General features: G+C 51.2%; 12 non-coding genes across 12 annotated transcripts; all 12 read right to left on the bottom strand.

Annotated features, from left to right (window-relative positions):
* Positions 1 to 5,189: 5,189 nt before the first annotated feature.
* On the bottom strand, positions 5,190 to 5,263 carry Trnat-agu (transfer RNA threonine (anticodon AGU)). The gene has a single exon. It is a non-coding gene; the product is annotated as a tRNA-Thr (tRNA).
* Positions 5,264 to 14,081: 8,818 nt separating this feature from the next.
* Positions 14,082 to 14,155, bottom strand: Trnat-agu (transfer RNA threonine (anticodon AGU)). Its single transcript has one exon. It is a non-coding gene; the product is annotated as a tRNA-Thr (tRNA).
* A 6,646-nt stretch (positions 14,156 to 20,801) lies between these two features.
* Positions 20,802 to 20,875, bottom strand: Trnat-agu (transfer RNA threonine (anticodon AGU)). The gene has a single exon. It is a non-coding gene; the product is annotated as a tRNA-Thr (tRNA).
* A 12,118-nt stretch (positions 20,876 to 32,993) lies between these two features.
* Positions 32,994 to 33,066, bottom strand: Trnaa-ggc (transfer RNA alanine (anticodon GGC)). The gene has a single exon. It is a non-coding gene; the product is annotated as a tRNA-Ala (tRNA).
* A 1,085-nt stretch (positions 33,067 to 34,151) lies between these two features.
* Positions 34,152 to 34,224, bottom strand: Trnat-agu (transfer RNA threonine (anticodon AGU)). The gene has a single exon. It is a non-coding gene; the product is annotated as a tRNA-Thr (tRNA).
* Positions 34,225 to 38,220: 3,996 nt separating this feature from the next.
* Positions 38,221 to 38,298, bottom strand: Trnat-agu (transfer RNA threonine (anticodon AGU)). Its single transcript has one exon. It is a non-coding gene; the product is annotated as a tRNA-Thr (tRNA).
* Positions 38,299 to 38,801: 503 nt separating this feature from the next.
* Trnat-ggu (transfer RNA threonine (anticodon GGU)) lies at positions 38,802 to 38,874 on the bottom strand. Its single transcript has one exon. It is a non-coding gene; the product is annotated as a tRNA-Thr (tRNA).
* Positions 38,875 to 45,747: 6,873 nt separating this feature from the next.
* Trnat-agu (transfer RNA threonine (anticodon AGU)) lies at positions 45,748 to 45,820 on the bottom strand. Its single transcript has one exon. It is a non-coding gene; the product is annotated as a tRNA-Thr (tRNA).
* Positions 45,821 to 46,327: 507 nt separating this feature from the next.
* Positions 46,328 to 46,400, bottom strand: Trnat-ggu (transfer RNA threonine (anticodon GGU)). Its single transcript has one exon. It is a non-coding gene; the product is annotated as a tRNA-Thr (tRNA).
* A 4,555-nt stretch (positions 46,401 to 50,955) lies between these two features.
* Trnat-agu (transfer RNA threonine (anticodon AGU)) lies at positions 50,956 to 51,029 on the bottom strand. Its single transcript has one exon. It is a non-coding gene; the product is annotated as a tRNA-Thr (tRNA).
* Positions 51,030 to 61,986: 10,957 nt separating this feature from the next.
* On the bottom strand, positions 61,987 to 62,059 carry Trnan-auu (transfer RNA asparagine (anticodon AUU)). The gene has a single exon. It is a non-coding gene; the product is annotated as a tRNA-Asn (tRNA).
* A 508-nt stretch (positions 62,060 to 62,567) lies between these two features.
* Trnaa-ggc (transfer RNA alanine (anticodon GGC)) lies at positions 62,568 to 62,640 on the bottom strand. Its single transcript has one exon. It is a non-coding gene; the product is annotated as a tRNA-Ala (tRNA).
* Between the last annotated feature and the right edge of the window lie 7,241 nt (positions 62,641 to 69,881).

Below are 69,881 nucleotides of genomic sequence, written 5' to 3'. Positions count from 1 at the left end.
AGTTGGCAGTCAAGACAGAGAGAGAGAGAGAAAACATCTTTATTTGTCCTGCAAACTTGACGCGGTCTCACGTCGTGTCAGCCGGCCACTCGGCTTGCGTCACCTACTCATGCCTACTCCCGGGTGGGGTGGAAAACCTCGGAAAGCAAAGGAGAGATTTAGGTGGGTCACAGAAAGAGATGAAGAATTTTTTTTATCTGAGAATAAAGTGGTGCAAAAACGCCCGCCGGGTGGGATCTGAACCCACGACCTCCAGAGTACCGGTCTGGGGCAATAACCACTACGCTACCAGCGGGGCTGTTTCCCCAGCAATTTCTCGAGTATTTATGTTAATGTAATTTTGTTTCCTGCCCTTGGGGGTGGTAGCGAGCGCCACTCGGACTACTCGGGGTGAAGGGGATCATCTTTTTACCCCCAGGGCCGTGACTCGAGTGTTTACGACATCTCGACAGTGGTCGACCAGCGTTGAACCCTCTTAAGCTCCCTTTGGCACCTAGACTGCCAGAACAGAGGCCCTCTCTAAGCATGTAGCGAATCAGAAAATGGGAAATGAGGGGCTCCGTGAAATGAGACAGAAAATAAGATTTGGCAGTGAAGAGAGAGAGAGAGAAAACATCTTTATTTGTCCTGCAAACGCGACGCGGTCTCACGTCGTGTCAGCCGGCCACTCGGCTTCCTTCACCTACTCATGCTACTCCCGGGTAGGGTGGAAAACATCGGAAAGCAAAGGGGAGCTTGTGGTGGGTCATAAAAAGAGATGAAGAATTTTTTTATCCGAGAATGAAGTGGTGAAAAAATGCCCACCGGGTGGGATCCGAACCCACGACCTCCTGAATACGGGTCTGGTGCGACAACCACTACGCTACCGGCGGGGCAATTTCCCCAGAACTTTCGCGGGTATTTATGTCAATGTAATTTTGTTTCCTGCACTTGGGGGTGGTAGCCAGCGCCACTTGGGCTACTCGAGGTGAAGGGGACCATCTTTTTAACCCCAGCGCCGTGACTCGAGTGTCTACGACATGACGACAGTGGTCGACCAGCGTTGAACCCTCTTAAGCTCCCTTTGGAACCAAGACTGCCAGAACAGAGGCCCTCACTAAGCATGTAGCGAATCAGAAAATGGGAAATGAGGGGCTCCGTGAAATAAGACAGAAAATAGGAGTTGGCAGTTAAGAGAGAGAGAGAGAGAAAACATCTTTATTTGTCCTGCAAACTTGACGCAGCCTCACGTCGTGTCAGCCGGCCACTGGGCTTCCGTCACCTACTCATGCCTACTCCCGAGTGGGGTGAAAAACCTCGGAAAGCAAAGGGGAGGTTGTGGTGGGTCATAGAAAGAGATGAAGAATTTTTTTTATCTGAGAATATAGTGGTGCAAAAATGCCCGCCGGGTGGGATCTGAACCCACGACCTCCAGAATACCGGTCTGGTGCGATAACCACTACGCTACCGGCGGGGCTGTTTCCTCAGCACTTTTTCGGGTATTTATGTCAATGTAATTTTGTTTCCTCCACTTGGGGGTGGTAGCCAGCGCCACTCGGACTACTCGGGGTGAAGGGGTCCATCTTTTTAACCCCCGGGGCGTGACTCGATTGTCTACGACATGTCGACAGTGGTCGACCAGCGTTGAACCCTCTTAAGCTCCCTTTGGCACCAAGACTGCCAGAACAGAGGCCCTCTCTAAGCATGTAGCGAATCAGAAAATGGGAGATGAGGAGCTCCGTGAAATAAGACAGAAAATAAGAGTTGGCAGTCAAGAGAGAGAGAGAGAGAGAGAGAAACCATCTTTATTTGTCCTGCAAACGCGACGCGGCCTCACGTCTTGTCAGCCGGCCACTCGGTTTCCGTGACCTACTCATGCCTACCCCAGGTGGAGTGGAAAACCTCGGAAAGCAAAGGGGAGGTTGTGGTGGGTCATAGAAAGAGATGAAGAATTTTTTTTATTTGAGAAGAAAGTGGTGAAAGAATGCCCGCCGGTGAGATCCGAACCCACGACCTCCAGAATACCGGTCTGGTGCGATAACCACTACGCTACCGGCGGGGCTGCTTCCCCAGCACTTTCTCGGGTATTTATGTTAAGGTTTTTTTTGTTTCCTGCACTTGGGGGTTGTAGCCAGCGCCACTCGGACTACTAGGGGTGAAGGGGTTCATCTTTTTAACCCCCGGGGCGTGACTCGATTGTCTACGACATGTCGACAGTGGTCGACCAGCGTTGAACCCTCTTAAGCTCCCTTTGGCGCCAAGACTGCCAGAACAGAGGCCCTCTCTAAGCATGTAGCGAATCAGAAAATGGGAAATCAGGAGCTCCGTGAAATAAGACAGAAAATAAGAGTTGGCAGTCAAGAGAGAGAGAGAGAGAGAAACCATCTTTATTTGTCCTGCAAACCCGACGTGGCCTCACGTCGTGTCAGCCGGCCACTCGGCTTCCGTCACCTACACATGCCTACCCCTGGGTGGGGTGGAAAACCTCGGAGAGCAAAGGGGAGGCTGTGGTGGGTCATAGAAAGAGATGAAGAATTTTTTTATCCGAGAGTAAAGTGGTGAAAAAATGCCCGCCGGGTGGGATCTGAACCCACGACCTCCAGAATACCGGTCTGGTGCGATAACCACTACGCTACCGGCGGGGCTGTTTCCCCAGCACTTTCTCGGGTATTTATGTTAAGGTTTTTTTGTTTCCTGCACTTGGGGGTGGTAGCCATCGCCACTCGGATTACTCGGGGTGAAGGGGATCATCTTTTTAACCCCCCGGGCCGTGACTCGAGTCTCTACGACATGACGACAGTGGTCGACCAGCGTTGAACCCTCTTAAGCTCCCTTTGGAACTAAGACTGCCAGAACAGAGGCCCTCACTAAGCATGTAGTGAATCAGAAAATGAAAAATGAGGGGCTCCGTGAAATAAGACAGAAAATAAGAGTTGGCAGTTAAGAGAGAGAGAGAGAGAAAACATCTTAATTTGTCCTGCAAACTTGACGCGGCCTCACGTCGTGTCAGCCGGCAACTGGGCTTCCGTCACCTACTCATGCCTACTCCTGGGTGGGGTGGAAAACCTCGGAAAGCAAAGGGGAGGTTGTGGTGGGTCATAGAAAGAGATGAATTTTTTTTTCGAGAATAATGTGGTGAAAAAAATGCCCCCCTGGTGGGATCCGAACCCACGACCTCCAGAATACCGGTCTGGTGCGATAACCACTACGCTACCGGCGGGGCTGTTTCCCCAGCACTTTCTCGGATGTTTAGTTTAAGGTTTTTTTTTGTTTCCTGCACTTGGGGGTGGTAGCCAGCGCCACTCGGACTATTAGGGGTGAAGGGGACAATCTTTTTAACCCCCGGGCCGTGACTCGAGTGTCTACGACATGTCGACAGTGGTCGACCAGCGTTGAACCTTCTTAAGCTCCTTTTGGCACCAAGGCTGCCAGAACAGAGGCCCTCTCTAAGCATCTAGCAAATCAGAAAATTTGAAATGAGGGGCTCCGTGAAATAAGACAGAAAATAAGAGTTGGCTGTCAAGAAAACCTCGGAAAGAAAAGGGGAGGTTGTAATGGGTCATAGAAAGAGATGAAGAATTTTTTTTTCGAGAACAAAGTGGTGAAAAAAATGCCCCCTGGTGGGATCCGAACCCACGACCTCCTGATTACCGGTCTGGTGCGATAACCACTACGCTACCAGCGGGGCTGTTTCCCCAGCACTTTCTCGGCTATTTATGTTAAGGTTTTTTTTTTCTGCACTTGTGGGTGGTAGCCAGCGCCACTCGGACTACTCGGGGTGAAGGGGACCATCTTTTTAACCCCCGGGCCGTGACTCCAGTGTCTACGACATGTCGACAGTGGTCGACCAGCGTTGAACCCTCTTAAGCTCCCTTTGGCACCAAGACTGCCATAACAGAGCCCTCTATAAGCATGTAGCGAATCAGAAAATGGGAAATGAGGGGCTCCGTGAAATGAGACAGAAAATAGGAATTGGCCGTGACGACAGAGAGAGAAAGAAAACATCTTTATTTGTCCTGCAAACGCGACGCGGACGTGACCACTCGGCTTCCGTCACCTACTCATGCTACTCCAGTGTGGGGTGGAAAACATTAGAAAGCAAAGGGGAGGTTGTGGTGGGTCATAGGAAAAGATGAAGAATTTTTTTTATCGAGAATAAAGTGGTGCAAAAATGCCCGCCTGGTGGGATCTGAATCCACGACCTCCAAAATACCGGTCTGGTGCGATAACCACTACGCTACCGGCGGGGCTGTTTCCTGAGCACTTTCTCGGGTATTTATGTCAATGTAATTTCGTTTCCTGCACTTGGGGGTGGTAGGCAGCGCCACTCGGACTACTCGAGGTGAAGGGGGCCATCTTTTTAACCCCCGGGCCGTGACTCGAGTGTCTAAGACATGTCGACAGTGGTCGACCAGCGTTGAACCCTCTAAAGCTCCCTTTGGCACTAAGACTGCCAGAACAGAGGCCGTAACTAAGCCTGTAGCGAATCAGAAAATGGGGAATGAGGGCTCCGTGAAATAAGACAGAAAATAAGAGTTGGCAGTCAAGAGAGAGAGAGAGAGAAAACATCTTTATTTGGCGTGCAAACACAACGCGGCCTCACGTCGTGTCAGCCGGCCACTCGGCTTCCGTGGCCTACTCATGCCTACCCCCAGGTGGGGTGGAAAACCTCGGAAAGCAAAGGGGAGGTTGTGGTGGGTCATAGAAAGAGATGAAATATTTTTTCATTCGAGAACATGGTGAAAAAATGCGCGCCGGGTGGCATCCGAACCCACGACCTCCAGAATACCGGTCTGGTGCGATAACCACTACGCTACCGGCGGGGCTGTTTCCCCAGCACTTTCTCGAGTATTTATGTTAAGGTTTTTTTGTTTCCTGCACTTGGGGGTGGTAGCCAGCGCCACTTGGACTACTCGAGTTGAAGGGGACCATCTCTTACACCGCCGGGCCGTGACTCGAGTGTCTACGACATGTCGACAGTGGTCGACCAGCGTTGAACCTTCTTAGGCTCCCTTTGTCACCAAGGCTGCCAGAGCAGAGGCCCTCTCTAAGCATCTAGCGATTCAGAAAATGGAAAATGAGGGGCTCCGTGAAATAAGACAGAAAATAAGTGTTGGCAGTCAAGAAAACCTCGAAACCAAAGGGGAGGTTGTGTTGGGTCATAGAAAGAGATGAAGAATTTTTTTTTTCGAGAAGTGGTGAGAAAAATGCCCCCCTGGTGGGATCCGAACCCTCGACCTCCAGAATACTGGTCTGGTGCGATAACCACTACGCTACAGGCGGGGCTGTTTCCCCAGCACTTTCTCGGGTATTTATGTTAAGGTTTTTTTGTTTCCTGCACTTGGGGTGGTAGCCCGCGCCACTCGGACTACTCGAGGTGAAGGGGACCATCTTTTTAACCCCCGGGCCGTGACTCGAGTGCCTACGATATGTCGACAGGGGTCGACCAGCGTTCAACCCTCTTAAGGTCCCTTTGGCACCAAGACTACCAGAACAGAGGCCATCTCTAAGCATGTAGCGAATCAGAAAACGGGAAATGAGGGGCTCCATGAAATAAGACAGAAAATAAGAGTTGGCAGTCAAGACAGAGAGAGAGAGAGAAAACATCTTTATTTGTCCTGCAAACTTGACGCGGTCTCACGTCGTGTCAGCTGGCCACTCGGCTTGCGTCACCTACTCATGCCTACTCCCGGGTGGGGTGGAAAACCTCGGAAAGCAAAGGAGAGATTTAGGTGGGTCACAGAAAGAGATGAAGAATTTTTTTTATCTGAGAATAAAGTGGTGCAAAAACGCCCGCCGGGTGGGATCTGAACCCACGACCTCCAGAGTACCGGTCTGGGGCAATAACCACTACGCTACCGGCGGGGCTGTTTCCCCAGCAATTTCTCGAGTATTTATGTTAATGTAATTTTGTTTCCTGCCCTTGGGGGTGGTAGCGAGCGCCACTCGGACTACTCGGGGTGAAGGGGATCATCTTTTTACCCCCAGGGCCGTGACTCGAGTGTTTACGACATCTCGACAGTGGTCGACCAGCGTTGAACCCTCTTAAGCTCCCTTTGGCACCAACACTGCCAGAACAGAGGCCCTCTCTAAGCATGTAGCGAATCACAAAATGGGAAATGAGCGGCTCCGTGAAATAAGCCAGAAAATAAGAGTTGGCAGTCAAGAGAGAGAGAGAGAAAACATCTTTATTTGTCCTGCAAACTTGACGCGGCCACACGTCGTGTCAGCCGGCCACTCGGCTTCCGTCACCTACTCATGCCTACTCCCGGGTGGGGTGGAAAAACTCGGAAAGCAAAGGGGAGGTTGTGGTGGGTCATAGAAAGAGATGAAGAATTTTTTTATCTGAGAATAAAGTGGTTGAAAAATGCCCGCCGGGTGGGATCTGAACCCACGACCTCCATAATACCGGTCTGGTGCGATAACCACTACGCTACCGGCGGGGCTGTTTCCTCAGCACTTTCTCGGGTATTTATGTTAATGTAATTTTGTTTCCTGCACTTGGGGGTGGTAGCCAGCGCCACTCGGACTACTCGGGGTGAAGGGGATCATCTTTTTAACTCCCCGGGCCGTGACGCGAGTGTCTACGACATGTCGACAGTGGTCGACCAGAGTTGAACCCTCTTAAGCTCCCTTTGGCACCAAGACTGCCAGAACAGAGGCCCTCTCTAAGCATGTAGCGAATCAGAAAATGGGAAATGAGCGGCTCCGTGAAATAAGACAGAAAAAAAGAGTTGGCAGTCAAGAGAGAGAGAGAGAGAGAAACATCTTTATTTGTCCTGCAGACTTGACGCGGCCTCACATCGTGTCAGCCGGCCACTCGGCTTCCATCACCTACACATGCCCACCCCCGGGTGGGGTGGAAAACCTCGGAAAGCAAAGGGGAGGTTGTAGTAAGTCATAGAAAGAGATGAAGAATTTTTTTTATTCGAGAAGAAAGTGGTGAAAAAATGCCCGACGGGTGGGATCCGAACCCATGACCTCCAGAATACCGGTCTGGTGCGACAAGCACTACGCTACCGGCGGGGCTGTTTCCCCAGCAATTTCTCGGGTATTTATGTTAATGTAATTTTGTTTCCTGCTCTTGGGGGTGGTAGCCAGCGCCACTCGGACTACTCGGGGTGAAGGGGATCATCTTTTTAACCGCCAGGGCCGTGACTCGAGTGTCTACGACATCTCGACAGTGGTCGACCAGTGTTGAACCCTCTTCAGCTCCCTTTGGCACCAACACTGCCAGAACAGAGGCCCTCTCTAAGCATGTAGCGAATCAGAAAAAGGGAAATGAGCGGCTCCGTGAAATAAGACAGAAAATAAGAGTTGGCAGTCAAGAGAGAGAGAGAGAAAACATCTTTATTTGTCTTGCAAACTTGACGCGGCCACACGTCGTGTCAGCCGGCCACTCGGCTTCCGTCACCTACTCATGCCTACTCCCGGGTGGGGTGGAAAACCTCGGAAAGCAAAGGGGAGGTTGTGGTGGGTCATAGAAAGAGATGAAGAATTTTTTTATCTGAGAATAAAGTGGTGTAAAAATGCCCGCCGGGTGGGATCTGAAACCACGACCTCCAGAATACCGGTCTGGTGCGATAACCACTACGCTACCGGCGGGGCTGTTTTTTCAGCACTTTCTCGGGTATTTATGTTAAGGTTTTTTGTTTCCTGCACTTCGGGCTGGTAGCCAGCGCCACTCGGACTACTCGGGGTGAAGGGGACCATCTTTTTAACCCCCGGGCCGTGACTCGAGTGTCTACGACATGTCGACAGTGGTCGACCAGCGTTGAACCCTCTTAAGCTCCCTTTAGCTCCAAGACTGCCAGAACAGAAGCCCTGTCTAAGCATGTAGCGAATCAGAAAATGGGAAATGAGGGGCTCCGTGAAATAAGACAGAAAATAAGAGTTGGCAGTCAAGAGAGAGAGAGGGTGAGAAAACATCTTTATTTGTCCTGAAAACTTGACGCGGCCTTACATCGTGTCAGCCGGCCACTCGGCTTCCATCACCTACTCATGCCCACCCCCGGGTGGGGTGGAAAACCTCGGAAAGCAAAGGGGAGGTTGTAGTAAGTCATAGAAAGAGATGATGAATTTTTTTTATTCGAGAAGAAAGTGGTGAAAAAATGCCCGATGGGTGGGATCCGAACCCATGACCTCCAGAATACCAGTCTGGTGCGACAAGCACTACGGTACCGGCGGGGCTGTTTCCCCAGCAATTTCTCGGGTATTTATGTTAATGTAATTTTGTTTCCTGCACTTGGGGGTGGTAGCCAGCGCCACTCGGACTACTCGGGGTGAAGGGGATCATCTTTTTAACCCCCAGGGCCGTGACTCGAGTGTCTACGACATCTCGACAGTGGTCGACCAGCGTTGAACCCTCTTAAGCTCCCTTTGGCACCAACACTGCCAGAACAGAGGCCCTCTCTAAGCATGTAGCGAATCAGAAAATGGGAAATGAGCGGCTCCGTGAAATAAGACAGAAAATAAGAGTTGGCAGTCAAGAGAGAGGGAGAGAAAACATCTTTATTTGTCCTGCAAACTTGACGCGGCCACACGTCGTGTCAGCCGGCCACTCGGCTTCCGTCACCTACTCATGCCTACTCCCGGGTGGGGTGGAAAACCTCGGAAAGCAAAGGGGAAGTTGTCGTGGGTCATAGAAAGAGATGAAGAATTTTTTTTTATCTGAGAATAAAGTGGTGCAAAAATGCCCGCCAGGTGGGATCTGAACCCACGACCTCCAGAATACCGGTCTGGTGCGATAACCACTACGCTACCGGCGGGGCTGTTTCCTCAGCACTTTCTCGGGTATTTATGTCAATGTAATTTTGTTTCCTCCACTTGGGGGTGGTAGCCAGCGCCACTCGGACTACTCGTGGTGAAGGGGACCATCTTTTTAACCCCCGGGCCGTGACTCGAGTGCCTACGACATGTCGACAGTGGTCGACCAGCGTTGAACCCTCTTAAGCTCCCTTTGGCACCAAGACTGCCAGAACAGAGGCCGTAACTAAGCATGTAGCGAATCAGAAAATAGGAAATGAGGGGCTCCGTGAATAAGACAGAAAATAAGAGTTGGCAGTCAAGACAGAGAGAGAGAGAAAACATCTTTATTTGTCCTGCAAACTTGACGCGGCCTTACATCGTGTCAGCCGGCCACTCGGCTTCCATCACCTACTCATGCTACTCCCGGGTAGGGTGGAAAACATCGGAAAGCAAAGGGGAGCTTGTGGTGGGTCATAAAAAGAGATGAAGAATTTTTTTATCCGAGAATGAAGTGGTGAAAAAATGCCCACCGGGTGGGATCCGAACCCACGACCTCCTGAATACGGGTCTGGTGCGACAACCACTACGCTACCGGCTAGGCAATTTCCCCAGAACTTTCGCGGGTATTTATGTCAATGTAATTTTGTTTCCTGCACTTGGGGGTGGTAGCCAGCGCCACTTGGGCTACTCGAGGTGAAGGGGACCATCTTTTTAACCCCAGCGCCGTGACTCGAGTGTCTACGACATGACGACAGTGGTCGACCAGCGTTGAACCCTCTTAAGCTCCCTTTGGAACCAAGACTGCCAGAACAGAGGCCCTCACTAAGCATGTAGCGAATCAGAAAATGGGAAATGAGGGGCTCCGTGAAATAAGACAGAAAATAGGAGTTGGCAGTTAAGAGAGAGAGAGAGAGAAAACATCTTTATTTGTCCTGCAAACTTGACGCAGCCTCACGTCGTGTCAGCCGGCCACTGGGCTTCCGTCACCTACTCATGCCTACTCCCGGGTGGGGTGAAAAACCTCGGAAAGCAAAGGGGAGGTTGTGGTGGGTCATAGAAAGAGATGAAGAATTTTTTTTATCTGAGAATATAGTGGTGCAAAAATGCCCGCCGGGTGGGATCTGAACCCACGACCTCCAGAATACCGGTCTGGTGCGATAACCACTACGCTACCGGCGGGGCTGTTTCCTCAGCACTTTTTCGGGTATTTATGTCAATGTAATTTTGTTTCCTCCACTTGGGGGTGGTAGCCAGCGCCACTCGGACTACTCGGGGTGAAGGGGTCCATCTTTTTAACCCCCGGGGCGTGACTCGATTGTCTACGACATGTCGACAGTGGTCGACCAGCGTTGAACCCTCTTAAGCTCCCTTTGGCACCAAGACTGCCAGAACAGAGGCCCTCTCTAAGCATGTAGCGAATCAGAAAATGGGAGATGAGGAGCTCCGTGAAATAAGACAGAAAATAAGAGTTGGCAGTCAAGAGAGAGAGAGAGAGAGAGAGAAACCATCTTTATTTGTCCTGAAAACGCGACGCGGCCTCACGTCTTGTCAGCCGGCCACTCGGTTTCCGTGACCTACTCATGCCTACCCCAGGTGGAGTGGAAAACCTCGGAAAGCAAAGGGGAGGTTGTGGTGGGTCATAGAAAGAGATGAAGAATTTTTTTTATTTGAGAAGAAAGTGGTGAAAAAATGCCCGCCGGGTGGGATCTGAACCCACGACCTCCAGAATACCGGTCTGGTGCGATAACCACTACGCTACCGGCGGGGCTGTTTCCCCAGCACTTTCTCGGGTATTTATGTTAAGGTTTTTTTGTTTCCTGCACTTGGGGGTGGTAGCCATCGCCACTCGGATTACTCGGGGTGAAGGGGATCATCTTTTTAACCCCCCGGGCCGTGACTCGAGTCTCTACGACATGACGACAGTGGTCGACCAGCGTTGAACCCTCTTAAGCTCCTTTGGAACTAAGACTGCCAGAACAGAGGCCCTCACTAAGCATGTAGTGAATCAGAAAATGAAAAATGAGGGGCTCCGTGAAATAAGACAGAAAATAAGAGTTGGCAGTTAAGAGAGAGAGAGAGAGAAAACATCTTAATTTGTCCTGCAAACTTGACGCGGCCTCACGTCGTGTCAGCCGGCAACTGGGCTTCCGTCCCCTACTCATGCCTACTCCTGGGTGGGGTGGAAAACCTCGGAAAGCAAAGGGGAGGTTGTGGTGGGTCATAGAAAGAGATGAATTTTTTTTTCGAGAATAATGTGGTGAAAAAAATGCCCCCCTGGTGGGATCCGAACCCACGACCTCCAGAATACCGGTCTGGTGCGATAACCACTACGCTACCGGCGGGGCTGTTTCCCCAGCATTTTCTCGGATGTTTAGTTTAAGGTTTTTTTTTGTTTCCTGCACTTGGGGGTGGTAGCCAGCGCCACTCGGACTATTAGGGGTGAAGGGGACAATCTTTTTAACCCCCGGGCCGTGACTCGAGTGTCTACGACATGTCGACAGTGGTCGACCAGCGTTGAACCTTCTTAAGCTCCTTTTGGCACCAAGGCTGCCAGAACAGAGGCCCTCTCTAAGCATCTAGCAAATCAGAAAATGGGAAATGAGGGGCTCCGTGAAATAAGACAGAAAATAAGAGTTGGCTGTCAAGAAAACCTCGGAAAGAAAAGGGGAGGTTGTAATGGGTCATAGAAAGAGATGAAGAATTTTTTTTCGAGAACAAAGTGGTGAAAAAAATGCCCCCTGGTGGGATCCGAACCCACGACCTCCTGATTACCGGTCTGGTGCGATAACCACTACGCTACCAGCGGGGCTGTTTCCCCAGCACTTTCTCGGCTATTTATGTTAAGGTTTTTTTTTTCTGCACTTGTGGGTGGTAGCCAGCGCCACTCGGACTACTCGGGGTGAAGGGGACCATCTATTTAACCCCCGGGCCGTGACTCCAGTGTCTACGACATGTCGACAGTGGTCGACCAGCGTTGAACCCTCTTAAGCTCCCTTTGGCACCAAGACTGCCATAACAGAGCCCTCTATAAGCATGTAGCGAATCAGAAAATGGGAAATGAGGGGCTCCGTGAAATGAGACAGAAAATAGGAATTGGCCGTGACGACAGAGAGAGAAAGAAAACATCTTTATTTGTCCTGCAAACGCGACGCGGACGTGACCACTCGGCTTCCGTCACCTACTCATGCTACTCCAGTGTGGGGTGGAAAACATTAGAAAGCAAAGGGGAGGTTGTGGTGGGTCATAGGAAAAGATGAATTTTTTTTTTCGAGAATAATGTGGTGAAAAAAATGCCCCCCTGGTGGGATCCGAACCCACGACCTCCAGAATACCGGTCTGGTGCGATAACCACTACGCTACCGGCGGGGCTGTTTCCCCAGCACTTTCTCGGATGTTTAGTTTAAGGTTTTTTTTTGTTTCCTGCACTTGGGGGTGGTAGCCAGCGCCACTCGGACTATTAGGGGTGAAGGGGACAATCTTTTTAACCCCCGGGCCGTGACTCGAGTGTCTACGACATGTCGACAGTGGTCGACCAGCGTTGAACCTTCTTAAGCTCCTTTTGGCACCAAGGCTGCCAGAACAGAGGCCCTCTCTAAGCATCTAGCAAATCAGAAAATGGGAAATGAGGGGCTCCGTGAAATAAGACAGAAAATAAGAGTTGGCTGTCAAGAAAACCTCGGAAAGAAAAGGGGAGGTTGTAATGGGTCATAGAAAGAGATGAAGAATTTTTTTTCGAGAACAAAGTGGTGAAAAAAATGCCCCCTGGTGGGATCCGAACCCACGACCTCCTGATTACCGGTCTGGTGCGATAACCACTACGCTACCAGCGGGGCTGTTTCCCCAGCACTTTCTCGGCTATTTATGTTAAGGTTTTTTTTTTCTGCACTTGTGGGTGGTAGCCAGCGCCACTCGGACTACTCGGGGTGAAGGGGACCATCTTTTTACCCCCGGGCCGTGACTCCAGTGTCTACGACATGTCGACAGTGGTCGACCAGCGTTGAACCCTCTTAAGCTCCCTTTGGCACCAAGACTGCCATAACAGAGCCCTCTATAAGCATGTAGCGAATCAGAAAATGGGAAATGAGGGGCTCCGTGAAATGAGACAGAAAATAGGAATTGGCCGTGACGACAGAGAGAGAAAGAAAACATCTTTATTTGTCCTGCAAACGCGACGCGGACGTGACCACTCGGCTTCCGTCACCTACTCATGCTACTCCAGTGTGGGGTGGAAAACATTAGAAAGCAAAGGGGAGGTTGTGGTGGGTCATAGGAAAAGATGAAGAATTTTTTTTATCGAGAATAAAGTGGTGCAAAAATGCCCGCCTGGTGGGATCTGAATCCACGACCTCCAGAATACCGGTCTGGTGCGATAACCACTACGCTACCGGCGGGGCTGTTTCCTTAGCACTTTCTCGGGTATTTATGTCAATGTAATTTTGTTTCCTGCACTTGGGGGTGGTAGGCAGCGCCACTCGGACTACTCGAGGTGAAGGGGGCCATCTTTTTAACCCCCGGGCCGTGACTCGAGTGTCTAAGACATGTCGACAGTGGTCGACCAGCGTTGAACCCTCTAAAGCTCCCTTTGGCACCAAGACTGCCAGAACAGAGGCCGTAACTAAGCCTGTAGCGAATCAGAAAATGGGAAATGAGGGCTCCGTGAAATAAGACAGAAAATAAGAGTTGGCAGTCAAGAGAGAGAGAGAGAGAAAACATCTTTATTTGTCCTGCAAACACAACGCGGCCTCACGTCGTGTCAGCCGGCCACTCGGCTTCCGTGGCCTACTCATGCCTACCCCCAGGTGGGGTGGAAAACCTCGGAAAGCAAAGGGGAGGTTGTGGTGGGTCATAGAAAGAGATGAAATATTTTTTCATTCGAGAACATGGTGAAAAAATGCGCGCCGGGTGGCATCCGAACCCACGACCTCCAGAATACCGGTCTGGTGCGATAACCACTACGCTACCGGCGGGGCTGTTTCCCCAGCACTTTCTCGAGTATTTATGTTAAGGTTTTTTTGTTTCCTGCACTTGGGGGTGGTAGCCAGCGCCACTTGGACTACTCGAGTTGAAGGGGACCATCTCTTACACCGCCGGGCCGTGACTCGAGTGTCTACGACATGTCGACAGTGGTCGACCAGCGTTGAACCTTCTTAGGCTCCCTTTGTCACCAAGGCTGCCAGAGCAGAGGCCCTCTCTAAGCATCTAGCGATTCAGAAAATGGAAAATGAGGGGCTCCGTGAAATAAGACAGAAAATAAGTGTTGGCAGTCAAGAAAACCTCGAAACCAAAGGGGAGGTTGTGTTGGGTCATAGAAAGAGATGAAGAATTTTTTTTTTCGAGAAGTGGTGAGAAAAATGCCCCCCTGGTGGGATCCGAACCCTCGACCTCCAGAATACTGGTCTGGTGCGATAACCACTACGCTACAGGCGGGGCTGTTTCCCCAGCACTTTCTCGGGTATTTATGTTAAGGTTTTTTTGTTTCCTGCACTTGGGGTGGTAGCCCGCGCCACTCGGACTACTCGAGGTGAAGGGGACCATCTTTTTAACCCCCGGGCCGTGACTCGAGTGCCTACGATATGTCGACAGGGGTCGACCAGCGTTGAACCCTCTTAAGGTCCCTTTGGCACCAAGACTACCAGAACAGAGGCCATCTCTAAGCATGTAGCGAATCAGAAAACGGGAAATGAGGGGCTCCGTGAAATAAGACAGAAAATAAGAGTTGGCAGTCAAGACAGAGAGAGAGAGAGAAAACATCTTTATTTGTCCTGCAAACTTGACGCGGTCTCACGTCGTGTCAGCCGGCCACTCGGCTTGCGTCACCTACTCATGCCTACTCCCGGGTGGGGTGGAAAACCTCGGAAAGCAAAGGAGAGATTTAGGTGGGTCACAGAAAGAGATGAAGAATTTTTTTTATCTGAGAATAAAGTGGTGCAAAAACGCCCGCCGGGTGGGATCTGAACCCACGACCTCCAGAGTACCGGTCTGGGGCAATAACCACTACGCTACCAGCGGGGCTGTTTCCCCAGCAATTTCTCGAGTATTTATGTTAATGTAATTTTGTTTCCTGCCCTTGGGGGTGGTAGCGAGCGCCACTCGGACTACTCGGGGTGAAGGGGATCATCTTTTTACCCCCAGGGCCGTGACTCGAGTGTTTACGACATCTCGACAGTGGTCGACCAGCGTTGAACCCTCTTAAGCTCCCTTTGGCACCTAGACTGCCAGAACAGAGGCCCTCTCTAAGCATGTAGCGAATCAGAAAATGGGAAATGAGGGGCTCCGTGAAATGAGACAGAAAATAAGATTTGGCAGTGAAGAGAGAGAGAGAGAAAACATCTTTATTTGTCCTGCAAACGCGACGCGGTCTCACGTCGTGTCAGCCGGCCACTCGGCTTCCTTCACCTACTCATGCTACTCCCGGGTAGGGTGGAAAACATCGGAAAGCAAAGGGGAGCTTGTGGTGGGTCATAAAAAGAGATGAAGAATTTTTTTATCCGAGAATGAAGTGGTGAAAAAATGCCCACCGGGTGGGATCCGAACCCACGACCTCCTGAATACGGGTCTGGTGCGACAACCACTACGCTACCGGCGGGGCAATTTCCCCAGAACTTTCGCGGGTATTTATGTCAATGTAATTTTGTTTCCTGCACTTGGGGGTGGTAGCCAGCGCCACTTGGGCTACTCGAGGTGAAGGGGACCATCTTTTTAACCCCAGCGCCGTGACTCGAGTGTCTACGACATGACGACAGTGGTCGACCAGCGTTGAACCCTCTTAAGCTCCCTTTGGAACCAAGACTGCCAGAACAGAGGCCCTCACTAAGCATGTAGCGAATCAGAAAATGGGAAATGAGGGGCTCCGTGAAATAAGACAGAAAATAGGAGTTGGCAGTTAAGAGAGAGAGAGAGAGAAAACATCTTTATTTGTCCTGCAAACTTGACGCAGCCTCACGTCGTGTCAGCCGGCCACTGGGCTTCCGTCACCTACTCATGCCTACTCCCGAGTGGGGTGAAAAACCTCGGAAAGCAAAGGGGAGGTTGTGGTGGGTCATAGAAAGAGATGAAGAATTTTTTTTATCTGAGAATATAGTGGTGCAAAAATGCCCGCCGGGTGGGATCTGAACCCACGACCTCCAGAATACCGGTCTGGTGCGATAACCACTACGCTACCGGCGGGGCTGTTTCCTCAGCACTTTTTCGGGTATTTATGTCAATGTAATTTTGTTTCCTCCACTTGGGGGTGGTAGCCAGCGCCACTCGGACTACTCGGGGTGAAGGGGTCCATCTTTTTAACCCCCGGGGCGTGACTCGATTGTCTACGACATGTCGACAGTGGTCGACCAGCGTTGAACCCTCTTAAGCTCCCTTTGGCACCAAGACTGCCAGAACAGAGGCCCTCTCTAAGCATGTAGCGAATCAGAAAATGGGAGATGAGGAGCTCCGTGAAATAAGACAGAAAATAAGAGTTGGCAGTCAAGAGAGAGAGAGAGAGAGAGAGAAACCATCTTTATTTGTCCTGCAAACGCGACGCGGCCTCACGTCTTGTCAGCCGGCCACTCGGTTTCCGTGACCTACTCATGCCTACCCCAGGTGGAGTGGAAAACCTCGGAAAGCAAAGGGGAGGTTGTGGTGGGTCATAGAAAGAGATGAAGAATTTTTTTTATTTGAGAAGAAAGTGGTGAAAGAATGCCCGCCGGTGAGATCCGAACCCACGACCTCCAGAATACCGGTCTGGTGCGATAACCACTACGCTACCGGCGGGGCTGCTTCCCCAGCACTTTCTCGGGTATTTATGTTAAGGTTTTTTTTGTTTCCTGCACTTGGGGGTTGTAGCCAGCGCCACTCGGACTACTAGGGGTGAAGGGGTTCATCTTTTTAACCCCCGGGGCGTGACTCGATTGTCTACGACATGTCGACAGTGGTCGACCAGCGTTGAACCCTCTTAAGCTCCCTTTGGCGCCAAGACTGCCAGAACAGAGGCCCTCTCTAAGCATGTAGCGAATCAGAAAATGGGAAATCAGGAGCTCCGTGAAATAAGACAGAAAATAAGAGTTGGCAGTCAAGAGAGAGAGAGAGAGAGAAACCATCTTTATTTGTCCTGCAAACCCGACGTGGCCTCACGTCGTGTCAGCCGGCCACTCGGCTTCCGTCACCTACACATGCCTACCCCTGGGTGGGGTGGAAAACCTCGGAGAGCAAAGGGGAGGCTGTGGTGGGTCATAGAAAGAGATGAAGAATTTTTTTATCCGAGAGTAAAGTGGTGAAAAAATGCCCGCCGGGTGGGATCTGAACCCACGACCTCCAGAATACCGGTCTGGTGCGATAACCACTACGCTACCGGCGGGGCTGTTTCCCCAGCACTTTCTCGGGTATTTATGTTAAGGTTTTTTTGTTTCCTGCACTTGGGGGTGGTAGCCATCGCCACTCGGATTACTCGGGGTGAAGGGGATCATCTTTTTAACCCCCCGGGCCGTGACTCGAGTGTCTACGACATGTCGACAGTGGTCGACCAGCGTTGAACCCTCTTAAGCTCCCTTTGGAACCAAGACTGCCAGAACAGAGGCCCTCACTAAGCATGTAGCGAATCAGAAAATGGGAAATGAGGGGCTCCGTGAAATAAGACAGAAAATAGGAGTTGGCAGTTAAGAGAGAGAGAGAGAGAAAACATCTTTATTTGTCCTGCAAACTTGACGCAGCCTCACGTCGTGTCAGCCGGCCACTGGGCTTCCGTCACCTACTCATGCCTACTCCCGAGTGGGGTGAAAAACCTCGGAAAGCAAAGGGGAGGTTGTGGTGGGTCATAGAAAGAGATGAAGAATTTTTTTTATCTGAGAATATAGTGGTGCAAAAATGCCCGCCGGGTGGGATCTGAACCCACGACCTCCAGAATACCGGTCTGGTGCGATAACCACTACGCTACCGGCGGGGCTGTTTCCTCAGCACTTTTTCGGGTATTTATGTCAATGTAATTTTGTTTCCTCCACTTGGGGGTGGTAGCCAGCGCCACTCGGACTACTCGGGGTGAAGGGGTCCATCTTTTTAACCCCCGGGGCGTGACTCGATTGTCTACGACATGTCGACAGTGGTCGACCAGCGTTGAACCCTCTTAAGCTCCCTTTGGCACCAAGACTGCCAGAACAGAGGCCCTCTCTAAGCATGTAGCGAATCAGAAAATGGGAGATGAGGAGCTCCGTGAAATAAGACAGAAAATAAGAGTTGGCAGTCAAGAGAGAGAGAGAGAGAGAGAGAAACCATCTTTATTTGTCCTGCAAACGCGACGCGGCCTCACGTCTTGTCAGCCGGCCACTCGGTTTCCGTGACCTACTCATGCCTACCCCAGGTGGAGTGGAAAACCTCGGAAAGCAAAGGGGAGGTTGTGGTGGGTCATAGAAAGAGATGAAGAATTTTTTTTATTTGAGAAGAAAGTGGTGAAAGAATGCCCGCCGGTGAGATCCGAACCCACGACCTCCAGAATACCGGTCTGGTGCGATAACCACTACGCTACCGGCGGGGCTGCTTCCCCAGCACTTTCTCGGGTATTTATGTTAAGGTTTTTTTTGTTTCCTGCACTTGGGGGTTGTAGCCAGCGCCACTCGGACTACTAGGGGTGAAGGGGTTCATCTTTTTAACCCCCGGGGCGTGACTCGATTGTCTACGACATGTCGACAGTGGTCGACCAGCGTTGAACCCTCTTAAGCTCCCTTTGGCGCCAAGACTGCCAGAACAGAGGCCCTCTCTAAGCATGTAGCGAATCAGAAAATGGGAAATCAGGAGCTCCGTGAAATAAGACAGAAAATAAGAGTTGGCAGTCAAGAGAGAGAGAGAGAGAGAAACCATCTTTATTTGTCCTGCAAACCCGACGTGGCCTCACGTCGTGTCAGCCGGCCACTCGGCTTCCGTCACCTACACATGCCTACCCCTGGGTGGGGTGGAAAACCTCGGAGAGCAAAGGGGAGGCTGTGGTGGGTCATAGAAAGAGATGAAGAATTTTTTTATCCGAGAGTAAAGTGGTGAAAAAATGCCCGCCGGGTGGGATCTGAACCCACGACCTCCAGAATACCGGTCTGGTGCGATAACCACTACGCTACCGGCGGGGCTGTTTCCCCAGCACTTTCTCGGGTATTTATGTTAAGGTTTTTTTGTTTCCTGCACTTGGGGGTGGTAGCCATCGCCACTCGGATTACTCGGGGTGAAGGGGATCATCTTTTTAACCCCCCGGGCCGTGACTCGAGTGTCTACGACATGTCGACAGTGGTCGACCAGCGTTGAACCTTCTTAAGCTCCTTTTGGCACCAAGGCTGCCAGAACAGAGGCCCTCTCTAAGCATCTAGCAAATCAGAAAATTTGAAATGAGGGGCTCCGTGAAATAAGACAGAAAATAAGAGTTGGCTGTCAAGAAAACCTCGGAAAGAAAAGGGGAGGTTGTAATGGGTCATAGAAAGAGATGAAGAATTTTTTTTTCGAGAACAAAGTGGTGAAAAAAATGCCCCCTGGTGGGATCCGAACCCACGACCTCCTGATTACCGGTCTGGTGCGATAACCACTACGCTACCAGCGGGGCTGTTTCCCCAGCACTTTCTCGGCTATTTATGTTAAGGTTTTTTTTTTCTGCACTTGTGGGTGGTAGCCAGCGCCACTCGGACTACTCGGGGTGAAGGGGACCATCTTTTTAACCCCCGGGCCGTGACTCCAGTGTCTACGACATGTCGACAGTGGTCGACCAGCGTTGAACCCTCTTAAGCTCCCTTTGGCACCAAGACTGCCATAACAGAGCCCTCTATAAGCATGTAGCGAATCAGAAAATGGGAAATGAGGGGCTCCGTGAAATGAGACAGAAAATAGGAATTGGCCGTGACGACAGAGAGAGAAAGAAAACATCTTTATTTGTCCTGCAAACGCGACGCGGACGTGACCACTCGGCTTCCGTCACCTACTCATGCTACTCCAGTGTGGGGTGGAAAACATTAGAAAGCAAAGGGGAGGTTGTGGTGGGTCATAGGAAAAGATGAAGAATTTTTTTTATCGAGAATAAAGTGGTGCAAAAATGCCCGCCTGGTGGGATCTGAATCCACGACCTCCAAAATACCGGTCTGGTGCGATAACCACTACGCTACCGGCGGGGCTGTTTCCTGAGCACTTTCTCGGGTATTTATGTCAATGTAATTTCGTTTCCTGCACTTGGGGGTGGTAGGCAGCGCCACTCGGACTACTCGAGGTGAAGGGGGCCATCTTTTTAACCCCCGGGCCGTGACTCGAGTGTCTAAGACATGTCGACAGTGGTCGACCAGCGTTGAACCCTCTAAAGCTCCCTTTGGCACTAAGACTGCCAGAACAGAGGCCGTAACTAAGCCTGTAGCGAATCAGAAAATGGGGAATGAGGGCTCCGTGAAATAAGACAGAAAATAAGAGTTGGCAGTCAAGAGAGAGAGAGAGAGAAAACATCTTTATTTGGCGTGCAAACACAACGCGGCCTCACGTCGTGTCAGCCGGCCACTCGGCTTCCGTGGCCTACTCATGCCTACCCCCAGGTGGGGTGGAAAACCTCGGAAAGCAAAGGGGAGGTTGTGGTGGGTCATAGAAAGAGATGAAATATTTTTTCATTCGAGAACATGGTGAAAAAATGCGCGCCGGGTGGCATCCGAACCCACGACCTCCAGAATACCGGTCTGGTGCGATAACCACTACGCTACCGGCGGGGCTGTTTCCCCAGCACTTTCTCGAGTATTTATGTTAAGGTTTTTTTGTTTCCTGCACTTGGGGGTGGTAGCCAGCGCCACTTGGACTACTCGAGTTGAAGGGGACCATCTCTTACACCGCCGGGCCGTGACTCGAGTGTCTACGACATGTCGACAGTGGTCGACCAGCGTTGAACCTTCTTAGGCTCCCTTTGTCACCAAGGCTGCCAGAGCAGAGGCCCTCTCTAAGCATCTAGCGATTCAGAAAATGGAAAATGAGGGGCTCCGTGAAATAAGACAGAAAATAAGTGTTGGCAGTCAAGAAAACCTCGAAACCAAAGGGGAGGTTGTGTTGGGTCATAGAAAGAGATGAAGAATTTTTTTTTTCGAGAAGTGGTGAGAAAAATGCCCCCCTGGTGGGATCCGAACCCTCGACCTCCAGAATACTGGTCTGGTGCGATAACCACTACGCTACAGGCGGGGCTGTTTCCCCAGCACTTTCTCGGGTATTTATGTTAAGGTTTTTTTGTTTCCTGCACTTGGGGTGGTAGCCCGCGCCACTCGGACTACTCGAGGTGAAGGGGACCATCTTTTTAACCCCCGGGCCGTGACTCGAGTGCCTACGATATGTCGACAGGGGTCGACCAGCGTTCAACCCTCTTAAGGTCCCTTTGGCACCAAGACTACCAGAACAGAGGCCATCTCTAAGCATGTAGCGAATCAGAAAACGGGAAATGAGGGGCTCCATGAAATAAGACAGAAAATAAGAGTTGGCAGTCAAGACAGAGAGAGAGAGAGAAAACATCTTTATTTGTCCTGCAAACTTGACGCGGTCTCACGTCGTGTCAGCTGGCCACTCGGCTTGCGTCACCTACTCATGCCTACTCCCGGGTGGGGTGGAAAACCTCGGAAAGCAAAGGAGAGATTTAGGTGGGTCACAGAAAGAGATGAAGAATTTTTTTTATCTGAGAATAAAGTGGTGCAAAAACGCCCGCCGGGTGGGATCTGAACCCACGACCTCCAGAGTACCGGTCTGGGGCAATAACCACTACGCTACCGGCGGGGCTGTTTCCCCAGCAATTTCTCGAGTATTTATGTTAATGTAATTTTGTTTCCTGCCCTTGGGGGTGGTAGCGAGCGCCACTCGGACTACTCGGGGTGAAGGGGATCATCTTTTTACCCCCAGGGCCGTGACTCGAGTGTTTACGACATCTCGACAGTGGTCGACCAGCGTTGAACCCTCTTAAGCTCCCTTTGGCACCAACACTGCCAGAACAGAGGCCCTCTCTAAGCATGTAGCGAATCACAAAATGGGAAATGAGCGGCTCCGTGAAATAAGCCAGAAAATAAGAGTTGGCAGTCAAGAGAGAGAGAGAGAAAACATCTTTATTTGTCCTGCAAACTTGACGCGGCCACACGTCGTGTCAGCCGGCCACTCGGCTTCCGTCACCTACTCATGCCTACTCCCGGGTGGGGTGGAAAAACTCGGAAAGCAAAGGGGAGGTTGTGGTGGGTCATAGAAAGAGATGAAGAATTTTTTTATCTGAGAATAAAGTGGTTGAAAAATGCCCGCCGGGTGGGATCTGAACCCACGACCTCCATAATACCGGTCTGGTGCGATAACCACTACGCTACCGGCGGGGCTGTTTCCTCAGCACTTTCTCGGGTATTTATGTTAATGTAATTTTGTTTCCTGCACTTGGGGGTGGTAGCCAGCGCCACTCGGACTACTCGGGGTGAAGGGGATCATCTTTTTAACTCCCCGGGCCGTGACGCGAGTGTCTACGACATGTCGACAGTGGTCGACCAGAGTTGAACCCTCTTAAGCTCCCTTTGGCACCAAGACTGCCAGAACAGAGGCCCTCTCTAAGCATGTAGCGAATCAGAAAATGGGAAATGAGCGGCTCCGTGAAATAAGACAGAAAAAAAGAGTTGGCAGTCAAGAGAGAGAGAGAGAGAAAACATCTTTATTTGTCCTGCAGACTTGACGCGGCCTCACATCGTGTCAGCCGGCCACTCGGCTTCCATCACCTACACATGCCCACCCCCGGGTGGGGTGGAAAACCTCGGAAAGCAAAGGGGAGGTTGTAGTAAGTCATAGAAAGAGATGAAGAATTTTTTTTATTCGAGAAGAAAGTGGTGAAAAAATGCCCGACGGGTGGGATCCGAACCCATGACCTCCAGAATACCGGTCTGGTGCGACAAGCACTACGCTACCGGCGGGGCTGTTTCCCCAGCAATTTCTCGGGTATTTATGTTAATGTAATTTTGTTTCCTGCTCTTGGGGGTGGTAGCCAGTGCCACTCGGACTACTCGGGGTGAAGGGGATCATCTTTTTAACCGCCAGGGCCGTGACTCGAGTGTCTACGACATCTCGACAGTGGTCGACCAGTGTTGAACCCTCTTCAGCTCCCTTTGGCACCAACACTGCCAGAACAGAGGCCCTCTCTAAGCATGTAGCGAATCAGAAAAAGGGAAATGAGCGGCTCCGTGAAATAAGACAGAAAATAAGAGTTGGCAGTCAAGAGAGAGAGAGAGAAAACATCTTTATTTGTCTTGCAAACTTGACGCGGCCACACGTCGTGTCAGCCGGCCACTCGGCTTCCGTCACCTACTCATGCCTACTCCCGGGTGGGGTGGAAAACCTCGGAAAGCAAAGGGGAGGTTGTGGTGGGTCATAGAAAGAGATGAAGAATTTTTTTATCTGAGAATAAAGTGGTGTAAAAATGCCCGCCGGGTGGGATCTGAAACCACGACCTCCAGAATACCGGTCTGGTGCGATAACCACTACGCTACCGGCGGGGCTGTTTTTTCAGCACTTTCTCGGGTATTTATGTTAAGGTTTTTTGTTTCCTGCACTTCGGGCTGGTAGCCAGCGCCACTCGGACTACTCGGGGTGAAGGGGACCATCTTTTTAACCCCCGGGCCGTGACTCGAGTGTCTACGACATGTCGACAGTGGTCGACCAGCGTTGAACCCTCTTAAGCTCCCTTTAGCTCCAAGACTGCCAGAACAGAAGCCCTGTCTAAGCATGTAGCGAATCAGAAAATGGGAAATGAGGGGCTCCGTGAAATAAGACAGAAAATAAGAGTTGGCAGTCAAGAGAGAGAGAGGGTGAGAAAACATCTTTATTTGTCCTGAAAACTTGACGCGGCCTTACATCGTGTCAGCCGGCCACTCGGCTTCCATCACCTACTCATGCCCACCCCCGGCTGGGGTGGAAAACCTCGGAAAGCAAAGGGGAGGTTGTAGTAAGTCATAGAAAGAGATGATGAATTTTTTTTATTCGAGAAGAAAGTGGTGAAAAAATGCCCGATGGGTGGGATCCGAACCCATGACCTCCAGAATACCAGTCTGGTGCGACAAGCACTACGGTACCGGCGGGGCTGTTTCCCCAGCAATTTCTCGGGTATTTATGTTAATGTAATTTTGTTTCCTGCACTTGGGGGTGGTAGCCAGCGCCACTCGGACTACTCGGGGTGAAGGGGATCATCTTTTTAACCCCCAGGGCCGTGACTCGAGTGTCTACGACATCTCGACAGTGGTCGACCAGCGTTGAACCCTCTTAAGCTCCCTTTGGCACCAACACTGCCAGAACAGAGGCCCTCTCTAAGCATGTAGCGAATCAGAAAATGGGAAATGAGCGGCTCCGTGAAATAAGACAGAAAATAAGAGTTGGCAGTCAAGAGAGAGGGAGAGAAAACATCTTTATTTGTCCTGCAAACTTGACGCGGCCACACGTCGTGTCAGCCGGCCACTCGGCTTCCGTCACCTACTCATGCCTACTCCCGGGTGGGGTGGAAAACCTCGGAAAGCAAAGGGGAAGTTGTCGTGGGTCATAGAAAGAGATGAAGAATTTTTTTTTATCTGAGAATAAAGTGGTGCAAAAATGCCCGCCAGGTGGGATCTGAACCCACGACCTCCAGAATACCGGTCTGGTGCGATAACCACTACGCTACCGGCGGGGCTGTTTCCTCAGCACTTTCTCGGGTATTTATGTCAATGTAATTTTGTTTCCTCCACTTGGGGGTGGTAGCCAGCGCCACTCGGACTACTCGTGGTGAAGGGGACCATCTTTTTAACCCCCGGGCCGTGACTCGAGTGCCTACGACATGTCGACAGTGGTCGACCAGCGTTGAACCCTCTTAAGCTCCCTTTGGCACCAAGACTGCCAGAACAGAGGCCGTAACTAAGCATGTAGCGAATCAGAAAATAGGAAATGAGGGGCTCCGTGAATAAGACAGAAAATAAGAGTTGGCAGTCAAGACAGAGAGAGAGAGAAAACATCTTTATTTGTCCTGCAAACTTGACGCGGCCTTACATCGTGTCAGCCGGCCACTCGGCTTCCATCACCTACTCATGCCCACCCCCGGGTGGGGTGGAAAACCTCGGAAAGCAAAGGGGAGGTTGTAGTAAGTCATAGAAAGAGATGATGAATTTTTTTTATTGGAGAAGAAAGTGGTGAAAAAATGCCCGACGGGTGGGATCCGAACCCATGACCTCCAGAATACCGGTCTGGTGCGACAAGCACTACGGTACCGGCGGGGCTGTTTCCCCAGCAATTTCTCGGGTATTTATGTTAATGTAATTTTGTTTCCTGCACTTGGGGGTGGTAGCCAGCGCCACTCGGACTACTCGGGGTGAAGGGGATCATCTTTTTAACCCCCAGGGCCGTGACTCGAGTGTCTACGACATCTCGACAGTGGTCGACCAGCGTTGAACTCTCTTAAGCTCCCTTTGGCACCAACACTGCCAGAACAGAGGCCCTCTCTAAGCATGTAGCGAATCAGAAAATGGGAAATGAGCGGCTCCGTGAAATAAGACAGAAAATAAGAGTTGGCAGTCAAGAGAGAGAGAGAGAAAACATCTTTATTTGTCCTGCAAACTTGACGCGGCCACACGTCGTGTCAGCCGGCCACTCGGCTTCCGTCACCTACTCATGCCTACTCCCGGGTGGGGTGGAAAACCTCGGAAAGCAAAGGGGAAGTTGTCGTGGGTCATAGAAAGAGATGAAGAATTTTTTTATCTGAGAATAAAGTGGTGCAAAAATGCCCGCCAGGTGGGATCTGAACCCACGACCTCCAGAATACCGGTCTGGTGCGATAACCACTACGCTACCGGCGGGGCTGTTTCCTCAGCACTTTCTCGGGTATTTATGTCAATGTAATTTTGTTTCCTCCACTTGGGGGTGGTAGCCAGCGCCACTCGGACTACTCGTGGTGAAGGGGACCATCTTTTTAACCCCCGGGCCGTGACTCGAGTGCCTACGACATGTCGACAGTGGTCGACCAGCGTTGAACCCTCTTAAGCTCCATTTGGCACCAAGACTGCCAGAACAGAGGCCGTAACTAAGCATGTAGCGAATCAGAAAATAGGAAATGAGGGGCTCCGTGAAATAAGACAGAAAATAAGAGTTGGCAGTCAAGAGAGAGAGAGAGAAAACATCTTTATTTGTCCTGCAAACTTGAAGCGGCCACACGTCGTGTCAGCCGGCCACTCGGCTTCCGTCACCTACTCATGCCTACTCCCGGGTGGGGTGGAAAACCTTGGAAAGCAAAGGGGAAGTTGTCGTGGGTCATAGAAAGAGATGAAGAATTTTTTTATCTGAGAATAAAGTGGTGCAAAAATGCCCGCCAGGTGGGATCTGAACCCACGACCTCCAGAATACCGGTCTGGTGCGATAACCACTACGCTACCGGCGGGGCTGTTTCCTCAGCACTTTCTCGGGTATTTATGTCAATGTAATTTTGTTTCCTCCACTTGGGGGTGGTAGCCAGCGCCACTCGGACTACTCGTGGTGAAGGGGACCATCTTTTTAACCCCCGGGCCGTGACTCGAGTGCCTACGACATGTCGACAGTGGTCGACCAGCGTTGAACCCTCTTAAGCTCCCTTTGGCACCAAGACTACCAGAACAGAGGCCATCTCTAAGCTCGTAGCGAATCAAAAAATGGGAAATGAGCGGCTCCGTGAAATAAGACAGAAAATAAGAGTTGGCAGTCAAGAGAGAGAGAGAGAGAAAACATCGTTATTTGTCCTGCAAACTTGACGCGGCCACACGTCGTGTCAGCCGGCCACTCGGCTTTTGTCACCTACTCATGCCTACCCCCTTGTGGGGTGGAAAACCTCGGAAAGCCAAGGGGAGGTTGTGGTGGGTCATAGAAAGAGATGAACAATTTTTTCATTCCAGAAGAAAGTGTCGAAAAAATGCCCGCCGGGTGGGATCCGAACCCACGACCTCCAGAATACCGGTCTGGTGCGATAACCACTACGCTACCAGCGGGGCTGTTTCCCCAGCAATTTTTCTGATATTTATGTTAATGTAATTTTGTTACCTGCACTTGGGGTTGGTAGGCAGCACCACTCGGACTACTCGGGGTGAAGGGGATCATCTTTTTAAGCCCCGGGCCGTGACTCGAGTGTCTACGACATGTCGACAGTGGTCGACCAGCGTTGAACCCTCTTAAGCTCCCTTTGGCTCCAAGACTGCCAGAACAGAAGCCCTCTCTATGCATGTAGCGAATCAGAAAATGGGAATTGAGGGGCTTCGTGAAATAATGCAGAAAATAAGAGTTGGCAGTCAAGAGAGAGAGAGAGGGAGAGAAAACATCTTTATTGCTCCTGAAAACTTGACGCCGCCACACGTCGTGTCAGCCGGCCACTCGGCTTCCGTCACCTACTCATGCCTACCTCCTGGTGGGGTGGACAACCTCGGAAAGCAAAGGGGAGGTTGTAGTGGGTCATAGAAAGAGATGAAGAATTTTTTTAATTCCAGAAGAAGGTGGTGAAAAAATTCCCGCCGTATGGAATCCGAACCCACGACCTCCAGAATACCGGTCTGGTGCGATAACCACTACGCTACCGGCGGGGCTGTTTCCCCAGCACTTTCTCGGGTATTTATGTTAAGGTTTTTTTGTTTCCTGCACTTGGGGCTGGTAGCCAGCGCCACTCGGACTACTCGGGGTGAAGGGGATCATCTTTTTAAGCCCCGGGCCGTGACTCGAGTGTCTACGACATGTCGACAGTGGTCGACCAGCGTTGAACCCTCTGAAGCTCCCTTTGGCACCAAGACTGCCAGAACAGAGGCCGTAACTAAGCCTGTAGGGAATCAGAAAATGGGAAATGAGGGCTCCGTGAAATAAGACAGAAAATAAGAGTTGGCAGTCAAGAGAGAGTGAGAGAGAAAACATCTTTATTTGTCCTGCAAACGCGACGCGGCCTCACGTCGTGTCAGCCGGCCACTCGGCTTCCGTGACCTACTCATGCCGACCCTCAGGTGGGGTGGAAAACCTCGGAAAGCAAAGGGGAGGTTGTGGTGGGTCATAGAAAGAGATGAAGAATTTTTTCATTCGAGAAGAAAGTGGTGAAAAAATGCCCGATGGGTGGGATCCGAACCCATGACCTCCAGAATACCAGTCTGGTGCGACAAGCACTACGGTACCGGCGGGGCTGTTTCCCCAGCAATTTCTCGGGTATTTATGTTAATGTAATTTTGTTTCCTGCACTTGGGGGTGGTAGCCAGCGCCACTCGGACTACTCGGGGTGAAGGGGATCATCTTTTTAACCCCCAGGGCCGTGACTCGAGTGTCTACGACATCTCGACAGTGGTCGACCAGCGTTGAACCCTCTTAAGCTCCCTTTGGCACCAACACTGCCAGAACAGAGGCCCTCTCTAAGCATGTAGCAAATCAGAAAATGGGAAATGAGCGGCTCCGTGAAATAAGACAGAAAATAAGAGTTGGCAGTCAAGAGAGAGGGAGAGAAAACATCTTTATTTGTCCTGCAAACTTGACGCGGCCACACGTCGTGTCAGCCGGCCACTCGGCTTCCGTCACCTACTCATGCCTACTCCCGGGTGGGGTGGAAAACCTCGGAAAGCAAAGGGGAAGTTGTCGTGGGTCATAGAAAGAGATGAAGAATTTTTTTTTATCTGAGAATAAAGTGGTGCAAAAATGCCCGCCAGGTGGGATCTGAACCCACGACCTCCAGAATACCGGTCTGGTGCGATAACCACTACGCTACCGGCGGGGCTGTTTCCTCAGCACTTTCTCGGGTATTTATGTCAATGTAATTTTGTTTCCTCCACTTGGGGGTGGTAGCCAGCGCCACTCGGACTACTCGTGGTGAAGGGGACCATCTTTTTAACCCCCGGGCCGTGACTCGAGTGCCTACGACATGTCGACAGTGGTCGACCAGCGTTGAACCCTCTTAAGCTCCCTTTGGCACCAAGACTGCCAGAACAGAGGCCGTAACTAAGCATGTAGCGAATCAGAAAATAGGAAATGAGGGGCTCCGTGAAATAAGACAGAAAATAAGAGTTGGCAGTCAAGACAGAGAGAGAGAGAAAACATCTTTATTTGTCCTGCAAACTTGACGCGGCCTTACATCGTGTCAGCCGGCCACTCGGCTTCCATCACCTACTCATGCCCACCCCCGGGTGGGGTGGAAAACCTCGGAAAGCAAAGGGGAGGTTGTAGTAAGTCATAGAAAGAGATGATGAATTTTTTTTTATTGGAGAAGAAAGTGGTGAAAAAATGCCCGACGGGTGGGATCCGAACCCATGACCTCCAGAATACCGGTCTGGTGCGACAAGCACTACGGTACCGGCGGGGCTGTTTCCCCAGCAATTTCTCGGGTATTTATGTTAATGTAATTTTGTTTCCTGCACTTGGGTGTGGTAGCCAGCGCCACTCGGACTACTCGGGGTGAAGGGGATCATCTTTTTAACCCCCAGGGCCGTGACTCGAGTGTCTACGACATCTCGACAGTGGTCGACCAGCGTTGAACCCTCTTAAGCTCCCTTTGGCACCAACACTGCCAGAACAGAGGCCCTCTCTAAGCATGTAGCGAATCAGAAAATGGGAAATGAGCGGCTCCGTGAAATAAGACAGAAAATAAGAGTTGGCAGTCAAGAGAGAGAGAGAGAAAACATCTTTATTTGTCCTGCAAACTTGACGCGGCCACACGTCGTGTCAGCCGGCCACTCGGCTTCCGTCACCTACTCATGCCTACTCCCGGGTGGGGTGGAAAACCTCGGAAAGCAAAGGGGAAGTTGTCGTGGGTCATAGAAAGAGATGAAGAATTTTTTTATCTGAGAATAAAGTGGTGCAAAAATGCCCGCCAGGTGGGATCTGAACCCACGACCTCCAGAATACCGGTCTGGTGCGATAACCACTACGCGACCGGCGGGGCTGTTTCCTCAGCACTTTCTCGGGTATTTATGTCAATGTAATTTTTTTCCTCCACTTGGGGGTGGTAGCCAGCGCCACTCGGACTACTCGTGGTGAAGGGGACCATCTTTTTAACCCCCGGGCCGTGACTCGAGTGCCTACGACATGTCGACAGTGGTCGACCAGCGTTGAACCCTCTTAAGCTCCATTTGGCACCAAGACTGCCAGAACAGAGGCCGTAACTAAGCATGTAGCGAATCAGAAAATAGGAAATGAGGGGCTCCGTGAAATAAGACAGAAAATAAGAGTTGGCAGTCAAGAGAGAGAGAGAGAAAACATCTTTATTTGTCCTGCAAACTTGACGCGGCCACACGTCGTGTCAGCCGGCCACTCGGCTTCCGTCACCTACTCATGCCTACTCCCGGGTGGGGTGGAAAACCTTGGAAAGCAAAGGGGAAGTTGTCGTGGGTCATAGAAAGAGATGAAGAATTTTTTTATCTGAGAATAAAGTGGTGCAAAAATGCCCGCCAGGTGGGATCTGAACCCACGACCTCCAGAATACCGGTCTGGTGCGATAACCACTACGCTACCGGCGGGGCTGTTTCCTCAGCACTTTCTCGGGTATTTATGTCAATGTAATTTTGTTTCCTCCACTTGGGGGTGGTAGCCAGCGCCACTCGGACTACTCGTGGTGAAGGGGACCATCTTTTTAACCCCCGGGCCGTGACTCGAGTGCCTACGACATGTCGACAGTGGTCGACCAGCGTTGAACCCTCTTAAGCTCCCTTTGGCACCAAGACTACCAGAACAGAGGCCATCTCTAAGCTCGTAGCGAATCAAAAAATGGGAAATGAGCGGCTCCGTGAAATAAGACAGAAAATAAGAGTTGGCAGTCAAGAGAGAGAGAGAGAGAAAACATCTTTATTTGTCCTGCAAACTTGACGCGGCCACACGTCGTGTCAGCCGGCCACTCGGCTTTTGTCACCTACTCATGCCTACCCCCTTGTGGGGTGGAAAACCTCGGAAAGCAAAGGGGAGGTTGTGGTGGGTCATAGAAAGAGATGAACAATTTTTTCATTCCAGAAGAAAGTGTCGAAAAAATGCCCGCCGGGTGGGATCCGAACCCACGACCTCCAGAATACCGGTCTGGTGCGATAACCACTACGCTACCAGCGGGGCTGTTTCCCCAGCAATTTTTCTGATATTTATGTTAATGTAATTTTGTTACCTGCACTTGGGGTTGGTAGCCAGCACCACTCGGACTACTCGGGGTGAAGGGGATCATCTTTTTAAGCCCCGGGCCGTGACTCGAGTGTCTACGACATGTCGACAGTGGTCGACCAGCGTTGAACCCTCTTAAGCTCCCTTTGGCTCCAAGACTGCCAGAACAGAAGCCCTCTCTATGCATGTAGCGAATCAGAAAATGGGAATTGAGGGGCTTCGTGAAATAATGCAGAAAATAAGAGTTGGCAGTCAAGAGAGAGAGAGAGGGAGAGAAAACATCTTTATTGCTCCTGAAAACTTGACGCCGCCACACGTCGTGTCAGCCGGCCACTCGGCTTCCGTCACCTACTCATGCCTACCTCCTGGTGGGGTGGACAACCTCGGAAAGCAAAGGGGAGGTTGTAGTGGGTCATAGAAAGAGATGAAGAATTTTTTTAATTCCAGAAGAAGGTGGTGAAAAAATTCCCGCCGTATGGAATCCGAACCCACGACCTCCAGAATACCGGTCTGGTGCGATAACCACTACGCTACCGGCGGGGCTGTTTCCCCAGCACTTTCTCGGGTATTTATGTTAAGGTTTTTTTGTTTCCTGCACTTGGGGCTGGTAGCCAGCGCCACTCGGACTACTCGGGGTGAAGGGGATCATCTTTTTAAGCCCCGGGCCGTGACTCGAGTGTCTACGACATGTCGACAGTGGTCGACCAGCGTTGAACCCTCTGAAGCTCCCTTTGGCACCAAGACTGCCAGAACAGAGGCCGTAACTAAGCCTGTAGGGAATCAGAAAATGGGAAATGAGGGCTCCGTGAAATAAGACAGAAAATAAGAGTTGGCAGTCAAGAGAGAGTGAGAGAGAAAACATCTTTATTTGTCCTGCAAACGCGACGCGGCCTCACGTCGTGTCAGCCGGCCACTCGGCTTCCGTGACCTACTCATGCCGACCCTCACGTGGGGTGGAAAACCTCGGAAAGCAAAGGGGAGGTTGTGGTGGGTCATAGAAAGAGATGAAGAATTTTTTCATTCGAGAAGAAAGTGGTGAAAAAATGCCCGCCGGCTGGGATCCCAACCCACGACCTCCAGAATGGCGGTCTGGTGCGATAACCACTACGCTACCGGCGGGGCTGTTTCCCCAGCACTTTCTCGGGTATTTATGTGAAGGTTTATTTGTTTCCTGAACTTGGGGCTGGTAGCTAGATCACTGGGACTACTCGGGGTGAAGGGGACCATCTTTTACACCCCCGGGCCGTGACTCGAGTGTCTACGACATGTCGACAGTGGTCGACCAGCGTTGAACCCTCTTAAGCTCCCTTTGGCACCAAGGCTACCAGAACAGAGGCCATCTCTAAGCATGTAGCGAATCAGAAAACGGGAAATGAGGGGCTCCGTGAAATAAGACAGAAAATAAGAGTTGGCAGTCAAAAAAGAGAGAGAGAGAGAAAACATCTTTATTTGTCCTGCAAACTTGACGCGGCCTCACGTCGTGTCAGCCGGCCAATCGGCTTCCGTCACCTACTCATGCCTACTCCCGGGTGGGGTGGAAAACCTCGGAAAGCAAAGGGGAGGTTTAGGTGGGTCATAGAGAGAGATGAAGAATTTTTTTTTATCTGAGAATAAAGTGGTGCAAAAATGCCCGCCGGGTGGGATCTGAATCCACGACCTCCAGAATACCAGTCTGGTGCGATAACCACTACGCTACCGGCGGGGCTGTTTCCCCAGCAATTTCTCGGGTAATGATGTTAATGTAATTTTGTTTCCTGCACTTGGGGGTGGTAGCCAGCGCCACTCGGACTACTCGGCGTGAAGGGGATCATCTTTTTAAGCCCCGGACCGTGACTCGAGTGTCTACGACATGTCGACAGTGGTCGACCAGTGTTGAACCCTCTTAAGCTCCCTTTGGCACCAAGGCTACCAGAACAGAGGCCATCTCTAAGCATGTAGCGAATCAGAAAACGGGAAATGAAGGGCTCCGTGAAATAGGACAGAAAATAAAAGTTGGCAGTCAAAAAAGAGAGAGAGAGAAAACATGTTTATTTGTCCTGCAAACGCGACGCGGCCTCACGTCGTGTCAGCCGGGCACTCTGCTTCCGTGACCTACTCATGCCTACCCCCAGGTGGGGTGGAAAACCTCGGAAAGCAAAGGGGAGGTTGTGGTGGGTCATAGAAAGAGATGAAGAATATTTTCATTCCAGAAGAAAGGTGGTGAAAAAATGCCCACCGGGTGGGATCCGAACCCACAACCTCCAGAATGCCGGTCTGGTGCGATAACCACTACGCTACCGGCGGGGCTGTTTCCCCAGCACTTTCTCGGGTATTTATTTTAAGGTTTTTTTGTTTTGGGGCTGGTAGCCAGCGCCACTCGGACTACTCGGGGTGAAGGTGACCATCTTTTTAACCCCCGGGCCGTGACTCGAGTGTCTACGACATGTCGACAGTGGTCGACCAGCGTTGAACCCTCTTAAGCTCCCTTTGGCTCCAAGACTGCCAGAACAGAAGCCCTCTCTAAGCATGTAGCGAATCAGAAAATGGGAATTGAGGGGCTTCGTGAAATAATACAGAAAATAAGAGTTGGCAGTCAAGAGAGAGAGAGAGGGAGAGAAAACATCTTTATTGCTCCTGAAAACTTGACGCCGCCACACGTCGTGTCAGCCGGCCACTCGGCTTCCGTCACCTACTCATGCCTACCCCCAGGTGGGGTGGAAAACCTCGGAAAGCAAGGGGAGGTTGTGGTGGGTCATAGAAAGAGATGAAGAATTTTTTTAATTCCAGAAGAAGGTGGTGAAAAAATTCCCGCCGGGTGGAATCCGAACCCACGACCTCCAGAATACCGGTCTGGTGCGATAACCACTACGCTACCGGCGGGGCTGTTTTTTCAGCACTTTCTCGGGTATTTATGTTAAGGTTTTTTGTTTCCTGCACTTCGGGCTGGTAGCCAGCGCCACTCGGACTACTCGGGATGAAGGGGACCATCTTTTTAACCCCCGGGCCGTGACTCGAGTGTCTACGACATGTCGACAGTGGTCGACCAGCGTTGAACCCTCTTAAGCTCCCTTTAGCTCCAAGACTGCCAGAACAGAAGCCCTCTCTAAGCATGTAGCGAATCAGAAAATGGGAAATGAGGGGCTCCGTGAAATAAGACAGAAAATAAGAGTTGGCAGTCAAGAGAGAGAGAGGGAGAGAAAACATCTTTATTTGTCCTGAAAACTTGACGCATCCTCACGTCGTGTCAGCCGGCCACTCGGCTTCCGTCACCTACTCATGCCTACTCCCGGGTGGGGTGGAAAACCTCGGAAAGCAAAGGGGAAGTTGTCGTGGGTCATAGAAAGAGATGAAGAATTTTTTTTATCTGAGAATAAAGTGGTGCAAAAATTCCCGCCAGGCGGGATCTGAACCCACGACCTCCAGAATACTGGTCTGGTGCGATAACCACTATGCTACCGGCGGGGCTGTTTGCTCAGCACTTTCTCGGGTATTTATGTCAATGTAATTTTGTTTCCTCCACTTGGGGGTGGTAGCCAGCGCCACTCGGACTACTCGTGGTGAAGGGGACCATCTTTTTAACCCCCGGGCCGTGACTCGAGTGCCTACGACATGTCGACAGTGGTCGACCAGCGTTGAACCCTCTTAAGCTCCCTTTGGCACCAAGACTACCAGAACAGAGGCCATCTCTAAGCTCGTAGCGAATAAAAAAAATGGGAAATGAGCGGCTCCGTGAAATAAAACAGAAAATAAGAGTTGGCAGTCAAGAGAGAGAGAGAGAGAAAACATCTTTATTTGTCCTGCAAACTTGACGCGGCCACACGTCGTGTCAGCCGGCCACTCGGCTTCCGTCACCTACTCATGCCTACCCCCGGGTGGGGTGGAAAACCTCGGAAAGCAAAGGGGAGGTTGTGGTGGTTCATAGAAAGAGATGAAGAATTTTTTTTATCCAAAAATAAAGTGGTGAAAAAATGCCCGACGGGTGGGATCCGAACCCATGACCTCCAGAATACCGGTCTGGTGCCACAACCACTACGCTACCGGCGGGGCTGTTTCCCCAGAACTTTCTCGGGTATTTATGTCAATGTAGTTTTGTTTCCTGCACTTGGGGGTGGTAGCCAGCACCACTCGGACTACTCGGGGTGAATGGGATCATCTTTTTAAGCCCCGGGCCGTGACTCGAGTGTCTACGACATGTCGACAGTGGTCGACCAGCGTTGAACCCTCTTAAGCTCCCTTTGGCTCCAAGACTGCCAGAACAGAAGCCCTCTCTAAGCATGTAGCGAATCAGAAAATGGGAATTGAGGGGCTTCGTGAAATAATACAGAAAATAAGAGTTGGCAGTCAAGAGAGAGAGAGAGGGAGAGAAAACATCTTTATTGCTCCTGAAAACTTGACGCCGCCACACGTCGTGTCAGCCGGCCACTCGGCTTCCGTCACCTACTCATGCCTACCTCCTGGTGGGGTGGACAACCTCGGAAAGCAAAGGGAAGGTTGTGGTGGGTCATAGAAAGAGATGAAGAATTTTTTTTAATTCCAGAAGAAGGTGGTGAAAAAATTCCCGCCGGGTGGAATCCGAACCCACGACCTCCAGAATACCGGTCTGGTGCGATAACCACTACGCTACCGGCGGGGCTGTTTCCCCAGCACTTTCTCGGGTATTTATGTTAAGGTTTTTTTGTTTCCTGCACTTGGGGCTGGTAGCCAGCGCCACTCGGACTACTCGGGGTGAAGGGGATCATCTTTTTAAGCCCCGGGCCGTGACTCGAGTGTCTACGACATGTCGACAGTGGTCGACCAGCGTTGAACCCTCTTAAGCTCCCTTTGGCACCAAGGCTACCAGAACAGAGGCCATCTCTAAGCATGTAGCGAATCAGAAAACGGGAAATGAGGGGCTCCGTGAAATAAGACAGAAAATAAGAGTTGGCAGTCAAAAAAGAGAGAGAGAGAGAAAACATCTTTATTTGTCCTGCAAACTTGACGCGGCCTCACGTCGTGTCAGCCGGCCAATCGGCTTCCGTCACCTACTCATGCCTACTCCCGGGTGGGGTGGAAAACCTCGGAAAGCAAAGGGGAGGTTTAGGTGGGTCATAGAAAGAGATGAAGAATTTTATTTATCTGAGAATAAAGTGGTGCAAAAATGCCCGCCGGGTGGGATCTGAACCCACGACCTCCAGAATACCAGTCTGGTGCGAGAACCACTACGCTACCGGCGGGGCTGTTTCCCCAGCAATTTCTCGGGTAATGATGTTAATGTAATTTTGTTTCCTGCCCTTGGGGGTGGTAGCCAGCGCCACTCGGACTACTCGGGGTGAAGGTGACCATCTTTTTAACCCCCGGGCCGTGACTCGAGTGTCTACGACATGTCGACAGTGGTCGACCAGCGTTGAACCCTCTGAAGCTCCCTTTGGCACCAAGACTGCCAGAACAGAGGCCGTAACTAAGCCTGTAGGGAATCAGAAAATGGGAAATGAGGGCTCCGTGAAATAAGACAGAAAATAAGAGTTGGCAGTCAAGAGAGAGTGAGAGAGAAAACATCTTTATTTGTCCTGCAAACGCGACGCGGCCTCACGTCGTGTCAGCCGGCCACTCGGCTTCCGTGACCTACTCATGCCGACCCTCAGGTGGGGTGGAAAACCTCGGAAAGCAAAGGGGAGGTTGTGGTGGGTCATAGAAAGAGATGAAGAATTTTTTCATTCGAGAAGAAAGTGGTGAAAAAATGCCCGCCGGCTGGGATCCCAACCCACGACCTCCAGAATGGCGGTCTGGTGCGATAACCACTACGCTACCGGCGGGGCTGTTTCCCCAGCACTTTCTCGGGTATTTATGTGAAGGTTTATTTGTTTCCTGAACTTGGGGCTGGTAGCCAGATCACTGGGACTACTCGGGGTGAAGGGGACCATCTTTTACACCAGTGGGCCGTTACTCGAGTGTCTACGACATGTCGACAGTGGTCGACCAGCGTTGAACCCTCTTAAGCTCCATTTGGCACCAAGGCTACCAGAACAGAGGCCATCTCTAAGCATGTAGCGAATCAGAAAACGGGAAATGAGGGGCTCCGTGAAATAAGACAGAAAATAAGAGTTGGCAGTCAAAAAAGAGAGAGAGAGAGAAAACATCTTTATTTGTCCTGCAAACTTGACGCGGCCTCACGTCGTGTCAGCCGGCCAATCGGCTTCCGTCACCTACTCATGCCTACTCCCGGGTGGGGTGGAAAACCTCGGAAAGCAAAAGGGAGGTTTAGGTGGGTCATAGAAAGAGATGAAGAATTTTTTTTATCTGAGAATAAAGTGGTGCAAAAATGCCCGCCGGGTGGGATCTTAACCCACGACCTCCAGAATACCAGTCTGGTGCGAGAACCACTACGCTACCGGCGGGCTGTTTCCCCAGCAATTTCTCGGGTAATGATGTTAATGTAATTTTGTTTCCTGCCCTTGGGGGTGGTAGCCAGCGCCACTCGGACTACTCGGGGTGAAGGTGACCATCTTTTTAACCCACGGGCCGTGACTCGAGTGTCTACGACATGTCGACAGTGGTCGACCAGCGTTGAACCCTCTTAAGCTCCCTTTGGCTCCAAGACTGCCAGAACGGAAGCCCTCTCTAAGCATGTAGCGAATCAGAAAATGGGAATTGAGGGGCTTCGTGAAATAATACAGAAAATAAGAGTTGGCAGTCAAGAGAGAGAGAGAGGGAGAGAAAACATCTTTATTGCTCCTGAAAACTTAACGCCGCCACACGTCGTGTCAGCCGGCCACTCGGCTTCCGTAACCTACTCATGCCTACCCCCAGAAGGGGTGGAAAACCTCGGAAAGCAAAGGGGAGGTTGTGGTGGGGCATAGAAAGAGATGAAGAATTTTTTTTTCCAGAAGAAGGTGGTGAAAAAATTCCCGCCGGGTGGAATCCGAACCCACGACCTCCAGAATACCGGTGTGGTGCGATAACCACTACGCTACCGGCGGGGCTGTTTCCCCAGCACTTTCTCGGGTATTTATGTTAAGGTTTTTTTGTTTCCTGCACTTGGGGCTGGTAGCCAGCGCCACTCGGACTACTCGGGGTGAAGGGGATCATCTTTTTAAGCCCCGGGCCGTGACTCGAGTGTCGACGACATGTCGACAGTGGTCGACCAGCGTTGAACCCTCTGAAGCTCCCTTTTGCACCAAGACTGCCAGAACAGAGGCCGTAACTAAGCATGTAGCGAATCAGAAAATGGGAAATGAGGGGCTCCCTGAAATAAGACAGAAAATAAGCGTTGGCAGTCAAGAGAGAGAGAGAAAAAACATCTTTATTTGTCCTGCAAACGCGACGCGGCCTCACGTCGTGTCAGCCGGCCACTCGGCTTCCGTGACCTACTCATGCCTACCCCCAGGTGGGGTGGAACACCTCGGAAAGCTAAGGGGAGGTTGTGGTGGGTCATAGAAAGAGATGAAGAATTTTTTATTCGAGAAGAAAGTGGTGAAAGTATGCCCGCCGGGTGGGATCCGAACCCACGACCTCCAGAATACTGGTCTGGTGCGATAACCACTACGCAACAGGCGGGGCTGTTTCCCCAGCACTTTCTCGGGTATTTATGCTAAGGTTTTTTGTTTCCTGCACTTGGGGGTGGTAGCCAGCGCCACTCGGACTACTCGGGGGGAAGGGGACCATGTTTTTAACCCCCGGGCCGTGACTCGAGTGTCTACGACATGTCGACAGTGGTCGACCAGCGTTGAACCCTCTTAAGCTCCCTTTGGCACCAAGACTGCCAGAACAGAGGCCGTAACTAAGCCTGTAGGGAATCAGAAAATGGGAAATGAGGGCTCCGTGAAATAAGACAGAAAATAAGAGTTGGCAGTCAAGAGAGAGTGAGAGAGAAAACATCTTTATTTGTCCTGCAAACGCGACCCGGCCTCACGTCGTGTCAGCCGGCCACTCGGCTTCCGTGACCTACTCATGCCGACCCTCAGGTGGGGTGGAAAACCTCGGAAAGCAAAGGGGAGGTTTAGGTGGGTCATAGAAAGAGATGAACAAATTTTTTTATCTGAGAATAAAGTGGTGCAAAAATGCCCGCCGGGTGGGATCTGAACCCACGACCTCCAGAATACCAGTCTAGTGCGATAACCACTACGCTACCGGCGGGGCTGTTTCCCCAGCAATTTCTCGGGTAATGATGTTAATGTAATTTTGTTTCCTGCACTTGGGGGTGGTAGCCAGCGCCACTCGGACTACTCGGCGTGAAGGGGATCATCTTTTTAAGCCCCGGACCGTGACTCGAGTGTCTACGACATGTCGACAGTGGTCGACCAGTATTGAACCCTTTTAAGCTCCCTTTGGCACCCAGACTGCCAGAACACAGTCCCTCTCTAAGCATGTAGCGAATCAGAAAATGGGAAATGAGCGGCCCCGTGAAATAAGACAGAAAATAACAGTTGGCAGTCAAGAGATAGAAAGAGAAAAAACATCTTTGTTTGTCCTGCAAACTTGACGCGGCCTCACGTCGTGTCAGCCGGCCACTCGGCTTCCGTCACCTACTCATGCCTACCCCCGGGTGGGGAGGAAAACATCGGAAAGCAAAGAGGAGGTTGTGGTAAGTCATAGAAAGAGATGAAGAATTTTTTTTATTCGAGAAGAAAGTGGTGACAAAATGCCCGACGGGTGGGATCCGAACCCATGACCTCCAGAATACCGGTCTGGTGCGACAACCACTACGCTACCGGCGGAGCTGTTTCCCCAGCACTTTCTCGGGTATTTATGTCAATGTAATTTTGTTTCCTGCACTTGGGGGTAGTAGCCAGCGCCACTCGGACTACTCGAGGTGAAGGGGGCCATCATTTTAACCCCCGCGCCGTGACCCGAGTGTCTACGACATGTCGACAGTGGTCGACCAGCGTTGAACCCTCTTAAGCTGCTCTTGGCACCAAGACTGCCAGAACAGAGCCCGTAACTAAGCCTGTAGGGAATCAGAAAATGGGAAATGAAGGCTCCGTGAAATAAGACAGAAGATAAGAGTTGGCAGTCAAGAGAGAGAGAGAGAGAGAAAACATCTTTATTTGTCCTGCAAACGCGACGCGGCCTCACGTCGTGTCAGCCGGCCACTCGGCTTCCCTGACCTACTCATGCCGACCCCCAGGTGGGGTGGAAAACCTCGGAAAGCAAAGGGGAGGTTGTGGTGGGTCATAGAAAGAGATGAAGAATTTTTTCATTCGAGAAGAAGGTGGTGAAAAACTGCCCGCCGGGTGGGATCCGAACCCACCTCCTCCAGAATACTGGTCTCGTGCGATAACCACTACGCTACAAGTGGGGCTGTTTCCCCAGCTCTTTTTCGGGTATTTATATTAAGGTTTTTTTCTTTCCTGCACTTGGGGGTGGTAGCCAGCGCCACTCGGACTACTCGGGGTGAAGGGGATCATCTTTTTAACCCCCGGGCCGTGACTCGAGTGTCTACGATATGTCGACAGTGGTCGACCAGCGTTGAACCCTCTTAAGCTCCCTTTGGCACCAAGACTACCAGAACAGAGGTCATCTCTAAGCATGTAGCGATACAGAAAATGGGAAATGACGGGCTCTGTGTAATAAGACAGAAAATAAGAGTTGGCAATCAAGAGAGAGAGAAAACATCTTTATTTTTCCTGCAAACGCGACGTGGCCTCACGTCGTGTCAGCCGGCCACTCGGCTTCTGTCACCTACTCATGCCTACCCCCGGGTGGGGTGGAAAACCTCAGAAAGCAAAGGGGAGGTTGTGGTATGTTATAGAAAGAGATGAATTTTTTTTATTCGAGAAGAAAGTGGTGAAAAAATGCCCGACGGGTGAGATCCGAACCCATGACCTCCAGAATACCGGTCTGGTGCAACAACCACTACACTACCGGCGCGGCTGTTTCCCCAGCACTTTCTCGGGTATTTATGTCAATGTAATTTTGTTTCCTGCACTTGGGGGTGGTAGCCAGCGCCACTCGGACTACTCGAGGTGAAGGGGGCCATCTTTTTAACCCCCGGGCCGTGACTCGAGTGTCTACGACATGTCGACAGTGGTCGACCAGCGTTCAACCCTCTTAAGCTCCCTTTGGCACCAAGACTACCAGAACAGAGGCCATCTCTAAGCTCGTAGCGAATCAAAAAATGGGAAATGAGCGGCTCCGTGAAATAAGACAGAAAATAAGAGTTGGCAGTCAAGAGAGAGAGAGAGAGAAAACATCTTTATTTGTCCTGAAAACTTGACGCGGCCACACGTCGTGTCAGCCGGCCACTCGGCTTCGTTCACCTACTCATGCCTACCCCCGGGTGGGGGGAAAACCTCGGAAAGCAAAGGGGAGGTTGTGGTGGGTCGTAGAAAGAGATGAAGAATTTTTTTATTCGAGAATAAAGTGGTGAAAAAATGCCCGCCGGGTGGGATCTGAACCCACGACCTCCAGGATACCGGTCTGGTGCGATAACCACTACGCTACCGGTGGAACTGTTTCCCCAGCAATTTTTCGGGTATTTATGGTAATGTAGTTTTGTTTCCTGCACTTGGGGGTGGTAGCCCACACCCCTCGGACTACTCGTGGTGAAAGGGATCATCTTTTCAGCCCCGGACCGTGACTCGAATGTCTACGACATGTCGACACGGTCGACCAGCGTTGAACCCTCTGAAGCTCTCTTTGGCACCAAGACTACCAGAACAGAGGCCATCTCTAAGCATGTAGCGAATCAGCAAATGGGAAATGAGGGGCTCCGTGAAATAAGACCGAAAATAAGAGTTGGCAGTCAAGAGAGAAGAGAGAGAAAACATCTTTATTTGTCCTGCAAACTTGATGCGGCCTCACGTCGTGTCAGCCGGCCACTCGGCTTCCGTCACCTACTTATGTCCACCCCCGGGTGGGGTTGGAAAACCTCGGAAAGCAAAGGGGAGGTTGTGGTAAGTCATAGAAAGAGATGAACTTTTTTTATTCGAGAAGAAAGTGGTGAAAAAATGCCCGACGGGAGGGATCCGAACCCATGACCTCCAGAATACCGGTCTGGTGCCACAACCACTACGCTACCGGCGGGGCTGTTTCCCCAGCACTTTATCGGGTATTTATGTCAATGTAATTTTGTTTCCTGCACTTGGGGGTGGTAGCCAGCGCCACTCGGACTACTCGGGGTGAAGGGGATCATCTTTTTAACCCCCGGGCCGTGACTCGAGTGTCTACGATATGTCGACAGTGGTCGACCAGCGTTGAACCCTCTTAAGCACCCTTTGGCACCAAGACTACCAGAACAGAGGCCATCTCTAAGCATGTAGCGATACAGAAAATGGGAAATGAGGGGCTCCGTGAAATAAGACAGAAAAAGAGAGTTGGCAGTCAAGAGAGAGAGAAAATATCTTTATTTATCCTGCAAACGCGACGTGGCCTCACGTCGTGTCAGCCGGCCACTCGGCTTCCGTCACCTACTCATGCCTACCCCCGGGTGGGGTGGAAAACCTCGTAAAGCAAAGGGGAGGTTGTGGTAAGTCATAGAAAGAGATGAAGAATTTTTTTTATTCGAGAAGAAAGTGGTGAAAAAATGCCCGACGGGTGGGATCCGAACCCATGACCTCCAGAATACCGGTCTGGTGCGACAACCACTACGCTACCGGGGCGGCTGTTTCCCCAGCACTTTCTCGGGTATTTATGTCAATGTAATTTTGTTTCCTGCACCTGGGGGTGGTAGCCAGCGCCACTCGGACTACTCGAGGTGAAGGGGGCCATCTTTTTAACCCCCGGGCCGTGACTCGAGTGTCTACGACATGTCGACAGTGGTCGACCAGCGTTGAACCCTCTTAAGCTCCCTTTGGCACCAAGACTGCCTTGAACAGAGGCCGTAACTAAGCCTGTAGGGAATCAGAAAATGGGAAATGAGGGCTGCGTGAAATAGGACAGAAAATAAGAGTTGGCAGTCAAGAGAGAGAGAGAGAGAGAAAACATCTTTATTTGTCCTGCAAACGCGACGCGGCCTCACGTCGTGTCAGCCGGCCACTCGACTTCTGTGACCTACTCATGCCGACCCTCAGGTGGGGTGGAAAACCTCGGAAAGCAAAGGGGAGGTTGTGGTGGGTCATAGAAATAGATGAAGAATTTTTTCATTCGAGAAGAAGGTGGTGAAAAAATGCCCGCCGGGTGGTATCCGAACCCACAACCTCCAGAATGCCGGTCTGGTGCGATAACCACTACGCTACTGGCGGGGCTGTTACCCCAGCACTTTCTCGGGTATTTATGATAATGTAATTTTGTTTACTGCACTTGGGGGTGGTAGCCAGCGCCACTCGGACTACTCGGGTGAAAGGGGCATCTTTTTAACCCCCGGGCCGTGACTCGAGTGTCTACGATATTTCGACAGTGGTCGACCAGCGTTGAGCCCTCTTAAGCTCCCTTTGGCACCAAGACTTCCAGAACAGAGGCCGTAGCTAAGCCGGTAGTGAATCAGAAAATGGGAAATGAGGGCTCCGTGAAATAAGACAGAAAATAAGAGTTGGCAGTCAAGAGAGAGAGAGAGAGAGAAAACATCTTTATTTGTCCTGCAAACGCGACGCGGCCTCACGTCGTGTCAGCCGGCCACTCGGCTTCCGTGACCTACTCATGCCTACCCCCAGGTGGAGTGTAAAACCTTGGAAAGCAAAGGGGAGGTTGTGGTGGGTCATAGAAAGAGATGAAGAATTTTTTTATTCGAGAAGAAAGTGGTGAAAGAATGCCCGCCGGGTGGGATTCCAACCCACGACCTCCAGAATACCGGTCTGGTGCGATAACCACTACGCTACCGGCGGGGCTGCTTCCCCAGCACTTTCTCAGATATTTATGTTAAGGTTTTTTTGTTTCTTGCACTTGGGGGTGGTAGCCAGCGCCAATCGGACTACTCGGGGTGAAGGGGACCATCTTTTTAACCCCCGGGTCGTGACTCGAGTGTCTACGACATGTCGACAGTGGTCGACCAGCGTTGAACCCTCTTAAGCTCCCTTTGGCACCAAGACTGCCAGAACAGAGGCCCTCTCTAAGCATGTAGCGAATCAGAAAATGGGAAATGAGGGGCTCCGTTAAATAAGACAGAAAATAAGAGTTGGCAGTCAAGAGAGGGAGAAAACATCTTTATTTGTCCTGCAAACGCGACGTGGCCTCACGTCGTGTCAGCCAGCCACTCGGCTTCCGTGACCTACTCATGCCTACCCCTGGGTGGGGTAGAAAACTTCGGAAAGCAAAGGGGAGGTTGTGGTGGGTCATAGAAAGAGATGAAGAATTTTTTTATCCGAGAATAAAGTGGTGAAAAAATGCCCGCCGGGTGGGATCGGAACCCACGACCTCCAGAATACCGGTCTGGTGCGATAACCACTACGCTACCGGCGGGGCTGTTTCCTTAGCACTTTCTCGGCTATTTATGTTTAGGTTTTTTTGTTTCCTGCACTTGGGGGTGGTAGCCAGCGCCACTCGGACTACTCGGGGTGAAGGGGATCATCTTTTTAATCCCCGGGCCGTGACTCGAGTGCCTACGATATGTCGACAGTGGTCGACCAGCGTTGAACCCTCTTAAGCTCCCTTTGGCACCAAGACTACCAGAACAGGGGCCATCTCTAAGCATGTGGCGATACAGAAAATGGGAAATGAGGGGCGCCGTGAAATAAGACAGAAAATAAGAGTTGGCAGTCAAGAGAGAGAGAGAGAGAAAACATCTTTATTTGTCCTGCAAACTTGACGCGGCCTCACGTCGTGTCAGCCGGCCATTCGGCTTCCGTCACCTACTCATGCCTACTCCCGGGTGGGGTGGAAAACCTCGGAAAGCAAAGGGGAGGTTGTGGTGGGTCATAGAAAGGGGTGAAGAATTTTTTTATCCGAGAATAAAGCGGTGAAAAAATGCCCGCCGGGTGGGATCGGAACCCACGACCTCCAGAATACCGGTCTGGTGCGATAACCACTACGCTACCGGCGGGGCTGTTTCCCCAGCACTTTCTCGGCTATTTATGTTTAGGTTTTTTTGTTTCCTGCACTTGGGGGTGAGGCCAGCGCCACTCGGACTACTCGGGGTGAAGGGGATCATCTTTTGAACCCCCGGGCCGTCACTCGAGTGTCTACGACATGTCGAGAGTGGTCGACCAGCGTTGAACCCTCTTAAGCTCCCTTTGGCACCAAGGCTGCCAGAAGAGAGGCCCTAACAAAGCATGTAGCGAATCAAAAAATGGGAAATTACCGGCTCTCTGAAATAAGAGAGAAAATAAGAGTTGGCAGTCCAGAGAGATAGAGAAGGAGAGAAAACAACTTTATTTGTCCTGAAAACTTGACGCGGCCTCACGTCGTGTCAGCCGGCACCTCAGCTTCCGTGACCTACTCATGCCGACCCTCAGGTGGGGTGGAATACCTCGGAAAGCAAAGGGGAGGTTGTGGTGGGTCATAGAAAGGGATGAAGAATTTTTTTATCCGAGAATAAAGTGGTGAAAAAATGCCCGCCGGGTGGGATCAGAACCCACGACCTCCAGAATACCGGTCTGGTGCGATAACCACTACGCTACCGGCGGGGCTTTTTCCCCAGCACTTTCTCGGCTATTTATGTTTAGGTTTTTTTGTTTCCTGCACTTGGGGGTTAGGCCAGCGCCACTCGGACTACTCGGGGTGAAGGGGATCATCTTTTGAACCCCCCGGGCCGTGACTCGAGTGTCTACGACATGTCGAGAGTGGTCGACCAGCGTTGAACCCTCTTAAGCTCCCTTTGGCACCAAGACTGCCAGAAGAGAGGCCCTAACTAAGCATGTAGCGAATAAAAAAATGGGAAATGAGCGGCTCTCTTAAATAAGAGAGAAAATAAGAGTTCACAGTCCAGAGAGAGAGAGAAGGAGAGAAAACATCTTTATTGGTCCTGAAAACTTGACGCGGCCTCACGTCGTCTCAGCCGGCCACTCGGCTTCCGTGACCTACTCATGCCGACCCTCAGGTGGGGTGGAAAACCTCGGAAAGCAAAGGAGAGGTTGTGGTGGGTCATAGAAACAGATGAAGAATTTTTTTATTCGAGAAGAAAGTGGTGAAAGAATGCCCGCCGGGTGGGATTCCAACCCACGACCTCCAGAATACTGGTCTGGTGCGATAACCACTACGCTACCGGCGGGGCTGCTTCCCCAGCACTTTCTCGGGTATTTATGTGAAGGTTTTTTTGTTTCCTGAACTTGGGGATGGTAGCCAGATCACTGGGACTACTCGGGGTGAAGGGGACCATCTTTTACACCCCCGGGCCGTGACTCGAGTGTCTACGACATGTCGACAGTGGTCGACCAGCGTTGAACCCTCTTAAGCTCCCTTTGGTACCAAGGCTACCAGAACAGAGGCCACCTCTAAGCATGTAGCGAATCAGAAAACGGGAAATGAGGGGCTCCGTGAAATAAGACAGAAAACAAGAGTTGGCAGTCAAAAAAGAGAGAGAGAGAAAACATCTTTATTTGTCCTGCTAACTTGACGCGGCCTCACGTCGTGTCAGCCGGCCAATCGGCTTCCGTCACCTACTCATGCCTACTCCCGGGTGGGGTGGAAAACCTCGGAAAGCAAAGGGGAGGTTTAGGTGGGTCATAGAAAAAGATGAAAAATTTTTTTTATCTGAGAATAAAGTGGTGCAAAAATGCCCGCCGGGTGGGATCTGAACCCACGACCTCCAGAATACCAGTCTGGTGCGATAACCACTACGCTACCGGCGGGGCTGTTTCCCCAGCAATTTCTCGGGTAATGATGTTAATGTACTTTTGTTTCCTGCACTTGGGGGTGGTAGCCAGCGCCACTCGGACTACTCGGCGTGAAGGGGATCATCTTTTTAAGCCCCGGACCGTGACTCGAGTGTCTACGACATGTCGACAGTGGTCGACCAGTGTTGAACCCTCTTAAGCTCCCGTTGGCACCCAGACTGCCAGAACACAGTCCCTCTCTAAGCATGAAGCGAATCAGAAAATGGGAAATTAGCGGCCCCGTGAAATAAGACAGAAAATAACAGTTGGCAGTCAAGAGAGAGAAAGAGAAAAAACATCTTTATTTGTCTGCAAACGCGACGCGGCCTCACGTCGTGTCAGCCGGCCACTCGGCGTCCGTGACCTACTCATGCCGACCCTCAGGTGGGGTGGAAAACCTCGTAAAGCAAAGGGGAGGTTGTGGTGGGTCATAGAAATAGATGAAGAATTTTTTCATTCGAGAAGAAGGTGGTGAAAAAATGCCCGCAGGGTGGGATCTGAACCCACGACCTCCAGAATACCGGTCTGGTGCGATAACCACTATGCTACCGGCGGGGCTGTTTCCCCAGCAATTTCTCGGGTATTTATGTTAATGTAATTTTGTTTCCTGCACTTGGGGGTTGTATCCAGCGCCACTCGGACTACTCAGGTGAAAGGGGCCATCTTTTTAACCCCCGGGCCGTGACTCGAGTGTCTACGACATGTCGACAGTGGTCGACCAGCGTTGAACACCTCTTAAGCTCCCTTTGGCACCAAGACTACCAGAACAGAGGCCACCTCTAAGCATGTAGCGATACAGAAAATGGGAAATGAGGGGCTCCATGAAATAAGACAGAAAATAAGAGTTGGCAGTCAAGAGAGGGAGAAAACATCTTTATTTGTCCTGCAAACGCGACGCGGCCTCACGTCGTGTCAGCCGGCCACTCGGCTTCCGTGACCTACTCATGCCGACCCTCAGGTGGGGTGGAAAACCTCGGAAAGCAAAGGGGAGGTTGTGGTGGGTCATAGAAATAGATGAACAATTTTTTCATTCGAGAAGAAGGTGGTGAAAAAATGCCCGCCGGGTGGGATCTGAACCCACGACCTCCAGAATACCGGTATGGTGTGATAACCACTACGCTACCGGCGGGGCTGTTTCCTCAGCAATTTCTCGGGTATTTATGTTAATGTAATTTTGTTTCCTGCACTTGGGGGTGGTAGCCAGCGCCACTCGGACTACTCGGGGTGAAGGGGATCATCTTTTTAACCCCCGGGCCGTGACTCGAGTGTCTACGATATGTCGACAGTGGTCGACCAGCGTTGAACCCTCTTAAGCTCCCTTTGGCACCAAGACTACCAGAACAGAGGCCATCTCTAAGCATGTAGCGATACAGAAAATGGGAAATGAGGGGCTCCGTGAAATAAGACAGAAAATAAGAGTTGGCAGTCAAGAGAGAGAGAAAATATCTTTATTTGTCCTGCAAACGCGACGTGGCCTCACGTCGTGTCAGCCGGCCACTCGGCTTCCGTCACCTACTCATGCCTACCACCGGGTGGGGTGGAAAACCTCGTAAAGCAAAGGGGAGGTTGTGGTAAGTCATAGAAAGAGATGAAGAATTTTTTTTATTCGAGAAGAAAGTGGTGAAAAAATGCCCGACGGGTGGGATCCGAACCCATGACCTCCAGAATACCGGTCTGGTGCGACAACCACTACGCTACCAGGGCGGCTGTTTCCCCAGCACTTTCTCGGGTATTTATGTCAATGTAATTTTGTTTCCTGCACCTGGGGCTGGTAGCCAGCGCCACTCGGACTATTCGAGGTGAAGGGGGCCATCTTTTTAACCCCCGGGCCGTGACTCGAGTGTCTACGACATGTCGACAGTGGTCGACCAGCGTTGAACCCTCTTAAGCTCCCTTTGGCACCAAGACTGCCTTGAACAGAGGCCGTAACTAAGCCTGTAGGGAATCAGGAAATGGGAAATGAGGGCTGCGTGAAATAGGACAGAAAATAAGAGTTGGCAGTCAAGAGAGAGAGAGAGAGAAAACATCTTTATTTGTCCTGCAAACGCGACGCGGCCTCACGTCGTGTCAGCCGGCCACTCGGCTTCTTTGACCTACTCATGCCGACCCTCAGGTGGGGTGGAAAACCTCGGAAAGCAAAGGGGAGGTTGTGGTGGGTCATAGAAATAGATGAAGAATTTTTTCATTCGAGAAAAAGGTGGTGAAAAAATGCCCGCCGGGTGGTATCCGAACCCACAACCTCCAGAATGCCGGTCTGGTGCGATAACCACTACGCTACTGGCGGGGCTGTTACCCCAGCACTTTCTCGGGTATTTATGATAATGTAATTTTGTTTACTGCACTTGGGGGTGGTAGCCAGCGCCACTCGGACTACTCGGGTGAAAGGGCCATCTTTTTAACCCCCGGGCCGTGACTCGAGTGTCTACGACATGTCGACAGTGGTCGACCAGCGTTGAACCCTCTTAAGCTCCCTTTGGCACCAAGACTGCCTTGAACAGAGGCCGTAACTAAGCCTGTAGGGAATCAGAAAATGGGAAATGAGGGCTGCGTGAAATAGGACAGAAAATAAGAGTTGGCAGTCAAGAGAGAGAGAGAGAGAAAACATCTTTATTTTCCTGCAAACGCGACGCGGCCTCACGTCGTGTCAGCCGGCCACTCGGCTTCCGTGACCTACTCATGCCTACCCCCAGGTGGATTGTAAAACCTTGGAAAGCAAAGGGGAGGTTGTGGTGGGTCATAGAAAGAGATGAAGAATTTTTTTATTCGAGAAGAAAGTGGTGAAAGAATGCCCGCCGGGTGGGATTCCAACCCACGACCTCCAGAATACCGGTCTGGTGCGATAACCACTACGCTACCGGCGGGGCTGCTTCCCCAGCACTTTCTCGGCTATTTATGTTAATGTAATTTTGTTTCCTGCACTTGGGGGTGGTAGCCAGCGCCACTCGGACTACTCGGGGTGAAGGGGATCATCTTTTTAATCCCCAGGCCGTGACTCGAGTGCCTACGATATGTCGACAGTGGTCGACCAGCGTTGAACCCTCTTAAGCACCCTTTGGCACCAAGACTGCCAGAAGAGAGGCCCTAACTAAGCATGTAGCGAATCAGAAAATGGGAAATGAGCTGCTCTGTGAAATAAGACAGAAAATAGGAGTTGGCAGTCAAGAGAGAGAGAGGGAGAGAACATCTTTATTTGTCCTGAAAACTTGACGCGGCCTCACGTCGTGTCAGCCGGACACTCGATTTCCATCACCTACTCATGCCTACCCCCGGGTGGGGTGGACAACCTCGGAAAGCAAAGGGGAGGTTGTGGTGGGTCATAGAAAGAGATGAAGAATTTTTTTTATCCGAGAATAAAGTGGTGAAAAAAAGCCCGCCGGGTGGGATCTGAACCCACGACCTCCAGAATACCGGTCTGGTGCGATAACCACTACGCTACTGGCGGGGCTGTTTCCCCAGCAATTTCTCGGGTATTTATGTTAATGTAATTTTGTTTCCTGCACTTGGGGGTGGTAGCCAGCGCCACTCGGACTACTCGGGGTGAATGGGATCATCTTTTTAACCCCCGGGCCGTGACTCGAGAGTCTACGACATGTCGACAGTGGTCGACCAGCGTTGAACCCTCTTAAGGCCCCTTTGGCACCAAGACTACCAGAACAGAGGCCGTCTCTAAGCATGTAGCGAATCAGAAAATGGGAAATTACGGGCTCCGTGAAATAAGACTGAAAATAAGAGTTGGCAGTCAAGAGAGAGAGAGAGAGAGAAAACATCTTTATTGGTCCTGCAAACGCGAAGCGGCCTCACGTCGTGTCAGCCGGCCACTCGGCTTCCGTCACCTACTCATGCCTACCCCCAGGTGGGGTGGAAAACCTCGGAAAGCAAAGGGAATGTTGTGATGGGTCATAGAAAGAGATGAAGAATTTTTTATTCGAGAAGAAAGTGGTGAAAAAATGCCCGCCGGGTGGGATCCGAACCCACGTCCTCCAGAATACCGGTCTGGTGCGATAACCACTACGCTACAGGCGGGGCTGTTTCCCCAGCACTTTTTCGGCTATTTATGTTTAGGTTTTTTTGTTTCCTGCACTTGGGGGTGGTAGCCAGCGCCACTCGGACTACTCGGGGTGAAGGGGATCATCTTTTTAACCCCCGGGCCGTGACTCGAGTGCCTACGATATGTCGACAGTGGTCTACCAGCGTTGAACCCTCTTAAGCTCCCTTTGGCACCAAGACTACCAGAACAGGGGTACATCTCTAAGCATGTGGCGATACAGAAAATGGGAAATGAGGGGCTCGATGAAATAAGACAGAAAATAAGAGTTGGCAGTCAAGAGAGAGAGAGAGAGAAAACATCTTTATTTGTCCTGCAAACTTGACGCGGCATCACGTCGTGTCAGCCGGCCATTCGGCTTCCGTCACCTACTCATGCCTACTCCCGGGTGGGGTGGAAAACCTCGGAAAGCAAAGGGGAGGTTGTGGTGGGTCATAGAAAGAGATGAAGAATTTTTTCATTCGAGAAGAAGGTGGTGAAAAAATGCCCCCCTGGTGGGATCCGAACCCTCGACCTCCAGAATACTGGTCTGGTGCGATAACCACTACGCTACAGGCGGGGCTGTTTCCCCAGCACTTTCTCGGGTATTTATGTTAAGGTTTTTTTGTTTCCTGCACTTGGGGTGGTAGCCCGCGCCACTCGGACTACTCGAGGTGAAGGGGACCATCTTTTTAACCCCCGGGCCGTGACTCGAGTGCCTACGATATGCCGACAGGGGTCGACCAGCGTTCAACCCTCTTAAGGTCCCTTTGGCACCAAGACTACCAGAACAGAGGCCATCTCTAAGCATGTAGCGAATCAGAAAACGGGAAATGAGGGGCTCCGTGAAATAAGACAGAAAATAAGAGTTGGCAGTCAAGACAGAGAGAGAGAGAGAAAACATCTTTATTTGTCCTGCAAACTTGACGCGGTCTCAAGTCGTGTCAGCCGGCCACTCGGCTTGCGTCACCTACTCATGCCTACTCCCGGGTGGGGTGGAAAACCTCGGAAAGCAAAGGAGAGATTTAGGTGGGTCACAGAAAGAGATGAAGAATTTTTTTTATCTGAGAATAAAGTGGTGCAAAAACGCCCGCCGGGTGGGATCTGAACCCACGACCTCCAGAGTACCGGTCTGGGGCAATAACCACTACGCTACCGGCGGGGCTGTTTCCCCAGCAATTTCTCGAGTATTTATGTTAATGTAATTTTGTTTCCTGCCCTTGGGGGTGGTAGCGAGCGCCACTCGGACTACTCGGGGTGAAGGGGATCATCTTTTAACCCCCAGGGCCGTGACTCGAGTGTTTACGACATCTCGACAGTGGTCGACCAGCGTTGAACCCTCTTAAGCTCCCTTTGGCACCAACACTGCCAGAACAGAGGCCCTCTCTAAGCATGTAGCGAATCACAAAATGGGAAATGAGCGGCTCCGTGAAATAAGACAGAAAATAAGAGTTGGCAGTCAAGAGAGAGAGAGAGAAAACATCTTTATTTGTCCTGCAAACTTGACGCGGCCACACGTCGTGTCAGCCGGCCACTCGGCTTCCGTCACCTACTCATGCCTACTCCCGGGTGGGGTGAAAAAACTCGGAAAGCAAAGGGGAGGTTGTGGTGGGTCATAGAAAGAGATGAAGAATTTTTTTATCTGAGAATAAAGTGGTGTAAAAATGCCCGCCGGGTGGGATCTGAACCCACGACCTCCATAATACCGGTCTGGTGCGATAACCACTACGCAACCGGCGGGGCTGTTTTTTCAGCACTTTCTCGGGTATTTATGTTAAGGTTTTTTGTTTCCTGCACTTCGGGCTGGTAGCCAGCGCCACTCGGACTACTCGGGGTGAAGGGGACCATCTTTTTAACCCCCGGGCCGTGACTCGAGTGTCTACGACATGTCGACAGTGGTCGACCAGCGTTGAACCCTCTTAAGCTCCCTTTAGCTCCAAGACTGCCAGAACAGAAGCCCTGTCTAAGCATGTAGCGAATCAGAAAATGGGAAATGAGGGGCTCCGTGAAATAAGACAGAAAATAAGAGTTGGCAGTCAAGAGAGAGAGAGGGTGAGAAAACATCTTTATTTGTCCTGAAAACTTGACGCGGCCTTACATCGTGTCAGCCGGCCACTCGGCTTCCATCACCTACTCATGCCCACCCCCGGGTGGGGTGGAAAACCTCGGAAAGCAAAGGGGAGGTTGTAGTAAGTCATAGAAAGAGATGATGAATTTTTTTTATTCGAGAAGAAAGTGGTGAAAAAATGCCCGATGGGTGGGATCCGAACCCATGACCTCCAGAATACCAGTCTGGTGCGACAAGCACTACGGTACCGGCGGGGCTGTTTCCCCAGCAATTTCTCGGGTATTTATGTTAATGTAATTTTGTTTCCTGCACTTGGGGGTGGTAGCCAGCGCCACTCGGACTACTCGGGGTGAAGGGGATCATCTTTTTAACCCCCAGGGCCGTGACTCGAGTGTCTACGACATCTCGACAGTGGTCGACCAGCGTTGAACCCTCTTAAGCTCCCTTTGGCACCAACACTGCCAGAACAGAGGCCCTCTCTAAGCATGTAGCGAATCAGAAAATGGGAAATGAGCGGCTCCGTGAAATAAGACAGAAAATAAGAGTTGGCAGTCAAGAGAGAGGGAGAGAAAACATCTTTATTTGTCCTGCAAACTTGACGCGGCCACACGTCGTGTCAGCCGGCCACTCGGCTTCCGTCACCTACTCATGCCTACTCCCGGGTGGGGTGGAAAACCTTGGAAAGCAAAGGGGAAGTTGTCGTGGGTCATAGAAAGAGATGAAGAATTTTTTTATCTGAGAATAAAGTGGTGCAAAAATGCCCGCCAGGTGGGATCTGAACCCACGACCTCCAGAATACCGGTCTGGTGCGATAACCACTACGCTACCGGCGGGGCTGTTTCCTCAGCACTTTCTCGGGTATTTATGTCAATGTAATTTTGTTTCCTCCACTTGGGGGTGGTAGCCAGCGCCACTCGGACTACTCGTGGTGAAGGGGACCATCTTTTTAACCCCCGGGCCGTGACTCGAGTGCCTACGACATGTCGACAGTGGTCGACCAGCGTTGAACCCTCTTAAGCTCCCTTTGGCACCAAGACTACCAGAACAGAGGCCATCTCTAAGCTCGTAGCGAATCAAAAAATGGGAAATGAGCGGCTCCGTGAAATAAGACAGAAAATAAGAGTTGGCAGTCAAGAGAGAGAGAGAGAGAAAACATCTTTATTTGTCCTGCAAACTTGACGCGGCCACACGTCGTGTCAGCCGGCCACTCGGCTTTTGTCACCTACTCATGCCTACCCCCTTGTGGGGTGGAAAACCTCGGAAAGCAAAGGGGAGGTTGTGGTGGGTCATAGAAAGAGATGAACAATTTTTTCATTCCAGAAGAAAGTGTCGAAAAAATGCCCGCCGGGTGGGATCCGAACCCACGACCTCCAGAATACCGGTCTGGTGCGATAACCACTACGCTACCGGCGGGGCTGTTTCCCCAGCACTTTCTCGGGTATTTATGTTAAGGTTTTTTTGTTTCCTGCACTTGGGGCTGGTAGCCAGCGCCACTCGGACTACTCGGGGTGAAGGGGATCATCTTTTTAAGCCCCGGGCCGTGACTCGAGTGTCTATGACATGTCGACAGTGGTCGACCAGCGTTGAACCCTCTTAAGCTCCCTTTGGCACCAAGACTACCAGAACAGAGGCCATCTCTAAGCTCGTAGCGAATCAAAAAATGGGAAATGAGCGGCTCCGTGAAATAAGACAGAAAATAAGAGTTGGCAGTCAAGAGAGAGAGAGAGAGAAAACATCTTTATTTGTCCTGCAAACTTGACGCGGCCGTACATCGTGTCAGCCGGCCACTCGGCTTCCATCACCTACTCATGCCCACCCCCGGGTGGGGTGGAAAACCTCGGAAAGCAAAGGGGAGGTTGTAGTAAGTCATAGAAAGAGATGATGAATTTTTTTTTATTGGAGAAGAAAGTGGTGAAAAAATGCCCGACGGGTGGGATCCGAACCCATGACCTCCAGAATACCGGTCTGGTGCGACAAGCACTACGGTACCGGCGGGGCTGTTTCCCCAGCAATTTCTCGGGTATTTATGTTAATGTAATTTTGTTTCCTGCACTTGGGTGTGGTAGCCAGCGCCACTCGGACTACTCGGGGTGAAGGGGATCATCTTTTTAACCCCCAGAGCCGTGACTCGAGTGTCTACGACATCTCGACAGTGGTCGACCAGCGTTGAACCCTCTTAAGCTCCCTTTGGCACCAACACTGCCAGAACAGAGGCCCTCTCTAAGCATGTAGCGAATCAGAAAAAGGGAAATGAGCGGCTCCGTGAAATAAGACAGAAAATAAGAGTTGGCAGTCAAGAGAGAGAGAGAGAAAACATCTTTATTTGTCCTGCAAACTTGACGCGGCCACACGTCGTGTCAGCCGGCCACTCGGCTTCCGTCACCTACTCATGCCTACTCCCGGGTGGGGTGGAAAACCTCGGAAAGCAAAGGGGAAGTTGTCGTGGGTCATAGAAAGAGATGAAGAATTTTTTTTATCTGAGAATAAAGTGGTGCAAACATGCCCGCCAGGTGGGATCTGAACCCACGACCTCCAGAATACCGGTCTGGTGCGATAACCACTACGCTACCGGCGGGGCTGTTTCCTCAGCACTTTCTCGGGTATTTATGTCAATGTAATTTTGTTTCCTCCACTTGGGGGTGGTAGCCAGCGCCACTCGGACTACTCGTGGTGAAGGGGACCATCTTTTTAACCCCCGGGCCGTGACTCGAGTGCCTACGACATGTCGACAGTGGTCGACCAGCGTTGAACCCTCTTAAGCTCCATTTGGCACCAAGACTGCCAGAACAGAGGCCGTAACTAAGCATGTAGCGAATCAGAAAATAGGAAATGAGGGGCTCCGTGAAATAAGACAGAAAATAAGAGTTGGCAGTCAAGAGAGAGAGAGAGAAAACATCTTTATTTGTCCTGCAAACTTGACGCGGCCACACGTCGTGTCAGCCGGCCACTCGGCTTCCGTCACCTACTCATGCCTACTCCCGGGTGGGGTGGAAAACCTTGGAAAGCAAAGGGGAAGTTGTCGTGGGTCATAGAAAGAGATGAAGAATTTTTTTATCTGAGAATAAAGTGGTGCAAAAATGCCCGCCAGGTGGGATCTGAACCCACGACCTCCAGAATACCGGTCTGGTGCGATAACCACTACGCTACCGGCGGGGCTGTTTCCTCAGCACTTTCTCGGGTATTTATGTCAATGTAATTTTGTTTCCTCCACTTGGGGGTGGTAGCCAGCGCCACTCGGACTACTCGTGGTGAAGGGGACCATCTTTTTAACCCCCGGGCCGTGACTCGAGTGCCTACGACATGTCGACAGTGGTCGACCAGCGTTGAACCCTCTTAAGCTCCCTTTGGCACCAAGACTACCAGAACAGAGGCCATCTCTAAGCTCGTAGCGAATCAAAAAATGGGAAATGAGCGGCTCCGTGAAATAAGACAGAAAATAAGAGTTGGCAGTCAAGAGAGAGAGAGAGAGAAAACATCTTTATTTGTCCTGCAAACTTGACGCGGCCACACGTCGTGTCAGCCGGCCACTCGGCTTTTGTCACCTACTCATGCCTACCCCCTTGTGGGGTGGAAAACCTCGGAAAGCAAAGGGGAGGTTGTGGTGGGTCATAGAAAGAGATGAACAATTTTTTCATTCCAGAAGAAAGTGTCGAAAAAATGCCCGCCGGGTGGGATCCGAACCCACGACCTCCAGAATACCGGTCTGGTGCGATAACCACTACACTACCAGCGGGGCTGTTTCCCCAGCAATTTTTCTGATATTTATGTTAATGTAATTTTGTTACCTGCACTTGGGGTTGGTAGCCAGCACCACTCGGACTACTCGGGGTGAAGGGGATCATCTTTTTAAGCCCCGGGCCGTGACTCGAGTGTCTACGACATGTCGACAGTGGTCGACCAGCGTTGAACCCTCTTAAGCTCCCTTTGGCTCCAAGACTGCCAGAACAGAAGCCCTCTCTATGCATGTAGCGAATCAGAAAATGGGAATTGAGGGGCTTCGTGAAATAATGCAGAAAATAAGAGTTGGCAGTCAAGAGAGAGAGAGAGGGAGAGAAAACATCTTTATTGCTCCTGAAAACTTGACGCCGCCACACGTCGTGTCAGCCGGCCACTCGGCTTCCGTCACCTACTCATGCCTACCTCCTGGTGGGGTGGACAACCTCGGAAAGCAAAGGGGAGGTTGTAGTGGGTCATAGAAAGAGATGAAGAATTTTTTTAATTCCAGAAGAAGGTGGTGAAAAAATTCCCGCCGTATGGAATCCGAACCCACGACCTCCAGAATACCGGTCTGGTGCGATAACCACTACGCTACCGGCGGGGCTGTTTCCCCAGCACTTTCTCGGGTATTTATGTTAAGGTTTTTTTGTTTCCTGCACTTGGGGCTGGTAGCCAGCGCCACTCGGACTACTCGGGGTGAAGGGGATCATCTTTTTAAGCCCCGGGCCGTGACTCGAGTGTCTACGACATGTCGACAGTGGTCGACCAGCGTTGAACCCTCTGAAGCTCCCTTTGGCACCAAGACTGCCAGAACAGAGGCCGTAACTAAGCCTGTAGGGAATCAGAAAATGGGAAATGAGGGCTCCGGGAAATAAGACAGAAAATAAGAGTTGGCAGTCAAGAGAGAGTGAGAGAGAAAACATCTTTATTTGTCCTGCAAACGCGACGCGGCCTCACGTCGTGTCAGCCGGCCACTCGGCTTCCGTGACCTACTCATGCCGACCCTCAGGTGGGGTGGAAAACCTCGGAAAGCAAAGGGGAAGTTGTGGTGGGTCATAGAAAGAGATGAAGAATTTTTTCATTCGAGAAGAAAGTGGTGAAAAAATGCCCGATGGGTGGGATCCGAACCCATGACCTCCAGAATACCAGTCTGGTGCGACAAGCACTACGGTACCGGCGGGGCTGTTTCCCCAGCAATTTCTCGGGTATTTATGTTAATGTAATTTTGTTTCCTGCACTTGGGGGTGGTAGCCAGCGCCACTCGGACTACTCGGGGTGAAGGGGATCATCTTTTTAACCCCCAGGGCCGTGACTCGAGTGTCTACGACATCTCGACAGTGGTCGACCAGCGTTGAACCCTCTTAAGCTCCCTTTGGCACCAACACTGCCAGAACAGAGGCCCTCTCTAAGCATGTAGCGAATCAGAAAATGGGAAATGAGCGGCTCCGTGAAATAAGACAGAAAATAAGAGTTGGCAGTCAAGAGAGAGGGAGAGAAAACATCTTTATTTGTCCTGCAAACTTGACGCGGCCACACGTCGTGTCAGCCGGCCACTCGGCTTCCGTCACCTACTCATGCCTACTCCCGGGTGGGGTGGAAAACCTCGGAAAGCAAAGGGGAAGTAGTCGTGGGTCATAGAAAGAGATGAAGAATTTTTTTTTATCTGAGAATAAAGTGGTGCAAAAATGCCCGCCAGGTGGGATCTGAACCCACGACCTCCAGAATACCGGTCTGGTGCGATAACCACTACGCTACCGGCGGGGCTGTTTCCTCAGCACTTTCTCGGGTATTTATGTCAATGTAATTTTGTTTCCTCCACTTGGGGGTGGTAGCCAGCGCCACTCGGACTACTCGTGGTGAAGGGGACCATCTTTTTAACCCCCGGGCCGTGACTCGAGTGCCTACGACATGTCGACAGTGGTCGACCAGCGTTGAACCCTCTTAAGCTCCCTTTGGCACCAAGACTGCCAGAACAGAGGCCGTAACTAAGCATGTAGCGAATCAGAAAATAGGAAATGAGGGGCTCCGTGAAATGAGACAGAAAATAAGAGTTGGCAGTCAAGACAGAGAGAGAGAGAAAACATCTTTATTTGTCCTGCAAACTTGACGCGGCCTTACATCGTGTCAGACGGCCACTCGGCTTCCATCACCTACTCATGCCCACCCCCGGGTGGGGTGGAAAACCTCGGAAAGCAAAGGGGAGGTTGTAGTAAGTCATAGAAAGAGATGATGAATTTTTTTTTATTGGAGAAGAAAGTGGTGAAAAAATGCCCGACGGGTGGGATCCGAACCCATGACCTCCAGAATACCGGTCTGGTGCGACAAGCACTACGGTACCGGCGGGGCTGTTTCCCCAGCAATTTCTCGGGTATTTATGTTAATGTAATTTTGTTTCCTGCACTTGGGTGTGGTAGCCAGCGCCACTCGGACTACTCGGGGTGAAGGGGATCATCTTTTTAACCCCCAGGGCCGTGACTCGAGTGTCTACGACATCTCGACAGTGGTCGACCAGCGTTGAACCCTCTTAAGCTCCCTTTGGCACCAACACTGCCAGAACAGAGGCCCTCTCTAAGCATGTAGCGAATCAGAAAATGGGAAATGAGCGGCTCCGTGAAATACGACAGAAAATAAGAGTTGGCAGTCAAGAGAGAGAGAGAGAAAACATCTTTATTTGTCCTGCAAACTTGACGCGGCCACACGTCGTGTCAGCCGGCCACTCGGCTTCCGTCACCTACTCATGCCTACTCCCGGGTGGGGTGGAAAACCTCGGAAAGCAAAGGGGAAGTTGTCGTGGGTCATAGAAAGAGATGAAGAATTTTTTTATCTGAGAATAAAGTGGTGCAAAAATGCCCGCCAGGTGGGATCTGAACCCACGACCTCCAGAATACCGGTCTGGTGTGATAACCACTACGCTACCGGCGGGGCTGTTTCCTCAGCACTTTCTCGGGTATTTATGTCAATGTAATTTTGTTTCCTCCACTTGGGGGTGGTAGCCAGCGCCACTCGGACTACTCGTGGTGAAGGGGACCATCTTTTTAACCCCCGGGCCGTGACTCGAGTGCCTACGACATGTCGACAGTGGTCGACCAGCGTTGAACCCTCTTAAGCTCCATTTGGCACCAAGACTGCCAGAACAGAGGCCGTAACTAAGCATGTAGCGAATCAGAAAATAGGAAATGAGGGGCTCCGTGAAATAAGACAGAAAATAAGAGTTGGCAGTCAAGAGAGAGAGAGAGAAAACATCTTTATTTGTCCTGCAAACTTGACGCGGCCACACGTCGTGTCAGCCGGCCACTCGGCTTCCGTCACCTACTCATGCCTACTCCCGGGTGGGGTGGAAAACCTTGGAAAGCAAAGGGGAAGTTGTCGTGGGTCATAGAAAGAGATGAAGAATTTTTTTATCTGAGAATAAAGTGGTGCAAAAATGCCCGCCAGGTGGGATCTGAACCCACGACCTCCAGAATACCGGTCTGGTGCGATAACCACTACGCTACCGGCGGGGCTGTTTCCTCAGCACTTTCTCGGGTATTTATGTCAATGTAATTTTGTTTCCTCCACTTGGGGGTGGTAGCCAGCGCCACTCGGACTACTCGTGGTGAAGGGGACTATCTTTTTACCCCCGGGCCGTGACTCGAGTGCCTACGACATGTCGACAGTGGTCGACCAGCGTTGAACCCTCTTAAGCTCCCTTTGGCACCAAGACTACCAGAACAGAGGCCATCTCTAAGCTCGTAGCGAATCAAAAAATGGGAAATGAGCGGCTCCGTGAAATAAGACAGAAAATAAGAGTTGGCAGTCAAGAGAGAGAGAGAGAGAAAACATCTTTATTTGTCCTGCAAACTTGACGCGGCCACACGTCGTGTCAGCCGGCCACTCGGCTTTTGTCACCTACTCATGCCTACCCCCTTGTGGGGTGGAAAACCTCGGAAAGCCAAGGGGAGGTTGTGGTGGGTCATAGAAAGAGATGAACAATTTTTTCATTCCAGAAGAAAGTGTCGAAAAAATGCCCGCCGGGTGGGATCCGAACCCACGACCTCCAGAATACCGGTCTGGTGCGATAACCACTACGCTACCAGCGGGGCTGTTTCCCCAGCAATTTTTCTGATATTTATGTTAATGTAATTTTGTTACCTGCACTTGGGGTTGGTAGCCAGCACCACTCGGACTACTCGGGGTGAAGGGGATCATCTTTTTAAGCCCCGGGCCGTGACTCGAGTGTCTACGACATGTCGACAGTGGTCGACCAGCGTTGAACCCTCTTAAGCTCCCTTTGGCTCCAAGACTGCCAGAACAGAAGCCCTCTCTATGCATGTAGCGAATCAGAAAATGGGAATTGAGGGGCTTCGTCAAATAATGCAGAAAATAAGAGTTGGCAGTCAACAGAGAGAGAGAGGGAGAGAAAACATCTTTATTGCTCCTGAAAACTTGACGCCGCCACACGTCGTGTCAGCCGGCCACTCGGCTTCCGTCACCTACTCATGCCTACCTCCTGGTGGGGTGGACAACCTCGGAAAGCAAAGGGGAGGTTGTAGTGGGTCATAGAAAGAGATGAAGAATTTTTTTAATTCCAGAAGAAGGTGGTGAAAAAATTCCCGCCGTATGGAATCCGAACCCACGACCTCCAGAATACCGGTCTGGTGCGATAACCACTACGCTACCGGCGGGGCTGTTTCCCCAGCACTTTCTCGGGTATTTATGTTAAGGTTTTTTTGTTTCCTGCACTTGGGGCTGGTAGCCAGCGCCACTCGGACTACTCGGGGTGAAGGGGATCATCTTTTTAAGCCCCGGGCCGTGACTCGAGTGTCTACGACATGTCGACAGTGGTCGACCAGCGTTGAACCCTCTGAAGCTCCCTTTGGCACCAAGACTGCCAGAACAGAGGCCGTAACTAAGCCTGTAGGGAATCAGAAAATGGGAAATGAGGGCTCCGTGAAATAAGACAGAAAATAAGAGTTGGCAGTCAAGAGAGAGTGAGAGAGAAAACATCTTTATTTGTCCTGCAAACGCGACGCGGCCTCACGTCGTGTCAGCCGGCCACTCGGCTTCCGTGACCTACTCATGCCGACCCTCAGGTGGGGTGGAAAACCTCGGAAAGCAAAGGGGAGGTTGTGGTGGGTCATAGAAAGAGATGAAGAATTTTTTCATTCGAGAAGAAAGTGGTGAAAAAATGCCCGCCGGCTGGGATCCCAACCCACGACCTCCAGAATGGCGGTCTGGTGCGATAACCACTACGCTACCGGCGGGGCTGTTTCCCCAGCACTTTCTCGGGTATTTATGTGAAGGTTTATTTGTTTCCTGAACTTGGGGCTGGTAGCTAGATCACTGGGACTACTCGGGGTGAAGGGGACCATCTTTTACACCCCCGGGCCGTGACTCGAGTGTCTACGACATGTCGACAGTGGTCGACCAGCGTTGAACCCTCTTAAGCTCCCTTTGGCACCAAGGCTACCAGAACAGAGGCCATCTCTAAGCATGTAGCGAATCAGAAAACGGGAAATGAGGGGCTCCGTGAAATAAGACAGAAAATAAGAGTTGGCAGTCAAAAAAGAGAGAGAGAGAGAAAACATCTTTATTTGTCCTGCAAACTTGACGCGGCCTCACGTCGTGTCAGCCGGCCAATCGGCTTCCGTCACCTACTCATGCCTACTCCCGGGTGGGGTGGAAAACCTCGGAAAGCAAAGGGGAGGTTTAGGTGGGTCATAGAGAGAGATGAAGAATTTTTTTTTATCTGAGAATAAAGTGGTGCAAAAATGCCCGCCGGGTGGGATCTGAATCCACGACCTCCAGAATAATAGTCTGGTGCGATAACCACTACGCTACCGGCGGGGCTGTTTCCCCAGCAATTTCTCGGGTAATGATGTTAATGTAATTTTGTTTCCTGCACTTGGGGGTGGTAGCCAGCGCCACTCGGACTACTCGGCGTGAAGGGGATCATCTTTTTAAGCCCCGGACCGTGACTCGAGTGTCTACGACATGTCGACAGTGGTCGACCAGTGTTGAACCCTCTTAAGCTCCCTTTGGCACCAAGGCTACCAGAACAGAGGCCATCTCTAAGCATGTAGCGAATCAGAAAACGGGAAATGAAGGGCTCCGTGAAATAGGACAGAAAATAAGAGTTGGCAGTCAAAAGAGAGAGAGAGAGAAAACATGTTTATTTGTCCTGCAAACGCGACGCGGCCTCACGTCGTGTCAGCCGGGCACTCTGCTTCCGTGACCTACTCATGCCTACCCCCAGGTGGGGTGGAAAACCTCGGAAAGCAAAGGGGAGGTTGTGGTGGGTCATAGAAAGAGATGAAGAATATTTTCATTCCAGAAGAAAGGTGGTGAAAAAATGCCCACCGGGTGAGATCCGAACCCACAACCTCCAGAATGCCGGTCTGGTGCGATAACCACTACGCTACCGGCGGGGCTGTTTCCCCAGCACTTTCTCGGGTATTTATTTTAAGGTTTTTTTGTTTTGGGGGTGGTAGCCAGCGCCACTCGGACTACTCGTGGTGAAGGGGACCATCTTTTTAACCCCCGGGCCGTGACTCGAGTGCCTACGACATGTCGACAGTGGTCGACCAGCGTTGAACCCTCTTAAGCTCCCTTTGGCACCAAGACTACCAGAACAGAGGCCATCTCTAAGCTCGTAGCGAATCAAAAAAATGGGAAATGAGCGGCTCCGTGAAATAAAACAGAAAATAAGAGTTGGCAGTCAAGAGAGAGAGAGAGAGAAAACATCTTTATTTGTCCTGCAAACTTGACGCGGCCACACGTCGTGTCAGCCGGCCACTCGGCTTCCGTCACCTACTCATGCCTACCCCCGGGTGGGGTGGAAAACCTCGGAAAGCAAAGGGGAGGTTGTGGTGGTTCATAGAAAGAGATGAAGAATTTTTTTTATCCAAAAATAAAGTGGTGAAAAAATGCCCGCCGGGTGGGATCTGAACCCACGACCTCCAGAATACCGGTCTGGTGCGATAACCACTACGCTACCGGTGGGGCTGTTTTTTCAGCACTTTCTCGGGTATTTATGTTAAGGTTTTTTGTTTCCTGCACTTCGGGCTGGTAGCCAGCGCCACTCGGACTACTCGGGGTGAAGGGGACCATCTTTTTAACCCCCGGGCCGTGACTCGAGTGTCTACGACATGTCGACAGTGGTCGACCAGCGTTGAACCCTCTTAAGCTCCCTTTAGCTCCAAATCTGCCAGAACAGAAGCCCTCTCTAAGCATGTAGCGAATCAGAAAATGGGAAATGAGGGGCTCCGTGAAATAAGACAGAAAATAAGAGTTGGCAGTCAAGAGAGAGAGAGGGAGAGAAAACATCTTTATTTGTCCTGATAACTTGACGCGGCCTCATGTCGTGTCAGCCGGCAACTCGGCTTCCGTCACCTACTCATGCCTACTCCCGGGTGGGGTGCAAAACCTCGGAAAGCAAAGGGGAGGTTGTGGTGGGTCATAGAAAGAGATGAAGAATTTTATTTTTCTGAGAATAAAGTGGTGCAAAAATGCCCGCCAGGTGGGATCTGAACCCACGACCTCCAGAATACCGGTCTGGTGCGATAACCACTACGCTACCGGCGGGGCTGTTTCCTCAGCACTTTCTCGGGTATTTATGTCAATGTAATTTTGTTTCCTCCACTTGGGGGTGGTAGCCCACACCACTCGGACTACTCGTGGTGAAAGGGATCATCTTTTAAGCCCCGGGCCGTGACTCGAATGTCTACGACATGTCGACAGTGGTCGACCAGGGTTGAACCCTCTGAAGCTCCCTTTGGCACCAAGACTACCAGAACAGAGGCCATCTCTAAGCATGTAGCGAATCAGAAAATGGGAAATGAGGGGCTCCGTGAAATAAGACCGAAAATAAGAGTTGGCAGTCAAGAGAGAGAGAGAGAGAAAACATCTTTATTTGTCCTGCAAACTTGATGCGGCCTCACGTCGTGTCAGCCGGCCACTCGGCTTCCGTCACCTACTCATGTCCACCCCCGGGTGGGGTTGGAAAACCTCGGAAAGCAAAGGGGAGGTTGTGGTAAGTCATAGAAAGAGATGAAGAATTTTTTTTATTCGAGAAGAAAGTGGTGAAAAAATGCCCGACGGGTGGGATCCGAACCCATGACCTCCAGAATACCGGTCTGGTGCCACAACCACTACGCTACCGGCGGGGCTGTTTCCCCAGAACTTTCTCGGGTATTTATGTCAATGTAATTTTGTTTCCTGCACTTGGGGGTGGTAGCCAGCACCACTCGGACTACTCGGGGTGAATGGGATCATCCTTTTAAGCCCCGGGCCGTGACTCGAGTGTCTACGACATGTCGACAGTGGTCGACCAGCGTTGAACCCTCTTAAGCTCCCTTTGGCTCCAAGACTGCCAGAACAGAAGCCCTCTCTAAGCATGTAGCGAATCAGAAAATGGGAATTGAGGGGCTTCGTGAAATAATACAGAAAATAAGAGTTGGCAGTCAAGAGAGAGAGAGAGGGAGAGAAAACATCTTTATTGCTCCTGAAAACTTGACGCCGCCACACGTCGTGTCAGCCGGCCACTCGGCTTCCGTCACCTACTCATGCCTACCTCCTGGTGGGGTGGACAACCTCGGAAAGCAAAGGGAAGGTTGTGGTGGGTCATAGAAAGAGATGAAGAATTTTTTTAATTCCAGAAGAAGGTGGTGAAAAAATTCCCGCCGGGTGGAATCCAAACCCACGACCTCCAGAATACCGGTCTGGTGCGATAACCACTACGCTACCGGCGGGGCTGTTTCCCCAGCACTTTCTCGGGTATTTATGTTAAGGTTTTTTTGTTTCCTGCACTTGGGGCTGGTAGCCAGCGCCACTCGGACTACTCGGGGTGAAGGGGATCATCTTTTTAAGCCCCGGGCCGTGACTCGAGTGTCTACGACATGTCGACAGTGGTCGACCAGCGTTGAACCCTCTGAAGCTCCCTTTGGCACCAAGACTGCCAGAACAGAGGCCGTAACTAAACCTGTAGGGAATCAGAAAATGGGAAATGAGGGCTCCGTGAAATAAGACAGAAAATAAGAGTTGGCAGTCAAGAGAGAGTGAGAGAGAAAACATCTTTATTTGTCCTGCAAACGCGACGCGGCCTCACGTCGTGTCAGCCGGCCACTCGGCTTCCGTGACCTACTCATGCCGACCCTCAGGTGGGGTGGAAAACCTCGGAAAGCAAAGGGGAGGTTGTGGTGGGTCATAGAAAGAGATGAAGAATTTTTTCATTCGAGAAGAAAGTGGTGAAAAAATGCCCGCCGGCTGGGATCCCAACCCACGACCTCCAGAATGGCGGTCTGGTGCGATAACCAATACGCTACCGGCGGGGCTGTTTCCCCAGCACTTTCTCGGGTATTTATGTGAAGGTTTATTTGTTTCCTGAACTTGGGGCTGGTAGCCAGATCACTGGGACTACTCGGGGTGAAGGGGACCATCTTTTACACCAGCGGGCCGTGACTCGAGTGTCTACGACATGTCGACAGTGGTCGACCAGCGTTGAACCCTCTTAAGCTCCCTTTGGCACCAAGGCTACCAGAACAGAGGCCATCTCTAAGCATGTAGCGAATCAGAAAACGGGAAATGAGGGGCTCCGTGAAATAAGACAGAAAATAAGAGTTGGCAGTCAAAAAAGAGAGAGAGAGAGAAAACATCTTTATTTGTCCTGCAAACTTGACGCGGCCTCACGTCGTGTCAGCCGGCCAATCGGCTTCCGTCACCTACTCATGCCTACTCCCGGGTGGGGTGGAAAACCTCGGAAAGCAAAGGGGAGGTTTAGGTGGGTCATAGAAAGAGATGAAGAATTTTTTTTATCTGAGAATAAAGTGGTGCAAAAATGCCCGCCGGGTGGGATCTGAACCCACGACCTCCAGAATACCAGTCTGGTGCGAGAACCACTACGCTACCGGCGGGGCTGTTTCCCCAGCAATTTCTCGGGTAATGATGTTAATGTAATTTTGTTTCCTGCCCTTGGGGGTGGTAGCCAGCGCCACTCGGACTACTCGGGGTGAAGGTGACCATCTTTTTAACCCCCGGGCCGTGACTCGAGTGTCTACGACATGTCGACAGTGGTCGACCAGCGTTGAACCCTCTGAAGCTCCCTTTGGCACCACGACTGCCAGAACAGAGGCCGTAACTAAGCCTGTAGGGAATCAGAAAATGGGAAATGAGGGCTCCGTGAAATAAGACAGAAAATAAGAGTTGGCAGTCAAGAGAGAGTGAGAGAGAAAACATCTTTATTTGTCCTGCAAACGCGACGCGGCCTCACGTCGTGTCAGCCGGCCACTCGGCTTCCGTGACCTACTCATGCCGACCCTCAGGTGGGGTGGAAAACCTCGGAAAGCAAAGGGGAGGTTGTGGTGGGTCATAGAAAGAGATGAAGAATTTTTTCATTCGAGAAGAAAGTGGTGAAAAAATGCCCGCCGGCTGGGATCCCAACCCACGACCTCCAGAATGGCGGTCTGGTGCGATAACCACTACGCTACCGGCGGGGCTGTTTCCCCAGCACTTTCTCGGGTATTTATGTGAAGGTTTATTTGTTTCCTGAACTTGGGGCTGGTAGCCAGATCACTGGGACTACTCGGGGTGAAGGGGACCATCTTTTACACCAGTGGGCCGTTACTCGAGTGTCTACGACATGTCGACAGTGGTCGACCAGCGTTGAACCCTCTTAAGCTCCATTTGGCACCAAGGCTACCAGAACAGAGGCCATCTCTAAGCATGTAGCGAATCAGAAAACGGGAAATGAGGGGCTCCGTGAAATAAGACAGAAAATAAGAGTTGGCAGTCAAAAAAGAGAGAGAGAGAGAAAACATCTTTATTTGTCCTGCAAACTTGACGCGGCCTCACGTCGTGTCAGCCGGCCAATCGGCTTCCGTCACCTACTCATGCCTACTCCCGGGTGGGGTGGAAAACCTCGGAAAGCAAAAGGGAGGTTTAGGTGGGTCATAGAAAGAGATGAAGAATTTTTTTTATCTGAGAATAAAGTGGTGCAAAAATGCCCGCCGGGTGGGATCTTAACCCACGACCTCCAGAATACCAGTCTGGTGCGAGAACCACTACGCTACCGGCGGGCTGTTTCCCCAGCAATTTCTCGGGTAATGATGTTAATGTAATTTTGTTTCCTGCCCTTGGGGGTGGTAGCCACCGCCACTCGGACTACTCGGGGTGAAGGTGACCATCTTTTTAACCCCCGGGCCGTGACTCGAGTGTCTACGACATGTCGACAGTGGTCGACCAGCGTTGAACCCTCTTAAGCTCCCTTTGGCTCCAAGACTGCCAGAACGGAAGCCCTCTCTAAGCATGTAGCGAATCAGAAAATGGGAAATGAGCGGCCCCGTGAAATAAGACAGAAAATAACAGTTGGCAGTCAAGAGAGAGAAAGAGAAAAAACATCTTTGTTTGTCCTGCAAACTTGACGCGGCCTCACGTCGTGTCAGCCGGCCACTCGGCTTCCGTCACCTACTCATGCCTACCCCCGGGTGGGGAGGAAAACATCGGAAAGCAAAGAGGAGGTTGTGGTAAGTCATAGAAAGAGATGAAGAATTTTTTTTATTCGAGAAGAAAGTGGTGACAAAATGCCCGACGGGTGGGATCCGAACCCATGACCTCCAGAATACCGGTCTGGTGCGACAACCACTACGCTACCGGCGGGGCTGTTTCCCCAGCACTTTCTCGGGTATTTATGTTAATGTATTTTGTTTCCTGCACTTGGGGGTAGTAGCCAGCGCCACTCGGACTACTCGAGGTGAAGGGGGCCATCATTTTAACCCCCGCGCCGTGACCCGAGTGTCTACGACATGTCGACAGTGGTCGACCAGCGTTGAACCCTCTTAAGCTGCTCTTGGCACCAAGACTGCCAGAACAGAGCCCGTAACTAAGCCTGTAGGGAATCAGAAAATGGGAAATGAAGGCTCCGTGAAATAAGACAGAAGATAAGAGTTGGCAGTCAAGAGAGAGAGAGAGAGAGAAAACATCTTTATTTGTCCTGCAAACGCGACGCGGCCTCACGTCGTGTCAGCCGGCCACTCGGCTTCCGTGACCTACTCATGCCGACCCCCAGGTGGGGTGGAAAACCTCGGAAAGCAAAGGGGAGGTTGTGGTGGGTCATAGAAAGAGATGAAGAATTTTTTCATTCGAGAAGAAGGTGGTGAAAAACTGCCCGCCGGGTGGGATCCGAACCCACCTCCTCCAGAATACTGGTCTCGTGCGATAACCACTACGCTACAAGTGGGGCTGTTTCCCCAGCTCTTTTTCGGGTATTTATATTAAGGTTTTTTTGTTTCCTGCACTTGGGGGTGGTAGCCAGCGCCACTCGGACTACTCGGGGTGAAGGGGATCATCTTTTTAACCCCCGGGCCGTGACTCGAGTGTCTACGATATGTCGACAGTGGTCGACCAGCGTTGAACCCTCTTAAGCTCCCTTTGGCACCAAGACTACCAGAACAGAGGTCATCTCTAAGCATGTAGCGATACAGAAAATGGGAAATGACGGGCTCTGTGTAATAAGACAGAAAATAAGAGTTGGCAATCAAGAGAGAGAGAAAACATCTTTATTTTTCCTGCAAACGCGACGTGGCCTCACGTCGTGTCAGCCGGCCACTCGGCTTCTGTCACCTACTCATGCCTACCCCCGGGTGGGGTGGAAAACCTCAGAAAGCAAAGGGGAGGTTGTGGTAAGTTATAGAAAGAGATGAATTTTTTTTATTCGAGAAGAAAGTGGTGAAAAAATGCCCGACGGGTGAGATCCGAACCCATGACCTCCAGAATACCGGTCTGGTGCGACAACCACTACACTACCGGCGCGGCTGTTTCCCCAGCACTTTCTCGGGTATTTATGTCAATGTAATTTTGTTTCCTGCACTTGGGGGTGGTAGCCAGCGCCACTCGGACTACTCGAGGTGAAGGGGGCCATCTTTTTAACCCCCGGGCCGTGACTCGAATGTCTACGACATGTCGACAGTGGTCGACCAGCGTTCAACCCTCTTAAGCTCCCTTTGGCACCAAGACTACCAGAACAGAGGCCATCTCTAAGCTCGTAGCGAATCAAAAAATGGGAAATGAGCGGCTCCGTGAAATAAGACAGAAAATAAGAGTTGGCAGTCAAGAGAGAGAGAGAGAAAACATCTTTATTTGTCCTGAAAACTTGACGCGGCCACACGTCGTGTCAGCCGGCCACTCGGCTTCGTTCACCTACTCATGCCTACCCCCGGGTGGGGGGAAAACCTCGGAAAGCAAAGGGGAGGTTGTGGTGGGTCGTAGAAAGAGATGAAGAATTTTTTTATTCGAGAATAAAGTGGTGAAAAAATGCCCGCCGGGTGGGATCTGAACCCACGACCTCCAGGATACCGGTCTGGTGCGATAACCACTACGCTACCGGTGGGGCTGTTTCCCCAGCAATTTTTCGGGTATTTATGGTAATGTAGTTTTGTTTCCTGCACTTGGGGGTGGTAGCCCACACCCCTCGGACTACTCGTGGTGAAAGGGATCATCTTTTCAGCCCCGGACCGTGACTCGAATGTCTACGACATGTCGACAGTGGTCGACCAGCGTTGAACCCTCTGAAGCTCTCTTTGGCACCAAGACTACCAGAACAGAGGCCATCTCTAAGCATGTAGCGAATCAGCAAATGGGAAATGAGGGGCTCCGTGAAATAAGACCGAAAATAAGA

This window comes from Haemaphysalis longicornis, unplaced genomic scaffold, assembly GCF_048455015.1.
Source record: "Haemaphysalis longicornis isolate Haplotype H1 unplaced genomic scaffold, Haemaphysalis longicornis Haplotype H1 scaffold_5, whole genome shotgun sequence".
NCBI lineage: Eukaryota > Metazoa > Arthropoda > Arachnida > Ixodida > Ixodidae > Haemaphysalis > Haemaphysalis longicornis.
Note: the sequence above shows the minus strand (reverse complement) of the source record. Positions and strands in the feature narration are given on the sequence as shown.